Source organism: Telopea speciosissima, chromosome 8 (genome assembly GCF_018873765.1).
Source record: "Telopea speciosissima isolate NSW1024214 ecotype Mountain lineage chromosome 8, Tspe_v1, whole genome shotgun sequence".
Classification (NCBI taxonomy): Eukaryota; Viridiplantae; Streptophyta; class Magnoliopsida; order Proteales; family Proteaceae; genus Telopea; species Telopea speciosissima.
This window is the reverse complement of record NC_057923.1, coordinates 64211117-64267962: the sequence shown is the minus strand read 5'-3', so window position 1 is coordinate 64267962 and position 56846 is coordinate 64211117. Positions and strand designations below refer to the sequence as shown.

At 38.9% G+C, this 56846-nt stretch overlaps 4 protein-coding genes across 6 annotated transcripts; 3 read left to right on the top strand and 1 right to left on the bottom strand.

Annotated features, from left to right (window-relative positions):
- The first annotated feature begins 7291 nt into the window (after positions 1–7291).
- LOC122670468 (CBL-interacting protein kinase 1-like) lies at positions 7292–12788 on the top strand. Of its 3 annotated transcripts, none has more exons than XM_043867353.1 (13): positions 7292–7556; positions 7882–7944; positions 9642–9713; positions 9814–9921; positions 10053–10133; positions 10213–10266; positions 10598–10723; positions 10810–11022; positions 11137–11241; positions 11422–11538; positions 11685–11747; positions 12445–12519; positions 12667–12788. In XM_043867353.1, the coding sequence occupies exons 1-13, from the start codon at positions 7377–7379 to the stop codon at positions 12727–12729; spliced, it is 1320 nt and encodes a 439-aa protein (XP_043723288.1). In that variant the 5' UTR covers positions 7292–7376; the 3' UTR covers positions 12730–12788. The 3 variants fall into 3 exon arrangements, with proteins under 3 accessions (XP_043723288.1, XP_043723289.1, XP_043723290.1); XM_043867355.1 differs by lacking the exon at positions 7292–7556 and adding an exon at positions 7732–7785 and having other exon boundaries at positions 7858–7944; XM_043867354.1 differs by lacking the exon at positions 10053–10133.
- A 4289-nt stretch (positions 12789–17077) lies between these two features.
- LOC122672566 lies at positions 17078–23896 on the top strand. Its single transcript, XM_043870027.1, has 8 exons — positions 17078–17350; positions 17516–17845; positions 17944–18336; positions 18577–18972; positions 19042–19092; positions 19177–19464; positions 19786–21140; positions 23770–23896. The coding sequence occupies exons 1-8, from the start codon at positions 17078–17080 to the stop codon at positions 23894–23896; spliced, it is 3213 nt and encodes a 1070-aa protein (XP_043725962.1).
- Positions 23897–26075: 2179 nt separating this feature from the next.
- LOC122638319 (AP-1 complex subunit sigma-2) lies at positions 26076–32872 on the bottom strand. The gene is made up of 7 exons (XM_043831226.1): positions 32707–32872; positions 29510–29596; positions 27389–27480; positions 27143–27251; positions 26940–26975; positions 26444–26530; positions 26076–26368 (listed from the first exon to the last, which is right to left on the bottom strand). The coding sequence occupies exons 1-7, from the start codon at positions 32707–32709 to the stop codon at positions 26297–26299; spliced, it is 486 nt and encodes a 161-aa protein (XP_043687161.1). The 5' UTR covers positions 32710–32872; the 3' UTR covers positions 26076–26296.
- A 757-nt stretch (positions 32873–33629) lies between these two features.
- LOC122670409 (peptide chain release factor 1, mitochondrial) lies at positions 33630–55995 on the top strand. Its single transcript, XM_043867273.1, has 11 exons — positions 33630–33784; positions 35718–35818; positions 36237–36335; positions 39821–40004; positions 40155–40203; positions 40309–40387; positions 45137–45211; positions 45296–45373; positions 48143–48301; positions 55587–55682; positions 55777–55995. The coding sequence occupies exons 1-11, from the start codon at positions 33634–33636 to the stop codon at positions 55969–55971; spliced, it is 1266 nt and encodes a 421-aa protein (XP_043723208.1). The 5' UTR covers positions 33630–33633; the 3' UTR covers positions 55972–55995.
- Positions 55996–56846: the final 851 nt, after the last annotated feature.

The window sequence follows — 56846 nt, the reverse complement described above, 5'->3', positions numbered from 1 at the left end:
ACATGCATGGTGAAAGAATTCATACAACCAAATACTTCTGTTGTTACCTTATATAAATCATCTTTAACTAATTATGGTCTATGCGGTTTTGAACTCTTCAGGAGGAAAGTACAATATTCCATGGTAGTCAAAGAATGTGCAAATGCTTAGGCATCACTGTATCAATGGCTGGATTGGCTTTAATTGGTCGCCTATGTCACTAAAGATCTTCCTTCTGTTCGGCCTCAAACAATCCTCCTCCCAAGAACCCTACAATTTTCTTGGGAATGGTGAAGACAAAGTCAATTTGCTGGGTATTTAATGGCGGCTAGGTTCCAAGAGACTGGTAAGTGCCAAAGGTCTCATGGAAATTGGCTTCTGCAAAAGGGAGCAGTGAAGAAGTCTCACTTGTTCTGGCGCTTAATACAATAGCAATTAAGGAGACGAGAATATTGGAAGAGCTCTGAGTATTTGATTCCAAACCTTCTTACTTTTGAGGCTTTGTATATGAGATTATGCAAATGTTTTAGATGTATCAGCCTGATCAATGTATGAGAGTTGGATTCCATCTGCAGTTTTCACTAGGTAACGTGGAAGTAGTGCTTGGAGTGTCCCTGGTCGGGTTACAACAAGGGTTTCAAAAATTGGTATCCGGTCGGCTGAGGTTGATCCTGATCTGTCTTGGCCAATTTCCTTCCAAACACTAGGGTTAGGGCATACTTGTGCCGATGCCTTATCGATCCTGAGATCAATGCGGATCTCAATTCTGACTTTTTAAACCTTGCTGCCAACTTCGTCTAATCTGCAGCTCGGGTTCACCATTCACGTACGAGAGCCATCTCGTATGCCTTGAGACCAACTCGTTGGCTCAGGGGTGTACAAGGTGGGATTTTCATCTCTCAAGTGCAGTGCACTGGTCAATGCACCTTTAAAGTGAATCGGATGGTGACTACTGCACTTGGTTTGAAAGGTTTGCAGCCTTCATTTTGTTCTCTTAAAATCTTGGTTGCAATACCATTGTGACTGATATAGGTAAATGGAATTTCTCTTGTTTAAAGGGGAAGAAGAAAATATTACATTTTCGATAAAAACAAAAAAGTCTCTAAGGGAGTTGAAGAAGTAGCAAAATAAATCATTGAGAAGGTGCACAACTACTCAGAGAACGCATACCCGTTTGAAAACCAAAGTTTATCAGAAACTTTGCCTAAAATTCTTGAAAATTTAGTTTTTCATGATTACATCGGTAATAATCCAACGAAAGAAGGATTATTCAAAGTAGGCTCATGGACAACAGGGATGGAATAGTTGTTAGATGATTAGGACATCCCGTCTTTAGAGATAACAAAGACGTAAGAGATGACTCAATTTGAGGAAAGGCTAATCACCCTTTCACATGGCACAGCTGGGTCCCTTGGGGGATAATAGATTAGAAAACTTCAGACCATACAATAAAAATAAATAAGATATGTGAGAATGTGACCCCTGTGATGGGGATTCGTCTGACCAGATCATAGAAGGGCTGCATGAAAAGGGTGGCACGTCGAGAATTCTCACTAGAAAGGTCACATAATCATTAGTCCATTAAAAAAAAAACAAAAACAGGAAAGGGATCCCTGAACCTAAGGTGTTTCCTATGTTTATACATATAAATAATTTTTTATTAATTTATTCAAGAAAAAATAAAAATAATAATAGAACAGGGATGTGAGTTCAAAGAAAAATATGTTCACCCCATAAGTTACTGCTACAACATCAATATGATCAAATATGTTATCAACAAAACTCCATTTGACCAACAGATTCAAATTGAGAGTTTGCCATACGTCTGAATTAGTACTCGAGCTTTGCGGCAAATCCTCTTCCTTCAAATATATTTTTTTATGATGTTCTTTTTACCCTTTGATTTGGACTTTTATTTATTTTTTTCATATGGCCATCTAAGAAAGTTCTTGACATCTTAAATATTTTTTTAAAGTTTGCCTTATTTTTTTTATTTATTGTGGGGTGGGACTTGGGAGTGCGACGGGGGAATGATTGTTAACCACTATTATAGGAGTTTCTTTTTTAGAAAAAAAAATAAAAAGTGTTCCATTCGATGAGGTATATTTTCTCTTTAAAATGATTATATTATGTAAAAATTTAATTTGTGTAATACTGTTATATTTTTTATTTTCTATTTTATAGAAGAAATTTATAGAGGGAAAAAAATTTCCTTTTCCACTTTTTTGAATTGGGAAGCATTATCTGAAGGATTTTATAAGCTTAAGTTAAAGTGATAACCAAGGAAGTGGTATTCTATTTGCAAAATGCCTCCAAATTGTTGGTTTTATCGATTAGGCCAATTGTTGAGAATATTCAATTCCTATGTTCATATTTTGATGAAGCCAATTTTCGTTTTATTCCAAGGGCGGTTAATGCTTTGGCGGATACCTTGGTTACGAGGACACAGTCAGTGGCGGGTAGAACGGTTTGACCTACTTCTGATCCCTGTTTCTCTGTGTCACAGATAACACTGATGACAGACGTATATCCCATATCTATCAATAGATGTTGTTTCTACCCCAAAAATAAAAACAAAAAAAAACTTTTTCGAATGAAACCAAACAAAGCCTAGCTTTGTTTGGAAGGAAAGGGCAAATTAAAGAACAGAAAACTTGTCGCCATCGAATCGTGGGAAGGGGTTTTCGTGCAGGTGTTTTGTTCTCTTTTCCAAGCAAAGGTCTCATCGCTTTCTCCCATTCCGATCCGCTAGCTAGCTAGCTAGAGTATCGCCGGGATAGACTCTCAAGTCTCAAGTCAAAATCCAAACAGGTACGCTTTCCAATCTACACACGACTCTACCCACGTTGTTTGATTCTTCTTCTACTACATTTCGTCTTCCATGACTTGATCTCCTTCATCATATTAATGACCTTCTAATGCCTATATATACTTTCAGTTCAATACCATATCACCACCCTCAATCCCAACAAGGCATGCCATTCCATGCATATGAGAAACAGATGAACATGTCACATGTTCTTAAAATATTTTAAGGGAAGCAGTTTTCTGTCCAGGAGTACTGGCGACGTGTCTATCTCTCTCCTCCTTAAAATAAGGGGGGAGAGCTGTCTTTTCAAAGAAGGAAGAGAGAGATAGACTCATGGGAGTGCTGGCATAGGCCACACTCCCGAACACAGAACTTTCTCCCATATTTTAATTAGAGAATTTGGGAATGTATGTGTAGTTTATGGTAGTGATACAAATTTTCCTTTTTTTTTTTTTTTCCCCGGGGTCAATAAAGAACCGATGCTTATTGGTTGGGAAAATTATCGCCCCCAGTACTGGGGGCGGTCCACAGCGCATCGTGCAGTTGGGCACCGCCCATGTGTGCACTGTGGGCCCCACCGTGCACAAATGGGTGGTGCCCAGCTGCACGATGCGCACAGGACCCCCCCCCCCAGTACTAGGGGTGATAAAGATCCTATTGGTTGATGTCACTGTCTTGGGATGTCACAACAAAGAAATCAATGACACACTTCATGCAAAACGAAATTTGCGGTTCCGGACTTGCAGTCAAAGAAATGGATGGAATCTCGAAGGGGCTTCTGAAAAGTACAAAAACTTAAAAGAGGCCATTGTAAACCCAAGGGGAAGTGAATTATTCCATTTCTTTACTTGCGACCCTAGATAGCAGGAAATTTCCTAAAACCTGGATAGCAGCAAAACACGAAATGACTGCCCCACCCCTACAAAATTAAAAATCCCTCCATAATTGATGTCCATGCATGTCCCCTTATCGGCCCCTGTGCTAGTATAGGACATACAATTCGGCATCGGTCTTCTTCCCTTATTTCAAAGGGAAAAGAATGTTGTTAGGCTGTGTAGCATACGGTAGCACTTTCTTATGCCTCTCTCTCTTCTTATGAAGTGACATATCTATGCAGTTAGACAGGGAAACTCAATCCCTATTTTAAATTACTTTTTCAGATTTTTTTTTGTTTACCTATCTAACACTGCGCTATGCGCTATGGGACCTGACTACAATTACTAGAATTTTCTTTTTCTTTGTGTACCAATCCAACATTGTCCCATGGAACTTTAACTACAACTAGTAAAGAGTGAGGGGGTATGGGAGAGGGGGAAAAGGGTGCCTTGTGGACGTTTATCTGCTCCATTTCCTGGGCAGATCTATTTCCCCAATTTCCTCTAATAGAGGGGGTGTCAAAAATGACCACCCTACCCCTGCCCAAATACACTGCTCGGGTGGGATTCACCCCTCTCTATTAGAGGAACTTGGGGAAATGGAGCGGGCAGGAAATGGAGTAGATAAAAATACGGTGCCTTAAGGCATAAGGTCAAGGCAAGGGAGTTGAATTGTTACCTCTTGGGATGCTACACTCTACTAACTAGAAGAGGATCAACTAATTGTGCTAGCAGTTCTCTACTTTTTCAGATAGTTGATTGATGTTGTGATAAATTCAGATCATGATGTTCGCATTTACCTTCCTCTGAAAGACAAGCTGAAAGATACCTAGAAAGAGAGAGCGATCAATATATTGTAAGTGAAAGTTTTCCTTCACTCATAAAAAAGAAAGAATTCCTTCACCATTAGTGAAGTGACCTTATGATTAGACTCTTGTATCATCTTTACATTTTCTCCCTTTAGACGAAGTCGAAACTACCTCTCCTTTGACAATCTACGACAATGTCAATGCATTTGGTGAAAGAGGTAAAAGGAAACTCGATCTTATTTTGTAGTAATAAAGTGGCAAGTCCATCATCTTAAATGACCATGTAGGAATCGTTATCGTTTACGGTTCCCTGATCGGTGCGGTTTCCTAGTGCCTCTCACAAGAGGGGGTGGGATCCACCTGGGGCATCTGACCGAACACTGCCCAGGTGGGGTCCACCCTCCTCTTGTGAGAAGCATTGAGAAACCGCACCGGTCAGGAACCGCATACGGTAAAAATTCACCATTATATAGATATTGGCATGAGGAAATCTCTTAAAATATAATCCGTGATTGTGTAGGTAGCAATTGCAATCATTCTTACATGAAGTCACATGTGGGGAACTGTCCTCTCTTCCATTTATCCCATTATCTTATCATATATATTAATTAGCTTTTTATTATTATTATTATTCGTTATTATGGTTATATTGCCATTATAGAAGATTAAGAGAGGCGGTTTAAGCTAAGTATTATATTTTAGCGGAGATAACGTGTCAAGCCACCTTTTTAGCAGTCCAAGACTCCAAATAAGGTAACGGAGGAGACAACTTTTAATAACCTTCCAAATAGTAGGCAAATATGTTCTTTTCGTGACCCGTAACTTATGTGGCCCCCATTAATTAGATCCCGTGTTGTGAAAGTCTCAAAAAGATCCTGTCCACCATCCTGCTCGGGCTGCATGTGTAGTGCCGGACACATGCAGTGAGGTGTGAAAAGACCGCCTCACCCATGTTCGGACAAGGCGCTCAAGTAAAGATGAGGTGGTCTTTTCACGTCTCATTGTGTCCGATGCTGTACATGCAGCCCGGGCACGGTGCTGGACAGGATCCAAGTCTGTGAAAATCAGATACCAGTTAGCTATACTTGTGAGTTGTGAGTATTTGGAGTTGAGGGTGGATAGATTTTGGAACAAATTAAGGAAAACTCATAGTGGGAACCCTTGAGTTTTGTCCTAAATACAATACGATCCCTGTGTTTCTAAATTATAAACATGTGGTCTGAGATCCCAATCGTGAAAGATTTTGTATGAAGATGTCCATGGGTTTAGTTGCATACATGGATTTAAGTATTGGGATTTTATTGGTTGATACGTAATGGTATTGACAGTGATAAATACTGATATGGAACTGAGAAATGGTAAAAAAAAAAAAGGGTTTTAAGGTCGAAAAAAAATTTTGTTAAATTTTTTTTTTGGTATTGTAATCTGCCCTAAACGCATCAATACGGCCTATCCATATCGATGACGATACCGACGTTGATACCTTGTATTAATACCTTGGATGGAGACACAAGTCTATTATATGAATACCCGGCCCCCATGAAAGATTATCCTAACTTAATGTCCCTTCCCCACCACCCAATTTGGATTGGACCACATTTATTGTACCTTCTATTTCTTTCCATACGACTTGGGAGTTCTCCAAAAATGACTAACCCTAGGGTTCCTTTGGGGGATGGATCTATTCTATGATGATTATCTTCTTTATTTATTAATATTTTGGGCTAAATATGATGATTATCTTCGACTCTATCATTCTTTGGACTTAAGCAGTAAATATTTCATTATTGAATAGAGGCTTCCATTTAGGTTAAAGTGCATGTCCACCTCTATATTAGAAAGCCTAGCGTGTTGTAGTAGTAGTCACCACGATAGACTGTTCATTATACTTGGTACCTAAGCTAAATATAAAGAGTTTTGCTAAATCCTCTAAAAGCTGGGTTTGAAAAGCTATTGGAAAGGAAGAACATTTCCAAAGGCGAGGTAAGTTGACTCTCATTCTACTGACTGGTCTATTGGATTTATCTTTGAGCTTGATCTGCTACTAGCTTTCCGTCTCCGGTTTCGATAACTGTTGTTCCTTTGAGATTCAACTTAGGCATCGAAGAGTCAACTTCAGACTATTCTTCTACTCTGTCTTCTGGTTCTCTTGTGCGCAGATTTGAACCAGACCCCGAAAGGATATCGACAGCAACACATGGTAGTATGTGAAACAAGATCTACACTGTATCCATCAGATATGGCACAACTATCAAGTATTCCTATCCAATAGCTGAAATGTTGATCGTGTTCATAAACAATGGTGTATGAAAAATTTTCATTATTGTATTATGTCATATATGGCAAGAGATTCATTTTATTTATTCCTGATGGATAATGAGCCCTGATACGTATCACTGGTAACCGATAAGGCCACTACGGTATCTATAGCCGTGGGGTGAAAGGCACAGAACTTCGGCGAATCCAAGCTGGACCTCAGAACCCGACCGTCCAGGGCTTTACTTGCAAGGAATTAAGCTAATATATAAATATGGGGAAAATAGAAAAATCGGAGTATTAGAAAATTAGTTTAGATTTGACTTTTGAAAGAGTGTATCCGTGTATGTGACTTTTTAAGAGTATTAATTTACACTCACACTCACGTCTCGTCCTGATGCTGGTTCCAGGTAGAGCGTAGGGATTCCGTGCACACAATTATTAAAAAGGCTCGATAAAAGGAGAACGACGGTTTCTAGTTAAAGAGCAGCAGATCCTTACCACTTTCATTTCGTTTCTCGTAGATTTCAGTTTCATTCCCGAGAGGAACCCGCGACGGAAGAGGCTGGTGGGAGTGGGAGAGGGAGTTTCGGGTGTTTGGTCGCTTCAGTAAGAGTAAGAGTGCCGGTGGTGGTGCGTTATATTTTCATGGTGGGAGAGGTGGAGAAGAAGAGGGTAATGCGACTGGGAAAGTACGAGCTCGGAAGAACTCTGGGAGAAGGGAATTTCGCAAAGGTCAAATACGCCATTCACCTCGACTCCGGCCATGAATTTGCCGTTAAGATCTTAAATAAAAAGAAGATCCTCGATCTCAAAATCAGCAATCAGGTCGGAAATCTGATTTCATAAAATTATCATTTTCCTATTTTCAGTTCTGTTTTTTTTTTTTCTGATTTTGTTTCCCTTTTTCCCTGACTCCTCTTCCTTAATTTGCAAGTTCAAATCTTTTGTTTTTGGTCCTCCTCTCCTCTGATTAGACCTTTTTCCCCCCTGCATTCGTTGCTTATCCAATTCTCCATTGCTGTTGTTGTGGATGAATCTGTGAATTGTCTGATTTGTCTTATGGTTTCCTGGAAATTCGATTAATACTTTTATAGTAAGCTTTCCATTCTATAATTTGTTTGACTAGTTGCAACTCCGACGATCATCACAGATAAAGAGAGAAATCGGGACCCTCAAACTCCTGAAACACCCGAACGTGGTTAGATTGCATGAGGTATGTCTTCTCTCTGTCTCTCTGTCTCTCTGTCTCTCTCTTTAATTTCTCTGGATGGGTGCTTTATAATCTTCATTGAAGCTTTCATGGCGGTATAGATAGGTATAATGTAACTGAAAGCCATATAAATTCTTCCACTTCATTCTATATTTGCAATAATTATATTAAGGTATTTGTTGCCTAATTGATCCCGTAATCCTAAGAAGTTTCTCGGAAACACAAGTTAACGTTCTTTTTCCCTAAATATAAATCCAGTATTCTTTGCGCTTCCTTCTTCTATCCGTCCGGAGAATATTCCAAGTCAAATTAGATATTTGAATTAGTTTCTTTAGGTTATAGCGTATGAATCCCTTATATACTAATACAATACAATACAACAAGAGAGAAAAATAGTAAGAAGGTTTTATGGACGGCACCTTCCCAGCCAAAAAGTAAAACACACTGTCGTGGTAAATGTAAAAAGGATTTTAACCCCCCCCCCCCCCCTAAAAAAAAATGTGAAAATGATTTAATTTCAGGTTGACCCATTACCCAATCGAGGGATGAAGACAACCCGCATTTTTTTAATTTTTTGTCATTTAGTCACCTACCGTTAAACTGGACCCAACAACATAAAAGGTCACCCTGACTATGTATGACTTTTGTTTTTAAGAATTGATTGGTTACGCCTTACCCTTATCCAAGTGTCCCTGGGCTCCCCACATTATTGGAGCATCCAGGTTCCACCACATTCAATGTCCTTTTTGTTTTTGGTAAATGATTTCTTCACATTCAATGTCCATGACCGAAGGATACAGCACTTCTCACTTGTGTTCCCTATGCCCTCTCCCTTCTCTTTTGAAATATCCGTAACTTGTGATTAGATATTTTGTCGTATCAGTAAGGCTCCCACGCTATTATACCTAGGGGTGCAAATTTGGCTCCAACGGCCCGAGTCCATCTGAGTCCAAGTAAGGTTGGGTTGAGATACCCTAGTCCTGAGAACGGGTTAGGATTGGAAATTTCTGATCTTGAGTCAGGATCAGATTGGATTAGGGTGAGGCCTTGAGCTGAGCCCGATCCGGTCCAACTCGACCCTGTCTTATCTTCACTTTCTTTCTTCTTCTTCTTTTTTCTAGTTTGGCCAGGCCATGCATCTCCTTTCCTCCTATGATTAGGGCCAATCAAGGTCAGCCTAACCTGACCCTAAGGATGAGTCAGGGTTGAATTTTTTTGGCCCCAATTCAGGGTTAGGCCGAACATGGGCCCAAAAAAGGAGACTTAGGGTTGCACTAGGGTTTTAAAAGTCTCGGCCCAACCCAATCCTATTGCAGCCCTTATTATACCTGGTTCATAATAGTTATCACCGTGGGTGTCTAGGTTACCAAAGGGCAATACTTAGGCGGCGCTTAAGCAACCAGTCCGATGCCTCAGACAACTATGGGGCTGAAAATACCCTTCCCCATACTAATCAAAGGGTCTCCTTGATGAGAAGATTTTCTGGGCCCAAAGAAGAGAGTCCTTATCTCTCAGCTTTGAACTTTCAAGTTGCAACTCACAAAAGATAGACTATAAACAACCAAAGGCATTTGAAATTGTCTTCACTGGAATTTGTTATTATTTTTCCTATAGTTGAAGGTAGGAGAACAGGAAAACCGTCCTTATTTATATAATTGATTATCCATCTCCATTGGCTGAATTAAGTTCTCAATTAACAGGTTTTGGCAAGCAAGACGAAGATTTACATGGTCCTTGAATATGTGAATGGTGGTGAATTATTTGACAGAATTGTAAGGGACCTCCAATTTCTTTAACAGTTGTTAAATTGGATAGACTTAATTAATTAGACCTTGTGGGGTTTATAACATTGTGAGAGCTGTGATTTATAAGGCATCGAAAGGGAGGCTCACAGAAGCTGAAGGCCGAAGACTCTTCCAACAGTTAATTGATGGTGTGAGCTATTGCCATGACAAAGGTGTCTTCCACAGGGATTTGAAGGTAATTCTCTTTCTCTTGTTAACCATCAAGTTGTTGCCACTTGGTGAAGGTTCTTAGGGGATTTCGCTTATAATGAAGTCCGTCTCTGGTCTGATTTCTCATAGTTCCCTTGAATGTTTTATATTTGGCAGCCTGAAAACGTTCTTGTTGATACCAAAGGAAACATCAAGATATCTGATTTTGGCCTCAGTGCTTTACCTCAACATTATAGGGTAATGTTTTCTATAGAAACTACAGATCTAGCTGCCATTAGCATTACCACATAATTAATGTCTATCTTCTTACCATTAGGATGACGGGTTACTGCATACAACATGTGGGAGTCCTAATTATGTTGCCCCAGAGGTAACAATTGATCTCATTTCTTGATTCAAATTCCTATTTTAGACCTTTCTGTGGATTTGCTAAGACTCTGCGTTAGGGTTTAGGGTTTAAGCACAAGATTGCTTAAAGCAATACACCATACATATCAAGTTTTGGAATAAATAGGTGAAGCTGCCTCTAACTAGTATTTATAGGAAAGATTAAGGTTTTAGATTAGATGGGTTCTATCCAGTGGGGTCCACCACAACCTGATTCAATATTTAAGTAGATTTATATTAGAACATATATTAAGTTATAGAATATACCCGACACTCTGCTCACAATCTCTAATCATATCTAATCATATCTATAGGTTCTTGCGAACAGAGGTTACGACGGTGCTATGTCTGATCTTTGGTCATGTGGGGTTATATTGTATGTGATTCTTATAGGGTACCTTCCTTTTGATGATCGAAACCTTGCTGTTCTTTACCAGAAGGTAAGCCAGAATCATCTTAATTTAGTCCGTCCCATATTGGTCTTTCACTTTGATTGTTAAATCCACTGATCTGGTTGCTGGTTCAGATATTCAAAGGAGATGTTCAGATACCCAAATGGCTCTCACCTAGTGCTAAAAACTTGATAAAGAAGATGCTCGACCCTAATCCACAGACTCGGATCTCCATGGCAGAGATTAAAGCCAATGACTGGTTTAATCGAGATTACGTCCCTGCTAATCCTTATGATGAGGAGGAAGACATCTTCATTGATGCAGAAGCTTTCTCTATGCAAGGGGTGGTATGAAATCAGCTTAATTAGTCTTTTCATACTCCTTCAATTTCTTCAGTTTTTTTTTTGTTTCTCTTTTGCTTCATTTGAATGAACCTAAAATAAACTCATTAACTGATGAAGACAGCGGATAAAGAGGAAGACCCTGGTTTACCCACTCTAATCAATGCTTTTCAGCTAATTGGAATGTCATCTTGTTTGGATCTCTCTGGTTTCTTTGAGAAAGAGGTAAGAGTTTGAATGATTTTCTTTTCACTCTCTTCTCTAGTGGTCTGAGTATGAGTATAAAATGGCTAATCAAGCACGAGAAAAGAGAATGCATGGCCTAATTAACATTATTTATAGATAGATAGATAGATATGTTGAGAGTTTGATGAAAGTCTTCTTCTTCCTTGCAAATTATTGCAGGAAGCCTCTGAGAGAAAGATCATGTTCACGTCTAATTATTCATCAAAAGACTTACTTGAGAAGATTGAAGATATCGTCACAGAAATGGGATTCCTAGTCCAAAAAAGAAAAGGAAAGGTTTGTAATTTAGTTATTTTGTTGGATTCGATAATTTGTCAGAAATGGGATTCCTAGTCATGTTCACTCATCTTTCTGAATTTCACTCATTGGGGTTACTTTGGTGCTTATTTATTTATGTTTATGCTTTCCTTGCTGATTTGCAGCTGAAGGTAATGCAAGAGAACAAAGGTCATAAGAGACCCGGTAGCCTTTCAGTTGCAGCAGAGGTAAAACAAACCTAATAATTTGACTATATAGTGTTGTACCAAGAGGTAACCGGATCAGCTTCCCATTCGTGTATGTTTGATATATAATTAGGTGATGACATGTGACCTTTTGCTTAGATAAATATTCGTTCGTGCCTTCTTAATAACAGCAGAGGACACACATGTCATCATCTAATCATACGTGAAGCCTACATGTAGGGGTAGGTAATCTAGACTCGAGGAAACCCAGGTTGTCCCCTGAGACAATCATGGCATTTGCAATTTCGATCCTCTGCGGCCGGGCAGCTGAGCGGCCATTGTGCAGCCTCACACAGGCAGGGTGCTTGGGCAGTGGGTGGGGTGGTCATTTCGCCCCTGCCTGTGTGAGGCCGCACAGCTGCCCGGCTGTAGAGGATCAGGATCCTGGCATTGGACCCAAACAGGAGGAAAATTGGAATAATTGGTGGGCCAACCATTACGCTTACTCCAATTTGCTGCCCCCTCCAATTCCTCCAATTCCTCACATGGGAACGGAAATGATCACCCTACCCCCTGCCCAAAAACACTGCCTAAGATGGAGTTCACTCCACCCATATTAGAGGAATTGGAGGAATTAGAGGTGCCCCGAATTGAAAGTGATAATTATTCGGGTGGGCTCTGCCAAACTAGCTACCACCTTACCAGTTCTTTGACTCTCCAATCCTGTGAGATTTTGCAGGTGTTTAAGATAAGCAAATCTTTGTATGTAGTGGAATTGAGAAAAGCATATGGGGATCCTATGTCGTACAGGCAGGTCAGTGATCAGTTTTGTTCTTTCAAGTTAAACTGGAAAGATTTTTGAGACTCACTTCAAGCCGAAGCTCATCGAAGTGGATCGGCCATATTGGAGAGAGGAATGGACAACAATTAACATGTTCTTGAAATGTGTGTGTTGTTGCAGTTGTGTTCAAAGCTGTCGAATGAACTAGGCGTCAGACAAGAGATTTTGGCCACACAAGTGTGAATTCCAGAGTTCTTTAGCTTAGGCCAGAAATTGTAAAATTCTTTTTTATTTTTTTATTTTTTTAAGAAAGATATATTTTTAGGAAAATTTATTATTTAGAATACTTACCTTTTTTTGTTATTGTTTAATTTTTTTTTATTGTACATAAAATAATTCGAAAGCAGAGAGCAAATCTGATAGTCTTTCTTACATTTTCTTTCTCCGCCAAAAATGTATATATTGTAGACAAATGCTACTGCAGTTGGTTGGATATTTAAAAAAAACATAAAAATTGGATTAATCATGTGTGAAATTTTACACCTAAAATTTAATTTATGTATCCTACTGTGTATATTCATGTACATCCTTGTTGAATCAAGCATAGTTTTGCCAACTTCATTTAGTTGATACTTCGAGGTCTACTCGTCCATACAATTTCAGCGGCGGCATCCAATTTATCGTATGCCAATAAATATCTTGGTGGAACACATAAATCTCTTACGCACGGTATTTAGTAGAAATCCCAACCCCCCTTCCCCTATTAAATTTGATACCCAGGATCATGACATGGATTAAGAAACATTAATATAATACACTAAATACAAATGTATTTAAAGTCATGGAGATGAATACCACGAATTCGACAAGTCAAGAGGGATAGAACTAGAACTTCTATCCTACACAACCTTGATTGCAAGAGTCATGGAACCTTTGAATTGCATAACTTGCGAGTAGGACGACAAAGAACAGTCTTATTTATAACCTTCAGCCCCCTAACCCATTATATATAGGAATTGAAGGCTATCTTTGATAAAAATACCCACAATGTACCTTAAACCATAATTGGAGGCTGCTTTTCATATGGATTACCTTATTGAACTCAAGAATAAAATATTGTGTGTGTGTGTACTAATAAGATTGACAACTGGACCAATAAATAAACTTCTAACACCCCTCCCCCAAAAAACTGAGAGATCACTACAAAAAGAACTTCATGGAAATTGGTTTATAATTAAAGATTTTTTTAACATTAAAAAATAAAAGGGAGTTAGGAATGAAATAGGAGGCAACTTCCATATGGAGCATGATATTCGATATCGATATTGAATCGATCGTATCGGTATTAGCGGTGAGCAATACCATAATGGTGGTATTAATATAATACAAGATAACATCCCGAACTCTTATCCTATTGCTTGGATTTCGACTTAAGCATCAGAGAATCATCCATAGAGTCTGATTCCGTCCCTCTCTTGTGCTCATTCCCTAGTTTAAGGTGTGCAGGTCTCTTTGTGACACGTTGTCCATTCAGATTTCAATAGCAACACTCCCCAATCTGAATCGACAATAGAAATCCAACGACAACAGATTTGTTATAAGCAAGGTTTAAAAACCTAGAATTAGGTCCTTTCAATTTCGATTGGATTTCAAATTGAAACGATAAACTGATTGGGTGCATTGGTTTATAAATCGATTAAAAAAATAAGTAAACTTTTTAAAAAATGCAAGCTATCAAAAAAAAAAAAAAAAAGCGTACATTAATATAAAAAAATATTAAACAACATATTTTGTGATAAACTATAGTTGTTAAACATTTATTAACTTAGGTGTATTAAAAAAAAACATTGGTGGAAATACAATGCTCAATCAAGTTAACTACGATAAATTTTGGTCCTTTTTAAAATTTTTTTAATATTTTATTTGAAAAAAAAAAAAAGAAGAGAAAATTTGCATTTACATCATAGTTGGAAAACCACTCTATTCACTTTTTTCAAAACTTGGTGAATTCGGTAAGTCAAACCTTGTCAGGATAAGTCTTTTTTTTTTTTTTTTTCTTCATATTTTCTAATATGTTATTCTTTTTCTTTGAATGAGAAGGGACTGAGGTTATGGTTGTTTCATAAATGAAAAGATAGAAAGAAGGCTAATGTTGAAGATAATAAACAAAAGAATTTAGGATTTTGTTTAGTTGTAGACCAAACTTATGGTCATATATAGTATAACCCAATAAAAAAAAATATACCTAGTAAATTTCTTATGACTCCAACAAAAATACTGAGTTAATAAAAATTCGGATTGATTTAGACTTACTATGATCATTTCTTAAACTTGAGCAAGCTTTTATGGCTCTTGATCAGTTCATTTTTTTTTTTACTCGACTTGGGTGATTCGTGCCGAGTCAAAACCCTTTTTTTTTTTTTCCACCTAGACTCCGTTTGGTTGCAAGGGGAATTAAAGAGACGGGAAGGGAAAATTTTCAAACCTAAAAAAGAAACTTTTGTAATCATTACCCCATGTGATTGTATAAATTACTTCAATTTCTTACCATATATAGTAAATATACATTTTACATGTAATATTTATTTTGCATTTTAAACCAAAGGGAATTGGATGCAAAGTAAAATGGAATTTAATAACCAAATATGGAATGATTTGGAGTTATTGATATTGTCACATGGGGTAATGATTATAAAAATTCTTTTTTTTAAGTATGAAAATTTTCCTTCCCTTTCCTTTAATTCCCCTTGCAACCAAACGGAGCCTAATGATTTACATTGAAAATGAAAACTGCTTGGTCAAGTTCTCTAGTGACCTAGTCAGCTTAGTAAAACATTAAAATGCTACATAGTTAATTTATTTATTTTTAATGAACAATGATGGGCCAGTCAGTCTAAGCAAGCTCATGTGACTATGTGTCGAGGTTTCTTCCTCTGAAGTAAACTTTTTCTCCTTTTTCTCCTCCGATTGGAGTGTTTTTTTGTCAAGATCTGGATACTGTCCCCATGGGATCACCCCCATTACCACTACCACCTATTGGCTCTCCCATCACCCCCGTTCATGTTGAAGGAGTTCATGATACTTCACCGGATGAGGATATGTCAGATGAGGACGAGGTCTTCACAGTTGATGACGAGTTTGAAGATAGGATCACTCACAACGAGTCTTTAACGCTGGTTGGACGTGTTTTGGTGGGGAGACGCTATCGAAAACAATCAGTTACGGAGGCGTTGGTCAGCGCTTGGATTACCTCTTCACCGGTGACGGTCTTTCCTTTCCAGCCTGATATTTATCTCTTTAAGTTTGGACATGCTATGGATCTCCATAATGTCCTGGAAGAGACATCATGGACGGTGGCCGGAAACCTTATCGTTCTTGAACGATGGAGATCTACTAGAGACTGGGCATTTTCTCTTACAGCTTTCTGGGTGCAATTGCATGATCTTCCAGAGGAACTCTATGATCATGATTTGGTGGCAAAGTTAGCTGAGAAAGTAGGGGAGGTTTCGAAGTTGCTATTCATATCTAGAGTTAGAGGAGGGCAGAGGCTGCGTTATTATCGTGCCCGTGTTGTGATAAATATTTCAAAGCCTTTGAAAAAAGAATTGAAGATTAGAAGAATGGGTGGTCTGGATCAGAAGGTGAACATTAAATATGAGAAGCTTCCTATTTTCTGTTATTACTGTGGAAGATTGGGTCACGATGAGCAACGCTGTAAGCTACTTTTTGATGATGAAGCTAAACACCAGGCTGCTCATCAGTGTGAAAGATCAGTGCCCTGTGCAGACTTTGTCAGACGTGTTTTCTCCCCTCAACTTCGCTGTCCTAGTCCTGATGCCAGGCTTCTAGAAGAAGCTGTGGTGGTGCTACCAAAACCAAGGATTGATGCTTCTCCTCCTCGGAGACAGAATCAGCGGCAAACCGAAAAAACCAAGGCCGAAGTTGCTGGTTTGTCTGGAACTTCCCCCTCTCCTGAAATTCAGGGATCTTCTCCGGACTCTCAGCAGTTACTCCCTAGTCCCCGCCCAGATCAAGGTCAGTTTCCTTCTAAAGCCTCTTTAAAACCAAATTTTGAATTCTCGCATAATCCCAACGATCCTATAGACCCCACACCTAACCACCTTCTAAATATACCCCCACTAAATATGATCCCACCACCTTATCCATACAGCTCTCATCTTGGTCAACCTACCGAACAATTACAATCCCATTTATTTTCCCTCCTAAATTCCCTCCATCAAAATCCTGAGCTGGCACAATCCCTGGCAAATTTACTCCCCAACTTAACGGGTTGTTCCATTAATAACATGCCTGCATCGGGAGGGCAAGTGCCATCAGTTTCCAGAAATATGGTCCTTTCTATCCCTCCCCACCAAAACCAGGCTGGCGACCAAGTTCCCCAGATTCATGTGCCCCTAGTTCCAGCTCAAATGGGGGTAAAGTTGCAACCTTCAAAAAGAGTGAGAAGGGAAAATGAAGAAGTTATTGATCATATGGAGTCTGAGTCAAGCCATTTTGTTTCTGCTGGTTCTGTTTCTTTTTTAGAGGATACCCCCATGGAGGCTGGAGAGTTCCAGCTCCACGGGAGACGATGAAGATAATTGGTTGGAACTGTCAGGGGTTGGGGAGCCCCTCGACAGTTCGAGCTCTTTATAACCTCCTCAAGACTAATCAACCTGAAATTGTTTTTATCATGGAATCAAAAAGCAAATTAGCTGCGGTAGAGAAAGTGAAGAGAAAAGATGGTTTCCAGAATTGTTGCACCGTAGAGCCAAATGGATCCTCTAGGGGTTTAGTGCTCTTTTGGAAAGATAATGTTACTATTAAAGTCCTCTTTGCTGATAAGAATTATTTTGATGTTGAGGTCAGCATGGCTGCTATCCCTTCTTTTTTCTTTACCTGTGTGTATGGTGACCCCATTAAACATAGGAGAAAATTGGTTTGAGATCGCATTTCAGCCTTAAATCATCAAGGCAGTCGCTGGGTTTGTCTAGGAGATTTCAATTCCTATCTGTCTTGGCATGAGAAGGTGGGTGATTCTCAGAAATGTCATCATGATGGGGAGGTCTTCAGGGATTTTATTCAGACGTGTGGTTTTATGGACATGGGTTATAATGGAGCAGCTTACACTTGGAATAATAGGAGGGGAGGTTCTTCAAACATTAGAATTCGTCTTGACCGGGTGCTTTGTAACTCTGCTTGGTTGCAAGATTTTGAAAATGCTTCTGTTTTTATTAAGTCGACTATCAGTTCTAATCATTGTCCTATTCTTCTAGATACAGATGGTGGCATTTGCAGAGGCAAAAGGCCCTTCAGGTTTGAGTCCATGTGGACATTGCATGAAGACTTCAAGAATGTGGTGAGTAGGGCCTGGTCTATTCAGAGTACAGGTTCGATTTCCAGTTAGGTTCTAAGGAAAGTTAGTCATTGCCGTGGAGTTTTTAAAAAATGGAACAGGAGGTCTTTGGTAATATTCAGGAAAATATTAAAGCCTTGAAAACCCAGTTGGAACACTTACAAAGCATGCCGAGATCAGCCTATTCACAGTCCAAGGAATCAGAAATTCAAAGATCCCTTGATTTAGAGCTTCAAAAAGAAGAGGAACTGTGGCGTCAAAAGTCGAGGGTAGATTGGCTAAAAGGAGGTGACAAGAATACAGCTTTTTTCCATGTGACAACTTTGAAGAGGAGACATAGAAATAAGATCTTGAAGATCAAGTCCTCTTCGGGGGAGTGGTCTTCTTCGGAGAGGGAGGTTTCTGATATTTTATGTAATCACTTTCAGTCTCTGTATTCTTCTGAACCCTTGAATAATATTGCTCTTAATTTTGTCTTGGATGCGGTGCAGCCGGTTGTTTCAGATGAGCTTAATTTGATGCTTTGTGCCACCCCAAAAATGGAGGAAATCCGTAGAGCTTTGTTTGACATGGCCCCTTTAAAATCCCCCTGGCCCTGATGGCCTTTCACCCATCTTTTTTCAAAATATTGGGATGTGGTGAAAGAGGATCTTTTCGGCCTAGTGGATGAATTTTTTAGGACTGGTGTGATCCCAAATGAGCTTAATAAAACCTTTATTTGTCTCATTCCCAAGGTGGGGGCTCCGGAGAATGCTGATCAATTTAGGCCTATTAGCCTTTGCAATATTACTTTCAAGATCATCACCAAAGTCATAGTTGATCGTCTCAAAGGAGCTTTGGATTCGATTATCTCCCCTAGCCAATCGGCTTTTATTCCTAATAGGCTCATATCTGATAATGTCTTGGTGGCCCATGAGCTATTCCACTTTATCAAGAAGAAGAAGAAGGGAAAGGAAAATTTCTTGGCTTTAAAGTTGGATATGGGCAAAGCCTACGACAGGTTGGAGTGGAAATTCATTGATGGTATGCTTCGAAAACTAGGTTTCAGTAATTATTGGGTGGATCTTGTTATGACTTGTATCACTAGTGTTTCATACAATCTGCTTATAAATGGTTGTGTGAAGGGTGCAGTAGTCCCTTCTTGGGGTATTCGTCAAGGGGACCCTATTTCTCCTGCAATCTTTATTCTCTGCTCATAGGCTCTTACTGCTGTTATCAACCAGGCTGAGGGTGCTGGTTTACTCAGGGGGGTTAGAGTTAGACATAGAAGTGACCCTATAACTCACCTTCTATTTGCAGATGATTGTCTTCTGTTCACTTGAGTTGATTTGCAGGAGGTAAATACTCTTAAGGAGTGTCTTGACTTCTACTGTGAAGCTACAGGCCAAACAATAAATTTCCAAAAATCCAGTCTGACTTTCAACCCTAACACTCATGACAGAATCAAGAGGTGGTTTGCTAGAAAACTCAAGGTCAGACAGGGTGATGGTCCTTCAAAGTACTTGGGTCTTCCTACTCATTTCAGTGTTTCCAAGAAGGATGTGTTCAATGAGGTTAAAGAAAGGACTCTCAACAAAGTTCAGACCTGGACGGAAAAGTTGCTCTCTCATGCTGGGAAGGAGGTTCTTTTGAAGGCGGTTGTTGCTCCAATGACTAACTATGCGGGCTCACACTTTAAATTACCTATGCTTTTCACAATGCTATGTCAAAGGTAGCTTCAAATTTTTACTGGGGTGATTCCGAGGAAAAATGACAAATGCACTGGATGTCTTGGCAACGGTTATGTAAATCAAAAGCTAGAGGAGGATTGGGGTTTAAAGATACAAAACTTCAAAATAAGGCCTTGCTAGTTAAAGCACCTTGGAGATTGTGGTCTTCCCCGGATTCCCAGTGGGCAAAATTTCTTAAATCTATTTACTTCCCAAATGGTGATTTTTTGGAAGCTAAACTGGGGAGTATGCCTTCTTGGGGCTGGAGAAGTCTTATTCCGTGATGTGCTTCTTGAAGGTTTGGTTTGGAAAGTAGGAGATGGCAAAAAAATTACTATTTGGAATGACAAGTGGATTCCATTCCTTCCAAATTTTAAGTTGAGTATCTCAAAGCCCGATGGATGCTCTATTGCTATGGTGTCCGACCTTATTGATTCTTCTTCTAGATGTTGGAAGATGGGGCTGATTAGAGACATTTTCAACCCTTTTGAGGCTTCTGAGATTTTAAAGATCCCTCTTAGCTTGCTTCCCAGAGAAGATAGAAGAGTTTGGGGTGCTACAGCAAATGGGGTGTTCTCCGTTAAATTAGCCTATGGGCTGCTGGTCAGAAGAGAGGAGGAGAATCACAAGGCTCTGGCTTCTTCTTCAAGAGTTAGGAGGTGGGAATGTATTCCAGATTCAGTGTGGAAGAGATTATGGTCGATTGATACTCTTCCAAAAATTAAGTCATTTCTCTGGAGATCTTGTAATGAAGCCTTAGCCATGGGAGAAAACTTAGTGTCTGGCAAAATCCATATTGATCCCTGCTGTTTGAGATGCGGTTCTGCTGTGGAATCTATAGATCATCTGCTGTTTGAATGTACTTTCGCTAGAAGCGTCTGGTTTGGTTCTCCTCTACAGTTCTCCCCTCCAACTGACGTTCCTTGTTTGGTGGATTGGATCCAAAGTTGGGACGTGTGGTTTCGTGAAGATAAGCGGGTAGCCAAAATTGCTCTCTCAAGGGCTTCCTTCTTATGCTGGTATCTTTGGAGAGCTCGCAACGAGCTAGTATTCAGTGGTAAAGCTTGGTCCCCTGCTGACATTATTCAGCTGGCCGAAAATGCTTTCATAGAGTTCGCAGATGCAAATAAAAGTGTTGCGCCAAGCTCTCTCGGGGGAGCTTACAACAGTGTTTCTCTAAACCAGCTTTGGGAACTCCCTCCTGCTGGATTTTTAAAGGTGAACTGTGATGCTACTAGTTCAGCTTCAAAGAATTTTGGTGGTTTGGGTGTGATTCTGAGAAATCACTGTGGTTCGGCTTTGCTGGCTCGCTCTATTCCTACTCACTTTGGCTCCATTATCCAAGGGGAGATTCTAGCCATTCGAAATGGAGTCTCAGCAGCTCTTGAGATGGGAATTGAGAATGTCATGGTTGAATCAGATAATAAGGAAGCTATCGATTTCATCAAAGGAACGAAAATTCCTGCTGTCGAAGTGGAAGACTTAGTCAGGGACATTCTTTGGTTATCAGAGAAGTTCTCTTCTGTTTCTTTTTCCCATATTCCTAGGACTATGAATAGTGTGTCGGATGCCCTAGCCAGGAAGGCCCTGTCAGTTGGGTGTATGACAGATTGGCTGCTTTCCATTCGGTGGCTTCATGACCTGTGTGTCAATGAAGCAACTGGTTGTACTCACCCCCCCTCATTTTTCAGTAAATTTCCCCTTTACCAAAAAAAAAAAAAAGTCTAAGCAAGCTCGAAAAACATAAACAAAGGTACCAATGGCCAATATTTTGCATGAAATAACACGGCTAAACCCATAAGCATGTGCAACGGAATGCATCCATACCCCCACAAAGGACCTTTATCTGCTCTATTTCCTGGGCAGGTCCATTTCCTCAAGTTCTTCTAATAGAGGGGCTAGAAATGACCACCCTACCCTTGCTCGAAGACACTGCCCAGATAGGGTCCACTCCCCTCTATTAGAGGAACTTGGGGAAATGGAGCAGACAGGAAATGGAGTAGATAAAAATACCAATCAGGTGCCACAGAATGTATCCATATCCACAGTCGTGCAGCCATCTGCACAACCGTTTACTCATGATCTAAATGTTGTTTGGTAGTAAGAATTTGTAGAGAGAGCTCAGACCGGTACTAAGTTAGTAGTTAGTACTACATCATCAATAGAGCCTCTTTTTACACCCTCCACCCCCTCCCCCCCCCCCCCCCTAAAAAAATTATGGAAAAAGAACGCAAAGCGATGATATGCCTCGACATGTACCTACGTCCAAGCACATTCGTGAAATGATCAATGCAACCCTAGTCTTTTTCACCTTTGCAAGGGGTGTGTCGATCATTTTGTACGTGGTTGTGCCTGGGCGTAGGTACACACCAAGGCACAACACCAGTTAACATTCTTTCTCCCAAAAAAGTAATAGTTCTATTACTTTATTTTTTATAGTCATAGACTCTAGAGTCTAAAACTCTCTTCTTTTTTTTTTGTGGATAAACATAGACTCTAGTACTCCTTAGTACTTATAGAAGATCGAAGTACAAGTGTGTACGACCAAACCAACCGCGATCCATCCATGGCAACTTATTTTCAAGTCCAACAAATTGAAGGAGAAATAATGCAATCATCAATGATTATTTTCCTTTCCTTTTTTTTTATTTTTTATTTTGGGGTGAGGAAGGGACGAAAACCATTGTAAATTTACTTAAGAATTAGCATTTAGTTTAGGGAAGTACAAGTGTTGTTGGGTGCATTGATGTATTGGGAAAGAGAATGAATCGTTATCCTCTTCTGTTACAGCACGGTGCTGTACTACATCGTGTGGTGCTATAGAGGTCATGTGGCACAACGGACCCCACATGGTGCACATGATCTCTGTAACCGCCGCACGATGCAATACAGCACCGTGCTGTAACAAGAGAGGATAAAAATTCAAGAGAACCACACCCGGTTGCGCGCATACCGCCCTTGCGCCAAGACATGGGCACCCGAATGACTGTCGCATCCCTTGGAAAGATGGAAATTACCAAAGGTATGACAGTCATTATGCACACCCTTGTGTTTGGGCGCAGGGGTGGCGTGCGCTACACTGGCATTCTTTCTCCCTAATTTATATTTAATTGAAGAAGAGGGAGGTAGGTTAGTTGGGAGCATGGTTAGTAACCTCAGATCAGATTGGCTGATATCGACTGGATTGGATAGGTATTGGCCAAGGCTGATCCCGTCCAATTAGACCGTACCATCCAGGTTTCACTAGATCGTTCCTTGGATCGGATAACTCGCCAATTTTTTGGGTTTTTAATCAATATTTTAGGGATTTTTTTTTTTTTTTTTTTTTTTTTTTTTGCCCGCTTCATACCAATTTTTATTAATATTTTTGACCGATCCAATAAAACTTGGATTTTGGTTATTTTTAAACGATCAGGCCGAGTTTAACCGATCCCAAGTCCGAAACCTGGATTTTGAACCTCGGTTGGGAGAATGGAGTACAAGTAGTGGGCCTGGCAGTAGTACAGAAAGGGGCAGTAGTACAGAAAGGGTGAGGGGTGTTGATGGGAAAAGGACCGGGATTGTAATTGGATCCATCGATGGTTATGCTCAGTACTTTGATGATTTGGGGTTGGGGTTCTGTACTGTTTGTACTGTGTACTGTGTAGTTTGTACTACAAGAAGAGAAAGAAGAGAGCCCTTTCATTCCTTCCTTCCAACCGTCCTCCCGCTCCAGTGACTCCACTACTACTCCCTCGTCCTCCTATATATGTAATGAATTATAAACCCATGCATACAGTAAATTAACCATTCCATCTGGCATCTGCAGATCAACCCACATTTTGGGCATTTGGGATTTGGGAATTGGGAATTGGGAATTGGGAATTGTTTCCCTTTTCTTTTCAAGTATTTTTCAAAACTGGGAACATATATAGGAAGAAAGCCGATCGATGAAATGGAAAGAGACTTCGAAGGGAAGCGAGATAGGTATGTATGCATGCATGCATGAGTGGAGAAAGCAGCAGAAATGGCAGACGGGGATGAGGCAGAGCATGGGGTGGAGTAATCAACAGTCACGGGAGCTGTCGTTGCTCTCCCCATGCACTGCCTCTTCCCTGGCTCTTTCTCTCTCTCTCTCTCTCCTCTCTACTCTCTTCCCCCCTCTTTCCATTTTTTCCCTCTTCATTTCCCCATTATTTTTTTCCATTTTGCCTTCTGTATAATGATGTTTGGATCTAGTTTGTATCCTGTTGTGAAGTTTTCAGAAGATATTGTTTTTGGTGATCCCTTAAAGCATCCTCTCCCAGCAATCAGAAACAAGCCTGCATTTCCAGAGAACCGTTCTGAAGCACCCAAAAGAAAGTGAAATTTGATCGAAGCTTTCGTTGCTCTTAATTATTACTCTGAGGGTATGGAGGCTGGCCCTTCTCTGCCTCCCTATATATGCTCCATCAACTCCCTTGTCTGGAACTGCAGAGAGTTGTTTAGCTATGCCCCCTACAGTTCGTGAGCTGGAAGCACTAAATACACTACACAAAGAAAACCTGCTCTGGTTTTTGAATTTGAATCCAAGTTACCTTGTAATAACAGCAGCTTTTGGGTTACTCTGTCTTCCTAATTGCTTTAACTTCAAAACAGAGCCGGTGGTTTAATTCTAATGTGGCATCAATCAATCAATCATCCATCACTCTCTGTGCTTTACATCTCAATAATTGGAGCGTTTTAGTCTCATTTCTTTTAACAATGGGAGCTCCTTTCTTGTGTTTAGCACTGCATTTACACAGTAACTAGCAACAGGAAAGGAACAAATGCAATTCTTGATCAGTTTGCAGGCTTCTAACCAATTTTTTTACTCGCATAAACAGCGAATTACTGTCGTGCTTGATCATCAAATTAACAATGCTCTTGATTTTAACCCAAAAAAAAAACAATGCTCTTGATTTATTTTTATTTTCTTTGAAACTACATGCAACCGCACAGAGGGCAATAGGGATTCTCTACTTCCAAGCTGCCTAGCAGGACCATGTTGCAAAGACCCAACAAAGTAGGAAATGACCGTCTTACCCCAAGTCGGACAGCTCAGCAATAGAGGATCAAGATCCCACAGAGGTTGAATTACTGTCGTCTCTAACGACTCTGCCAGCATTTTTTCTTTTTTCTTTTGAGGTAACTCTATTCTGTAAGCAATTTCGGGAGAGTCAGCAGCAAATGTATGAGAAATTTTTTATTAGTCTATAAACTTAGGGAAAAATTTTTACGCCGTGTTAATGTTTATCGTTTTTTTTATATTTTATTTTCTCTCTTCTCCTGACCCTCTTTTTCCTCCTTAACATGTTAAACCCTGTTGATGAACTGTGCCATCCCTTAATTTGCCTCATTGGATAGGCATGGGGGATTCTATTACATGCCACCGGTGTGTTGATTCCCTCTCCATAACATATATAATAGTAATAGTACCATTTATTCGTCTAAGGAAATAGTTAAACCTGTCTAAGAAAATTACAAAAAAAACCACATATAAACTATGAAAAGAAAATAAAAACTCATTCGCAAGGCATGCTTTGATGAACTTATCAAAGTTAAACCATTTTTATTGTGCCACATGGAATGATGATATGACAATTCTAACTGTTGAATTGATAGTATATAACTATAAATTTTGGATTATCCATGTGTCAAATTTCATAACTTGATTTAATAGAATATCCTCCCATCAATTACCATGCAGCCCCATGTATATTCATGTACATATATTGTATTTTTTTTTTTGGTAGAAGCACATATATTGTACTATGACCACTATTTTGCAATCTTCCATAGTCCTGAATTTTCAAAAATATATTTTTTCACTTGATAAACTCTGAATTGGGCTGAACTTTTGCGTGTAAACAAGGTACCTTAGGGCCTGTTCACATCACAAAGTTTACCACAACCTCTCACATAACAGATTTTGGTCTGTTTTGATAAGCTTATCAACGCGGTCCTTTCTGAGAAGTTCTTTCCAATACATACAGGTTAGCACATTCATCAACCCGCCTTACCAGAACCTCATTGGTTAGGTAAGGGTAAATATTTCAATCTGGTTAGGATAGGTAGGTAGAGTGAGAGTATGGTATTTAAACCCTTTACCTAAAGAGGGAGAGTAGGGGTAAAACTGCTACCCACCCAACCCTAAACCCAACTTATAAATACCCCCCAGTCCCCCACCCCGATGTGAAAGTAGAATTCAACCCGACTCACTACTACAACTGGCTAGTGACCTTACCAGCAGAGCACCATCATTATCCACCTAAATTGATTTGATTTTTCACAATATTAGTGGAATAAAAGCAGCTAGCTCTACATATCATCTTATCCCTAAAGAGAAAAAAGGTACAATTGAATAAGGTGTCCATAATGGGCCTAATGGCACTATCCTTTTATCAAGATTCAAGAGCATCCACTAAATGGCCGAAAAACAGCCAGAGAAATTATGGAAGCATCATATTAAATACATTTAAAATCATGTATAAACCAACCCTACCACCCCCCCCCCAAAAAAAAAAAAAAAAAGGGACTGACAATCATGTCTGATTTTATAAAGCTTGCACAATCACAATGGGCATTGGGCAGTGCAGCTCACAGGAGCCCTTCAAGCTATGGAAAATACAGAGGAATAGAAGATATGAATCATTTTTAACATGGTCCAATCACACAAGAAGAAGATTGTGCATTTCACTTATCAAACAATACCAAGTATTAACAGAAGACTAATGCAATGGGAACCCTACTTAGTTGCTTGAGCAATCATATTACTTATTGAGCTGGCCTGCTCTTTTGCTGTCTCCACTAAAGAATCCTGCAACCAAAACAGGATCTTCTCAACAACCATGCAAATCATGTAAATGGAAGAGTCTTATCTGATCAAAAATACCTGTGCAGCTATAAGACGTGCAACTGTCTTCTTGCTGGACTCCTGAAGTTCACCAGCAATTAAAATCTCATCCAGTATGTAGTAGGCCTGTCAAGTTCGCATTCATAAATTAAGAAAAAGGGTAATCCTTGCAAGAATACAGGCAATCCAGCTATACATATGATCCAAACTGCAACTGTAAGTAGTCTTCTTTTTCTATTTCTTTTGGGGGGGAGTGTGTTACTAAGTAGGCTTCCTTCTGGATGGGTCCAAAACCCCAAATTTTGCATGGGGAAGGAGGGGAAGGAAGAGGGGGAGGCCAATTATTAAAATGGTTGCTGTATTTTGTTTAATTATCAGGCCAAAGCTTGGTGGTCCACAGAAAAAATTCAGCAAAGTGATGTGTAAGTTGAGAGCCAGAGAGGCATCTAAATTACAGCATATAGGACAAAATATTGTATACATCAACCAGGAAAGAAACAGCTGTTCTTGTACAATAATAAAAGGAGGAACATACCTTGTGGAAATTGAAGATTAAGTCCAACTCACAGACCTAAGGAGGGTACAAATTTTTTTTTTGGGGTGGGCGGGGGGGGGGGGGGGGGAAGAGAAAAGAAAACAAATGGTAAATCAATAATAACCATGCATTGTAACCAAGATTAAAAAAAATGCAATTTTAAAGCATCAATTAAAGTATGCTTCGTGATTAAGTTCACTCACACTGCCAAAATAGCGGTCTAGTATTTCAACAAAGTGGTGAATTATTTCGAGTGTCTCTAACTCATTGTCATCCTGGTCAATACACATGCAGAAATAGAGGCTGGCATATCTGTGATGATGTTTGCAGGAACTACGTCAATTATTTGTCTCTAAGAAAGCAAACTGCCCCCTTCCAAAAGGAATTCCCAGTATAATTGCAGGAAACAGCAAAATCAAAAACAGAACCTGGTGGTGATCATGTTCTACCTTTTATATACAACTTTGTATCCTCTCCACTCAACAAAGTTACAAAGCTTAGGGCCTCGTGTAAGAATCACTCCACTTAGCTCTCGAAGCACCTTTCGATAGGGATGAAAACATTTGGCTATGTTAGAAATGCACAATATTGTCATATTTAATTAACCAACAATTCCTTTTTTCCGAAAATATAAGAATGAACAATAGTTTCACCAATGGAGCTAAGAATGAAGAAGCCAAAATTTGTTGCAAATATTCATATTCCACCAAACCCCAAAATTAACTCCATCCTTCCACACTTCTACAGAATATAAATTCTCTCTCTCTTTCTCAAATGTCATTTTTAAAGCCATCAACTACAACAAGCAATAGATTTAGATGATGCTACAAAGAGAAACATGTAAAAGGTCAACCATCTCCAAGCAGTGATTGATTATAGCCACTTGAAAACCACAACCAATACAATTTCAATTGCACAATGCACACTATTCTCAGTCAGACTGAGAATAGTAAGTCCCCTAATGAAAATTCACAAGCTAACGACTTTGATAGGTTTGCATCAAGCAAAGAAAGATGCCCTCGAGGAAATCTCAGTATATTAAATAGCTCTTCTGCTCATATGGGACATAGTTATTCAGCCAGAAAAAGAAGAAATAGATCACAAGGTGTTGATAAAAAAGGATTTGATTGTATGGTGGGTTCAAATGTTGCAAAGACAACTGATGATAATCCGCAATCAATGTCTAAAGTAAAAGGGATATCAGCTGTCCCAACATTCATATATGTGAATTATACAAAGATACAACTACAAATCATTTCATTCTTGCTCACTTAAGGAAACCAAAGAGAACATTGTTACATGAAAACATTAAGGAGAAGAAACATCATTGGTTCTAAAATATATTAACAGCTTCAAAAGCATTGAAGTTAACATTGACCTTTTTTATACCTAAGAATAAACTTTTTTTATTTTTGCTTCTTTATTTCTATAGAAGATTGGCCCAACACATATGCACCAATAAATGAAAGTTAGCATTTATTATTTGGACAAAAAAAGTTATGAAATGATTATTTATGGGTAATTATAGCAGCAACAACCTTGACCTTGCACTAGTTACCATCACCAGGTCATGTCTTCTGCCATGTGGCAAATTTAGCTAGGTGAGGATGGGTTGAACAAAAAAAGGGCCTGGTGTGGGTTGGTTCAAGTGATAGAGGACCCAACACCAATTTCACTGGTCAACTTTCATCCTAAAAAGAGGCACTGGAAGTCTGGAAGTGGAAAAAGATAAGCTTAAAGTTTCACAAAATTACCAAATGACATTTCATTCTAATGGAATCTAGTCGCATTTATAGTTCTGGGTCATTTTGAATCCAAGTCTAAGACACCTCTCCTACTTGTCTCGAGTTGAAACTGGACCCATCAGAAGGGTGTAGGCCTCCTTTATCACATGGACCCACCCATGGTTAATGATGGGGTGAGACATCACGAATGTGAAACATCACAAACAGTCATTGTTCATACAAGGACCCTTTATTTTATAACTTTTTTTTACAAGTAATACCCTCCTATAAGTAGTAAAATTTTCTGTCCATCAAATATTATAGTTAAAGGCAGCTATTGTCTCATGTTAGCCTGTGGATAAAAAATATAAAGTAATATGTACAAAATTCCAGAGAGATGAGCAATTTGATTATTAAGTATCAGCAATCCGTCTTTTGAGGATGGTTATAGGCAATATGGAGTAGACATGCTCAGCAAAAGAATTTCATGGCATCAAGCATCAACCCTCAGGATTTTGTATGTGATTGGTAACCTATCCTGGAATTTGATAATCTAACATCCAGATAAATATCTCTTTGATATTTTGTATGCTTCTGTATAGGATGCACCATTACATTTGTATTATGTGTATAACTTCGGTTTATCAATCAACCATAATTTTGGTGCGGCCAATCAAAAAAAGATTCTCATTATTGCCAAAAATACAAAAAGGTGTCGGCCTCATAAAACCATAGTGACCTGAGTAATTAGACTTTGAACATATGTTCCAAGTAATGATGCAAGATAACAAGGATGACTCGGTTTAATAGCATTTTTTCGTAATATAAGGACCAAGGAAATTTTACCTTTGATCTTTCCTTTTGGGAATAAGGAGAATACCATTTTGTCAACCTCACTTTTCCTTGTCGACTGATAAGAAGCACAAATTGAATCTGGAACAAACAAAAAAATATAACAACATTAAAGCAGCAAAAGGTAGGAACAGTATGTCTCTAGACCACATGTGATCAAAAGAAACTAGGGGCTTAACCATTGGACTAGCACATCTTCAAACTGTATTTCATACTGATTCAAGGGGAGTTTCTCAATCAGATGAAGACACGACACATTTCTTAATTATTACTATCAGCTTATTCAAGAGTTTATCAAGGACTCTGTTGATTCAGAATCATGGGATGGTACATGTCACTCATGTCTGAAAACTACAGATGCATTCATGTAAGAACGGTTTTTCAAGTCAACCTAGACGTATGCAGTTTGACTGCTTCAAGATAAAGGTATTTAGAGTAGAAAATAGATGATATGAATATAAACTTATACAAGAAGCAGACCTGCTGTTTTGATTGGTATTCCAATCAAGAAACAAAAACAACATGGACTTCAAGGGAATTCCTAGAAGGTGAAGGTCTTGATTTTCTAAACAAGTTTAATGCGACTAGACTTCTTTCCAAGCAAAGAATTATTTTTCAAATAAGTATGATTCGATTAATTTTAAAATTTCCCACGGAAGCTTCAAAGGTAAGAAAGAGGAGGATAAGATAATGTAGACTTTTCATAGTTATCCTTCCTCAAGGAAAACTTTAACTCCATTTCCTAATTTCTGTGATCTCTAGGGCATCTCCATTCTCCATAACTGTTCAGATAAAAAACCTAGATTCATCTCTTGAAAAGTTCAGGTTCATTCCAACCTTCTCTTTCAGTTGGCATACAATGTCACATGTTATCAAGTTGTCCTTTTTAGGTTGCCCTGGCTCCTATAGAAAGATTCTCTGATGCATCTCAATCAATCTTAAAACCCCATGAGGGTTTTAAAGGTAATAAACCAGGGATAGACCCATCAAGGTTACCATTCCTTCTAGAGAACTTAGTACAATCCGAAAATCCAGACTATGGATCTCAAATGCAAGCAGGCCCAATAATCAAATCCGTGATCAGATTTGAGAAAAATGAGGCAATTGCATTGTTAAGTAAAGGAATCAGATCGATGGACGGGGAGGGAAAAGAGATGAAATTGATCTTCTTGGGAAGAGAAGAGAAGAAAATACATTTGGGATACCAATCCCGTATGCATTACTCAATACTAGCACCAAAACTCTAACAAAAAAACTCATTCTTTATTCGAATGATCTTTAATTGATGGGGGGGTGTATTATGTATATAATACCTTCTAAAATTCCTAATTTGACTTATAAAAAGGGACTCCTAATCACACTCACACACTCAATAAAGTAAATAAACTCAAAACAAAACTCTATCTAGATATTAAGTATCAATAATCTAACTCAAACAATCAACTCAACTACTAACCCCATACACTAACCTTATCCCCATTTTATGGGCTTACAAATTAGACCAAATGCAACTGCATCACAATTCTTACCTGTTTCCAATCTCTTGCATGGTTTCTACAAGTCAGAATCCAAAAGCATATTTATCAATACCTCCCCCTCCGACCTTCCCCCCCAACACCCCTCCCCCCCCACCCCCCCCCCAAAAAGAAAGAAGGATCTCAAGACTCACGAATTTAGTGACCTTGGATTTCCAAGATGTAGCACAAGGTATTAGGAAAGCTATCCCTCAACCTCGCAAGCTTACATCCCCATAAAAAACCAATCTCCTCCCAAGCTTCACAAAAGAAATTAATGTCGTTTTTGAACAACTGGGAAGCTTCAACCCATCCGTACCAGTAAAACCCTCCACATATATCAAGGTTTTTACCGTGTTGAAATGTCCACACTTGTGAATCCCCACAAAGGTGAAAGGGAAAGGATAGAAGGGATCCCATTGCAAAATGCTTCATTTTATCCTTGAAAAGAACCTAGTCCAAAAAAATACCAAATAATAACATCAGCTTTCTAACTGTCCCCATTATAGATCTCTCATTAGCAAGTTTTATCCAAAATCTGTCTATGAAAAAGGCTACCTAACTCAAAGAGATGGAAAGATTTTCTCTTAACATCATGGACAGCTTCAGCAATGATTCTGTATGCCCTTCAGATTAACAGCTGAATTCATTGGTACAAAATTTTAAGTAAAATGAAAATGTAGTTTGTGGAAGAAGAAAAACGCCCTCAAAAATAGGATGACTCAATGTCATATATGATCACAGAAAATGTATCTCTTTTGTTTTTATGGTGTTCTCTGTCGTCTTTTTCAAGGACAATTCCAGTTCTTAGTATCAATCTTCTAATTGGCGTAATGAAATCTTGGGAGACTGTTTCTGGTTTGTTTTCCATTCTTCAATTGTTCACCATTGTTGTACTGCTTTTGAGGGCAAGGGACAAACTTAGCCTAACACCCCCTTCTGTTGTTTTCCCTTTTCTCTTCCTTTTCTCGTGATTTTGTTTCTTCATTCTACAAAAAGGACTGGTTTCTTGGCCCCAATAAAAAGCATCAAAGATTGCTTATGACAAGGATCCGAAACATCAAAGGACGCAGCCAAGGGGCAATCCCAATCTTAACAACTAAAATGTTTGGGCCTTGTTTAGAACACTTATATTCAACACTACACACTTCCAGTTGGCCATATCGATCCCTGTCAAGAACATAAAGTAGGGATCACAAACTCACAAAAACCAAAAAAGGTTAACTGTAATCATGCATAATGTCCATACTATAGGAATCCAGTGTCTAGGATGGATGGCAAAGCCTAAAACATAACGTGTGAAAGCACCAAACCGGTCCGAAGTTAGATCAATTGACATATGCTTACAATGGTGCACCCAAAGTTTGGGGCAAAAATAAAGTAAAATCCACAAAACACATCACAACTCTAGCTTTCCCTCCATGATCCTCTTCGATTCACCCAGAAGGTTCAGTGGGAAATCAATCAACACAATAAATATCAACCTTCACGAAGCATAATTCATCATCAAAGAAATAAAAAGCAACACCAAATGATGTGGGACTAACTGTTTCAAATAATATTATGGCTCGTAACTGAGATGTAAACAGAGTGAAATCAATAGAGAATCAAACCATAGTTCTGCAGACACGGGCAACTAAAGAAGAGAGAGGGGTATTTTCAAGGACGAGGAATCACCATTTTAGCGTTCTTATCCCGGAAACTCCCGCCTTTTCTCAGAAGGTCAACGAAGCTGAGCTAACGAGTAACCAGCTTCGAAAGATGTCACGCCCAAGGAAACCTAAAATCGCGGGGAGAAACACAGAGTAGCAAGGTTAGCTGACCCTCGTCGTTGGAGCAGATCTGTCGAGTTTATTTTCGTTCTTTTCTCTTTAGAGCCGTAAGGGTGTCCAAAAAAAAACCGGTAAAACCGGACCGGTCCGATTCGCTTAACTCGATTCAAACCGAGCCAAGGGCGTAGCGATTCGTTTCGTTTGTGGGTTAGAGCACAATTCAGATTCGTATTGGTTCGGTCTAAACCGATAGGCCCGATTGATAGAAATGAACGCGAACCGAATACTACAAGCAACCCCCAAACCCAAAACAAACACTACCTAATTCTTACCCAAAACAGACTATACCCAGGTTGTAAACCGAACGGAACCGAAACTGATACTACAAACCGAGCCCGATCCCAATCTGATCCGAAACAAAAAATCATATTGATTCATCCTGTTTCCCTGAAACCCGCGACAAAAAAAACGAACCCAAACCTGAACCGCCCGATTGACACCAGGGATGTCAAACGGTCGGTTCGGTCTGATTTTAACCCGACTGAATTGATTTCGGTCTCGGAATGAGTGAAACCAAAAGTTCCGGTGCAGTTTCGGTTTTAATCTATTTTGATTTTTCAATATCAACTAAATCGGACCGGACCATCACTTGCCCTGGTTGCCGATTCAACATTCAAGGAGAGCTGAGAAGAGGTGCCGGGTGCGCTGCTTTCTCATTGTGTTAAAGTCTTGGAGTCCGGACTCCAGAGTTCCAAATTGTCCACCCATTGATTCTCAGACTCAGACAGAGTGACTGCAACACATATCTCTTCTGTTTTATCGGGGAGGAAAAATGAGAATCCGGGGATTTATGTCTATGTGGGGATACTTGGTTCAGGAGTTAAACGTATTGGATTCTCTCCCCCATCTGCATAGCTCGAGATGTTCTGTGGTTTCAAAGATGAAGAATGCTTCGCTATCGACGCTCCGCTGTTACTCTACTGGTAACCCTTCTTCCCTCTTTCCCTAAAGTTCATCCATCAGTATAGCTTCGTCTTACATCTCTATGTAGTGATTTGTTTTATATATTATCGCTTCCAATCTCTCTCTTTCAATGACGTTTAAAAGTTCACTGCTGAGAGGAGCCCTGAAATGGATATACGCAAACTAGGCAATGGAAAGCCCTCGTACATTGACTGTCTAAACATGTCGGCAAGAGAATTGACTAACTCATTGGATGATAACCTGACAGCCTCTCCTCTACTAGACACAAACGGATATGGCCCTCTTGTGGTGATCATAAGCCGAACGTATTCAATTTACTAACCTGACGAGAATCTGTGTCCACCTCAAATCTCTGAGCCCTCTGATGATGGCAAGCAATTCGGCCCTGACTCAGCTACCCCAAATCTTATTCCAATTTTATCGGATGTCTCAAGGTATTGGAAGGCAAATATAAAGCTGCCCATCAAATCCCTGGAGGCTGTCAATACCTAAGGTCCTAGGCATGCATATGGAACATCTGACATCATTAGGTTTGATTGATCCAAACGAGGAGGTGTGGCGTTTGAACTGCAGAATCACTAGTACTGGGAGGGCTGAAATATAATTTAGTATGTACCTGGTCAAGCTTTCCATGGGCATAGAGATGCGTCTCAAAAGATGATCCAGCATTGCTCAGTGACTGTAAGTTTCAAAGCACTGTGGACCGTGGGAATGCTCTCCTTTCCTTTTCCTCTCCTTTAGTCCATAATTAAAAGCACATCATTATTCCCCGACATGCTGTTGATAGGATTATAGGATTTTCAGTCGATATGCGTAGCTATTTGTATCTACAAAGGTTATCATTCAGATGAAGGAAAGGGGAAAAGGAATTTTTCAATCGATAAAGTTAGGCTGAGCCAGAAGAAAGCCCTTGTACATTGACTCTCTAAACACGTCGGCAAGAGAATTGACTAACTCATTGGATGATAACCTAACAGCTTCTTCTCTACATTAAGTTCCTTCTCCACTTGGTTTTGAGTAATTCTTTTCCCCTGTTCATCTGGATTTGCTAAAAGTCTAAAACCAAGTGGAGAAGGAACTAAATGTAAATTAAGTTTGCTTCCAACCTGCCATCCACCTGTGTCTGTCTGAGTCTCACGCGAAGGTCCAGTGCATCTACCTCTCAGTCATTCATATCTTGCAGAATCACAGCACCCAGATAGAGTATTTATTTTCTAAGTAGCTGTCTTTTATCATGTGTCCCTATGATCAGTGATTCTATTTAGATAAAGAAACCCAACTTCAGTGGCATTCTGCCGCAACACAAAACCTTCCTCAATCTGATACAATCAATTTATCCTATCTTACAGTTTATTTGATTCTTATATTCCCTCCCTAGACACAGACACAAATGCATGCATGCATGCATGCACACACATGGAATTAAAACAGATATATCTGATTTTTAAAAATGCTTTTGACTTTATCTGATTTTTAGCATTCATCTCCCCCCCCCCCAACCCTCCCCCCTTAAGGTTCCATTTGGTTAGAAGTGAAGTGAAGGGAAGGCAAATGAAATTAAAACAGATATAAAATGGAAAGTGTTATAGTCATTACTGACCATGATTATGTAACTAACTCAAAAACTTTCTAAATTTAGTAATTTAATTTAGCTTCACTTTTGAACCAAATTCCCTGGATTTGAATTGGAAAATAAAGGATCACCTTGAAAAGTTCAATTTCCATATTTAGTGATATTTTAAGTTAGTTACAGAATCATGGTTACAAAAGTTTCCCTTTTCTTTTTTTAATTTAATTTCACTTCCCTTTATCCCTCCATTGCAACCAGACGGGATCCTAAGGAGAGAAAAAATTCTGTTCCCATAAATTTATATGTATCTACGAAGTTTCCAGTTTAGTTTTGACTTTTGATTTAGCTTTCTTAAATGGCAGAATTGCATCATCAGATATCCCCCAACCTCATTAATATCATGGAACAAAGACTGTCTGCAATTGAACACAGGAGTGCTTATCTTCAAAATCTAATGAACCAGGTAATTGTGCTTTCTTTCTCAAAAGAACTATGAATCTCACATCTAATCATTTTTTGACAAGTTCTGGGTTTGTGAATGATGATGATCATCAATTAGAATATACTTCTGTTATTTCTTGTGGAAAAGTCTATTTTTCAACACATTGTTCTTTTCTTCTTTTTTTGGGTCCTCGTTCACTTTTCCCTTGTACTATTGTTTGACCTGAGATGAATATTTATTCTTGTTTGTGCAAACAATTTCTTCAAAAACGTCTCCTGTTTTCTATTTTACGTACTGTAGTGTGTTATTTCTAGATAGTTTGCAACTGTCATAAATTGCTTAGATTTCCATGCGAGCTCATTTCTCATTTCTTTGGTAATCCATAGGACTTTTGCTAATTGAGTTTATGATTGTTTGGATTGTTGTTAACTGAAGACAGTCAGCAGCCTCGCCAGCAGATTATGCAAGAGCTAATAAGGAGTTTCGGCAACTTAGAAGATCTATGGACCTCATAAATGAATTGAGGGCCAAACAGAAGGTACCCACTTTGTTAGTGTATTACTTGAAGACTTTATTTTTTTACATTTTTTTCACATTTTGATACTCTTAAGGAAATGTATATTTATTCTCCCATATTGCAAATTTTCTTTAGTTGATAAAGATTAGGTATTCAATTTTAATTTGTCATCTGACTAAGTTTTCTGGTCCATTTCTTTTGAATCTATGTGCTTTGACCTTTCGAACTAAAGTTAGGGCAAATTTTTTGTGAATTGAATGCTTCCAAATTCATTGATGGTTGTGGTTTTTCTTGGGGATGGAGATGTAGTTGCTTCCATAACGCAGTGCTTACCCCGAACGAATGAGATCCATTGGGAGATCAGCTTGCGACAGGATCACAGAGAAAAGGAAAGGTTGCGGATGGTAAGATGTTGCCCAAGACGGGGTGAACTGGAATTCCTTAGATAATGCATATTAATTCAGAGGATGCAGTGCAAGCGAAAGATAAGTAAAACACAAATAAAGAGACACCAAAGTTTAGAGTGGTTCAGCAAGTGCCTACATCCACTGCCTGGGCAAATCCAGGTCTTCTAGTGAGTATAGATTTTACTGGTGTTAACCAAACAGTTAAAAGTCCCGCTTTTTACCGAGTAGGGATGCCCTTAGTTGTTTTTCTAGACTACAACCAAACCAGAGTGTTTTTCTCTGGCAGTCCGGCTCACACCTAACCAATTTCCCTCGCCTCGGTTGGGAATCACCAATTGTTTTTTACACAAAATCAAAAAATCACAACCAGAATCAGTGAAGAATAAGAGGAGAAGAAAATAAGTAGAAGAGAAGGAAGAGGAAGAAGAAGAAAACCGAGAGAAGTTCACGGTTTAGCTAGTCAGTCCAACCGTGAGCAGTAACATGTATTAATCATAGTTGCCACGGTGCATAGGCGACCCAAGGCGTTGGAGGGCCCCCTAAGCGCTTAGGCGCCCTAGTGTATATATTTTTAATATATCTATTGGAGAAATGTTTCCTGTGGAGGAGTGTACCTGCCACACCCAGACATAGAGGGGACGAAATGACTGCCCCATCCCCATCTCCCGTGAAAGGTGGAAATGACCAAGGTTCGAGAACTCGCGAGATCTCACCGAGTTTCTCGGTTTTTCAAAATATCGAGTCGAGATCACATACGCATTCTAAAAGTGCATTTTCTCGACGAGATATCGAGATCTCCGAGTTTCTCGGTTTGACATAGGAAAATGCCCATCTAGGTCCTTTACATGAGTGCCAGATCTCGAGATCTTGCTGGAAATTCTTGGTATGCAGACACCTATCTACGCCAGGAACCAAGACAGACACTTATTTATGCCTAATATCATTTAAGTAAATGATTTTGTATTTCATTTACTTAAGATATTATTCATAAATAAGAAAATACCCCCCCATTTGAATCCAATAAAAATAGTTAAAAAATCAAATTCCAAAAGGAAAAAAAGTCAACCCCCCAGTTCAAAAACAAAAACTGGATTTTCGGTGGTAGGTGCAATTTTCAACTTTCTAATGCTGGGGTTTTTCTCAAATCTAAAAATTCCATAAATCTTATTATGGTAAAACATTGCTAAAAATCAAAAGTGCGGTAAAATATTCATTTGTTTTGATGTCCAAAAAATTATTTCCATTCAGAGCGATTTTTGAAAGCTTTCCAACAAGTCCAAGATTGCTAAAATCTGATTTATATTGAAAGAGTTATGTACCGGTCAAACTTAATTCGGTGTGCGCGAATGCTGTCAAAATCTAGTTGCGTTAGAAAGTTTGAAAATTGCACCTACTGCCGAAAATCCAGTTTTTGTTCTTGAACTGGGGGGTTGACTTTTTTTTCTTTTGGAATTTGATTTTTTAACTATTTTTATTGGATTCAAATAGGGGGGTATTTGCTTATTTATGAATAATATCTTAAGTAAATGCAATATCATTTACTTAAATGATATTAGGCATAAATAAGTGTGTTTGTCCTGTGTCTGTCCTGGTTTCTAGCATAAGTAAGTGTCTGTCCTGCTTTCCTATTAACTGAAACTCCTATTTGGACTTAGTTTTTGCAAAATCTGATAGTGCCATTGTGTTTAAATGGCCTAAAATATGTTGAATACCAAGTTTCAGACCCAAACTAGGTCTAAAACCCACCGAGATGAGGCTTCGAGTCGAGAAAAAAAAAAGTGCAACAACTCGGCGAGATCTCGACTCGACTCGGTTTTTCAAGGGTCGGAGTTGGCACCGAGACCCGAGTTTTCAAACCTTGGAAATGACTGCCCGCTCCCATTGGCCCCCGTGCACGCGCAGCGGTCACGCTTCCCCACAGGAAACACTTCCCCATATCTATTATATCTAGTATAGTAATGATATAATTATGCTTAATTGTTTAAATGCTACAGCAAGAATCAACACTTTAATCACATCAAGAGACAAGAATCAACATAAAAGCCATATCAATGGAAAATGAAATAATTGCGCTAAATTGCTAGTAATGACCTACAATGAGAAAATCAACAAATAATGAATAAAGTATAAGATGCAAATAAGCATATTCATAAAACCAAACTAAGGTTGGACTCAAAGAGACATATTCCATCAGCACATAAATAATTATTAAAAGTAAAGATATAGACTCTAACTGACAAAGTAAATCCCGCATTCCTACCTCCCCCCTATATTTTATACCCATTAAAATGATCTATTACAAAGAAAACCCATTGGACCAATGATCCAACACATATGTAATCCAACTCAAAGTTTATTTCTACTAAAATAAGCCCACTTCTGAGCAAAGATTTTTCATCTTGGTAATTTTCAACATTTTGGTTTGAAAGGTTTCTGGTTCCTAGCAAATCTGACCAGGTCATGGTATCTTATTAATGTTGAGGTGCCATTGTCATTTTATTGTTTGAAGCTTTTTTGCTTACTTGAGATTTGAGAATTTCAGATGAATTAGTTTCAGAGTATATATGATGATCTATAATCAGTCCCTGTCTTCTTTGCTCCCTCCATGATTGTGGTTCGGTGGATGAAGAGCATGAAAAGCTTTAGTCATTACTTTGTAAACCAAGCAGCTAGTTCATTGCATAGTACTAAGATCCCACATCATTGACATTTGTTGGGCATAAGCTATGCATTTCTCTGAAAATAGAACATTGGAAGTGACTGATAAAGCACATAGAACATTGAAGTCTTTAGCTAAAATTTAGCGGCTATGCCTCTCATTAGATTGCAGGCTTGATCTGGCTTAGCAGTCGTATTGAAAAAAAAATCCTGTGGGCCTTGATTTGATTTACACCAGGATTTTCTATTCTTTGTATCTATGATTATTCACTGTAATTGAGGACAACTACCGAGCTACCTTTTAAGGACCACAGGGAGTTTAATTAGATTTTTTTTGTTGGGTGGTTGAGGAGGGGGGATTATTTCTTGCTAGAGTAACCATAAATTCTTTTTCTTCTGATTATTATATTTGGGGATCACATTTTCCTTTGTTTATCATAGGAGATGGATGGTTTGAAGACATTGTTGGCTGAATGTCGTGAGGACAAAGCTATGTGTGACATGGTAGCTGAGGAGTTGAGCGAGGCTTTAGGGGAGGAAAAAAGGCTGCAGCATCTCCTCTTGAAAGCATTGCTTCCTAAGGATGACGCTGATGAAAGGGACTGCATTTTGGAGGTGAGAGCAGGTAATTATTTTTCTGGAGATGGGAATATGTTTGGGTTTGACCAATTCATTCTTTCGTGCTACATGAGATCTCTTGCCAATCTTCTGCATGTCCAAAGATTTATCAGATAGTTGCTTTTCTAACATTATTATGTGTGATAATCTGACTTAGGGACTGGAGGGGAAGAGGCCTCTTTGTTTGCAATGGACATTTTCAAAATGTTTGTTCCCACACCTAGTTACTGGGGTTACTGTTGTTTGTTGTGAATTCCATGTACTTTAACTCTGAATTGAGATTCAAGAGTTTGTTGTGCCAATTGTGACAGGTACGAGAGGTACTCGCAAAAGAAAGGTTGGAGATTTGAAGTTGTTGACATAATGGAATCTGATCTTAAAGGCTATAAGGTACATCTTCTCTTCTCCACAGTTGCTTCATACATGCCACAAATTAGACACATGCATCTGGTTATTTTTGTGCAAGTGTATTTTGGAACATGGTAACCTGTTTTCTCAACTCTCATTGTGGAGATGCAAGTGGAAGATAAAATTTTCATCCTCCCATATGTGATGACAAGCGTATTTTGGAATCATGTTGACCTGTTTTTCCACTTACCAGTTCAGTCAAAGTAGGCCAAATGTGTTAAACTGTAGTGTGTTGGTTTTGAGCCCAAGAAGGATAAGAATTCCATCCTCCTTCAGACAATATACTTGTAAACTTTGAGCAAATTACTTGGTTAATATTTCCTTATATTCTATAAGAAAAAAGAAAGGGGAGAATTGCAATCAATGGAAATACATCAATCAATGAATTAGGTGACTGTGTTGATTTACTTGTATAAATTAGTTTTGCATGGGTTTTATGGTTTCTATATATCTCATTGCAAGAGGACTGGTACCCTTAACCCACTATTGGATGGATCCTACCCAGTAGATGTACTATCAATGCTTGTGCAACCCCCCAATCCTTTGCACGACTAATCCCCTTACCATTTTGGTGTTTTTAAGAGAGTAGGTTTTCTCTCTCTTTTTTTAATAACGAATCTTTTGAGTCTCCCCCCCCCCCCCCCTCTCTCTTCTCTTCTCTCGCTCTGTTCCCAGAAATGCTTGTTGCCTTGCACACAACTAATTTTTGACAGCATCTGGGTATTCTAATTTGGGTTTCTGCCATTGTTGTCAAGGAGACTAGGTGACTTAAGGTGTTGGAGGGACACCTAGGTATGCAGTATATGTTATATAACAATGGTAATTTTATATAATTATGCTTAAATGCAACATTGAAGACATATCAATATGATATAATTATGCTAGTAATGACCTAATATAAGAAAACCAACATGTAATAAACAAAGTTTTGAGAATATAGTGCTGGGATATTTTGTTATTATACTTTTCCAGTTAGGGAGTTATTTGTAATTCTTCATAAGTTCTGTACTTAATTGCCATTAGGGTTTATGTAACTTGGAATTATGCAAAGTTTATATTATAAATAAACATGCTGTCCTAACTCCTAATGGCTAGACTAATCTAGTCTATCTGTATGAATGGCCTTTCTTCTCTTCTCTTCTTTCTGTTCTCTACATTTGCAGATGTTGGTTTCAGTTCTTCGATTTGTCACATGGTATTAGAGCGGGAGTAATCATACATGCACATATTCTATTGGCTTGAGAGTCCCTTCTAGGGTTTTCTGTTCTTGGTGTGCAGCCACCTATTGCTGCATCTGGTTCTACTACAATGTCCTTGTTGATCCAATGTAAAACAAGAACTTTTTCTTATGCCACGTGTCCTGCAATAGTACATTATTCTGCTGATTGTTGGCGATTTGTTCTAGATGGCTGCCACTGCTGATAGCTCACTGTACTGCTGTTTTCTCCCGAAGGTGGTACTTGTTGGTCTGTAATTTGTTTTATATTACTGCTTCTGTTGATCTTCATCTTGTGTTACTGGTACTGGTGTTTTCTCCCTGGTGGATTATGTTTGCTGGTCTGCTACCTATTTTATATTCCTGCTACTGCTAGTTTCTCTCTTGTGATAATGCTGCTGTTATTTTCTCTCTGAATACTGACCCAATCAACCTAGGTTCTTGGGAATTTACTCACCCCCTTTGGGCGACCAAACACTAGATGCATGCCCCTCAAATCTTCCTCTACAGTTGTATCGAAACCTGCATCCAGACCTGGTTTTACTGGTTCCGTTAGATCTGATTTTAGAAAGTTATTTCTCACATAACATTTTGGTATTGGGATTATTATGGCCTGGAAACTAGAGGAAGAAGAAGGATTCTCGCTTTCACCATTTGTTATTTTAGGGTGCTGAATTACCTCCTTTCCCTCCCTTTCACTCCTTATTCATTGGAGATTATTATTATCTTAAGATTATTAATTACTGGTACCATCAGCATAGTTGCATCTGCTTTGAAGATTGTTATTATTTGCTCGTGTCATTTGCTAGTCATCAGCAACATGTTTCTTATGAAGATGGTTACTTGTGGTTTGCAACATGAAGATTGTTACTTGTGTTATAGTGGTTTGCAGCTACCTTATGATGTTACTGTTACTGTTACTGTTACTTGTGGTTCCCAACAACCTTATTTTTATGTTATGTGATTCCCAACAACCTTATGTTGTTATTATGGTTTGCAACTACCTTATGTTGTTATTTATGGTTCACAGCAACCTAAACTGCTCTTTTTTCTACGGTTCGAAGCAACCTATGCTGCTCTTTTATGTCTTCTTTGTGAAGATTACTACTTGCCTTCCTTGAGAAGGGCTTATGATGTTGCTATTGCTGTTATGATATTTTGGCTAGCGGTTGGAAAGGCCTTGGTCTGCCCAAAAGCTGGGTAAAAGCCAGGTTATGGACATGGGAAGGGGTTAGGCACCCAGCCTCCCCAGCCAAAGCTGGTCTTCCTAGACCACATGCTCCTACAAAATTGATGGGGATATGCATTTACAAAGTTGAACGGGATATGTACAACCTACCGGAAGTCCAAAAATGCTGAGACCACCTTGAGTGGAGGTCTACATTGAAGGATTTCATTTGGACTGCCCTCGTTGACAGAAGACAATCCGTTTGGGATTCAGGGGGTACCAAAGGTCAAAATTGCCTATTTACAGTAAATGGAGTCCAATGACATCAATTGGATTCCTACAAAATTGGTGGGGATATGCATTTACGAAGTTGAATGGGATACGTACAACCTACCGGAAGTCCAAAAATGCTGAGACCACCTCGATCGGAGGTCCACATTGAAGGATTTCGTTTGGACTGCCCTAGTTAACAGAAGAGAATCCGTTTGGGATTCGGGGGTACCAAAGGTCAAAATTGCCTATTTACAGTAACTGGAGTCCAAAGACATTGACTGAGTGTCAATCGGATTCCAACAGGGAAAGATTCTGTTTTCAGGGCCAGAATTGGCTGATGGAATACACAGAAAATTTAAGGGCGTTGAAGGTCAACATCTCCTATGATGCAGATTTATCACCAAACTGGGCTTCTTTTATTAGGAATTAGTCTAGGGTTGGGTTCTATACATTTGGGTCTTTGATCCCATGGGTTTTCTATGTAATACGCCACTTTTATGGGCCTAAAATATGGGTACTAAGGTTACATACGGGATTGATTAGTAGATTTCTTTTTATTTGGTTAGTGGTCATGTGATCATATAAGTGATCATGTGACTGGGTTAAGTGGTCATGTGACTTTTTAATTATTATTTAAGTTGGGCTGGAGTAGGACTCTATAAGTCCAGCCATGTTTTGAGTCTATTTCTTTTAGTATTTTATTTTCCTAGTCAGTTTAGGTTACTTAATAGGTTAAGGATTGGGTTAGGCCTTTCCTTTCTAGTGTTGGAATCTATTTTTGAGTCTTTTATATAAGGTTGTAAAGGGGGCAAGTATTGAACACGAATTAATGAAAAGCTTTAGTTGCTTTTCTTCTCCATTGAAGATTTTTGTCTTGTGTTTGATCAAGGCTGGTGGGATTGGTGTTTGATCCAATCGACACCTTGTGGTGTGAAGCCCGGGTGGTTCGTTGGTGGGATTGGTGTCTGATCTAATCGACATTCTGCGGTGTGAAGCCCGGGTGGTTCTTTTGAAGTTCAAGATCTGATTTTTATTCAAGTTCAAGTTCAAATATTCAATTTTTATTCAAGTTACTGCTGTTGCCGATTATTCTCTGCACCTGCAAGTAAGTTTGAGACATCCCCACCCATACTCTTCTTCTCATCCTCTACAGTCTAACCCTATGTTTTCTCCCTTTTTTTTCAATTTCCCATAACCCTAAGTCGCCCATAGACATAACCAACCATTTAAAATTCACCAAACTGCAGCCATAACACCCCCTGCCCATAACACACACTCGACCCACACTGCTGTCCATTCCCACCATTAAACCCCTAACATCCCACCTTCTCAAATCAAAATCCAAAACCCTAATTTCTGCCCAGACCTAACCAACCATCAGAACAGTCTACAAATCTGACCGATTATCCCTCATACCCTCCTAAGAAAACCATTCAAGTTTGTTTAACTTCTGTCCAGCCAAACCCTAGAAATCCATCTTTTCCTCTTTCTAAAAATCCTTAACCCTAACCCTAATGTGCTACCTATTCAAGTTATACTCTTCCGCTCATCAAACCATCTTAGGACCATCACTGATACTTTGATAGACTTCCCTACACCTGCCTAGCATAACCAACACATCAAACCCTAACCCTAATTTTGACCTATTCAAATTACCAGTTCATATCAGATCCTGATGTACTGGCTCCTAGTTGGTCTCCTACCAATCTAGGACTACATTAACCTATTTAGGGTATGGGGAGTTTAATGACACTAATTATATATTGATGCTCCTTATTTAACCCATTAGACTTGGATCTGGGCTTGTTCCGGCATGAATACTTGTGCTGGAACCTTCCTTGATCTACATCAGTATGTCATTACATTGCTTTGAAGACACTATGTCATTACACTTAGTCAAAGTGATCCTAGACTTTTGGTTCAAATAGAAGATGTTGCTTTCTTCTCTAATAACTATTTGAACCAAAACTGCTCTGATTAAGATGTTCTTGAAGCTGTAACTTGAGGATTAAGTTACTTATGGTTTTGCCATTTGTTTTCTGAATTTTTTTTTTTTTTTTCATCTTTTTCTCAGGAGGCTAGTGGATCAATTTCAGGAGCTGATGTGTATGGGAAACTTAAATTTGAAAGTGGCATTCATAGGGTGCAGGTGGTTTTTCATGTACTGATATCCATTATTTTTCATTAGTAGTGGAAATTATATAAGTCATCCAAATACTCCCTTTCTTGGCAGCGAGTTCCAGTGACAGAAAAATCTGGGCGTGTCCACACCAGTGCTATTTCAGTTGCAATCCTCCCTCAGGCTGATGAGGTACCTAACTGCTTTCGTGATTGGTTTAAAATTCTCACATGAGATGTGAATATTGTAAAATATGATTATCCATGACATCCACACCAGTGCTGTTTCAGTTACAATCCTCCCTCAGGCTGCTGAGGTACCTAACTGCTTTTGTGATTGGTTTAAAATTCTCACATGAGATGTAAATATTGTAAAATATGATTATCCATGATGGGAATACAACTTATCTTTGTTGTTTGATAATTGATATCACACTCTTGTTTCAGGTATAATACTTAGTATGCTGTTAGGGTACTCCTGAAATGAATTTCTTTGTTGTGAGTGCTTCAGCATTACTTGTACCTTCCTTGAGAGGCAGACTGGCTATTACGTTTTCCATAAATTTTTTCATGATGAAATTCACTATATTCCAAAAGTTTACACAATAATTGGGATGATCAACGGGGTACTTAGCTTCAGGACCAGATTTATGGAGAGGCGTTATGAACTCTAGAAACACACTTTAAACCAAAATGGTTCTATTTGGGAATGGAGGGACCAAACCTTCTTTCTGGATATTGTTTTGTGTTTAAAACAAGAGTTTATTTCCCATCTGTTCATTGATAAGACAGTTGGAGGTGGCATATTACATTATCCATGACTTTAGTAATTTAGCCTGAGCTCCATTCTTCAGGAGCAAAATTTAGAATTGGGAGATTAACTTTGTTTCCAGCTTATTAGGAATTATTTATGGAACGTTAGTACGGGAAGGAGGACAGAAGATGTTGGTGATCCGAAAACTCTGGTCACTTTTTTAGTTAAGACTCATTTCATGCTTCTTTATGTCCCTTCGACCCTTCTTTGCCTAGTGCTGCAATTTATGGAAGACTTGTATTATGTGGACTTCATGCTCTTTTGTATGTGCATCAAAAGATAAAATTCTCATGAACCATCTGATTGAAGGGTTCGAGTACTGCCAAATGCGGGCAATGTTTTGTTTAGGTTGTGAATAGCTGACCCCCACCGACCTTGCATCTCTCTTCTGCCCAATGTACAAACAGTCGTTTTGTCTTGGTCGAAATTTCGAGTATCTCGGTCTTACCGAAATGAAAAAGTACAAAATCTCGATCAAGATATTGGTCATTTCGCGAAATATTGACACATTGTAACATCTCGCCGAAAGTTCGGCAAGATGTTACAAACCCATAGTATAAAAGAACCATGTCTCGTGAGCCTTGGTTGAAATTTCGATCAAGAGCTCACAAGGCATTATTTTTCCATTATTTTGCTCCCTTTCTTTTTCTTTCACTATTTTTGGTGATTTTTGCTTTCTTCTTCGAATATTCGCCTCATCTATGCCGGAATCACTTGGGGAAGTCAGTATTGAACCTTCTTAGCACATCAGTGAAGCCTTTACACTATTTCAAGTAAAACCATTTTCTCCAAAAATGTTTTTTTGAAAATAACATGATCAATACATGTTTATTTGTGATGAAATTATTCTATGTTAGACGCTGGAGGCCGATCTACAACCTCACGGTGTAAAAAAAAATTTTCAGTATATATATTATTTTTTATTTTTCTGCTTCAAAATTTTGATTTTCCTAGGATAGGTTACCCTTAGCATGTCGATGATGCAATTTACATGACAACTGTGGATGACTACACTCGTTTCTTTTCCCAGTCTATGACGTGGCATTCATATGTCCTACAGTCGGAGAACAATGCACTTCGGCTCCATCGAACTATGAGTGGGGTCGATCTTGGACGGCGGAGTAATTATTATTAGTATTTAGTAGACATTTGAGTCACTTGATGACTAGTTGACTTTTATTAGGATATTGATGTCATCATTTTATTATACTTAATATTATGACTTATGAGTCATTGACTTTCTGTTTCCCAGTGAATTTACTTGTTTAATTTGCTTATTAATTATTATGTCTTCTAGTACTTGAAGTCTTAAATAATGTGTATCTGTACTTAACTAAGTTCTACATTAGGATTCAACTGTATACTGCCAATCTGCTAATAAAGGGTGCAAATCCAAAACACCACTTTGGGTGACTATTTTTACAATTTGAACATATGCAAGTGTTTATATAGCCTAAAATAGGGTTTCCATGAAGTTTCAGGCCTTAATTTGGCCTAAAACCCACCGAAATGACCTACTGAAATCTTGCAGAAAAAATACAATATCTCGACGGAAATATCCAAAATTTTGGATATTTCGGATATTTCGGTCTGACCGAAACACCGAAACGAAACGAGATTTTAAACATTGCTTCTGCCAGAGATATGGGCAGGCTTTCTGAAGTAGGACAATGGTCACTCATAAGAAAACAAAACCATGTTTATGTTTCTAGGTGCCTTCTGCTTTTGGGAAAATGATTAGGTCTTACGGCTCATTATTCTGACAATAATCCATCAGATAATGCGACCATAAAACCTCAGCTTCAACACCTATTTTACCCTTATATAGGTGGCTGCCTGGTTAAAAGGGCTTGCCTTTTTTTTGGGCCGTTCATGAAAATGTATACATATATTGCGATCTGAGTGGAAAAGGATTTTTGTCTCCAGTGGAACAGGATTCATTTAGCGAACTAGAAGTCTGTATAAGGTGTTGTTAAAATTACTACATTTGTTTTAATGCCTATTTTTTTAAAATAAATAAATAAATAATGCTGCTGTTCATGAATATTTTATAACATTGGCCATCATATCTGTGACCATGAGTTCATGAATATTTTATAACAAAGATTATATCTGTTACATTGACGTATCCTTTTGAGGTTTCTGCAGGTAGATGTTCAGTTACGGAACGAAGATTTGAAAATCGATACTTACAGATCTGGTGGGTCAGGTGGTCAGCATGCAAATACCACTAACAGTGCTGTTAGGATGACTCATATTCCATCAGGGTTGACTGTATCAATACAAGATGAACGATCCCAACATATGGTAAATAATATCTATATCATGCATCCTCATTATCTTGTTTATTCTAGTGTTTATGTTATTACTTAGGACTGGAGCAGTATAACAATCATTTCTACAATTTGATAATAATTTATTAGCATAAAGTCTCTCTCATATAGATATGAATTTCTTTGGCATACAGAAGTATGCCAACAAGAGGTGGATCTTGGCGCAATCATAAGGTTGCTCCATTGTGACCTAGTGGTCGTGGGTTCAAGTCGGGAACAGCCTCTTTGCGAAGCAGGGGTAAGGCTGCATACATTATGACCCTCCCCAAACCCCGCCGAGGTGGGAGCCTCGAGCTCTGGGTACGCCCTTACAGAAGTATGCCAACAGATTTACATGTCAGAAGGTCGGTCATTCCTGGTGGGGGTAGATAGGATGAACCTCTAGGTTCAGATTGCACAGCGCTTATTACAAGATCTCAAGAAAACCTTAAAACAAAATTTAGGTCAACAACAAGGTCGAAGTCAACCTTATCCGATGAAACTCAGATTCTGATCATGAATATAAACTGTTAGAATCTGCAAATCCGCAGAATATTAACTGCAGTAATAGTTGGTGAATACCCCTTCCAATATCAAAGTAAATCAAACTTCAGCTATCAAAACAACAGTAGATAAATTTGTACTCACTTGAGATTAATAAACAATATATATATAGATAAAAGGGATATGACCTTTGAGTTCCCACTAATAGGCCTAGATCAGAATCCCTCCAATCCCAGCAGTTTCTCACTCTTCACTGAGTCTCACAACAGCTCCTTTCACAACATGAAAAGGCAACAGCCAATTCTCCATTCATAAAAATCGTTGGTTGGCCAGATAGCCTACAAGCTGTTTATTTAAAAAGAAAGACTTCCTAGCTAAGTAAGAGACTTGTCTAACCCAACTTACAGAGCTAATAGGAAACTAAAAACAAGGACACTTAGAAGGAAGCCTCTACACTAGGTAAAAGAGTTAAATAAAACAACCTAATAAAGTAAAGTGATTTTCTTATTGACACCCTTTAGGTGTCAAATGATTTGTAACCTTAAGTTTTGACCCTTTTAGTATCAACAACAACAACATAGCCTTATCCCAACTAAATGTGGCCGGCTACTTGGATCCTTGCTCTCCAATCAGCTCTATTCGATGTCATACTTGATACAATGCTAAGCTATGCATGTCTTTCCTCACCGCTTCTCATGCGGTTATTTTATGCTTGCCCACGGCTCTTTTGGTTCCTTCCATCTGAATCAAATCTCTCCTCCGAACTGGTGCATTCCAAGTTCTCCATTGAACATGACCATGCCACCTCAAATGAGTTTCTCGAAGCTTATCACATATCAAAGCTACTCCCAACTCTGCTCTAATATGTTCATTCCTCACTTTATCCCTCCTAGTTTTGCCACACATCCATCTCAGCATCCTCATCTCCAGTACGCTTAGTTTATCTATATGAAGATTCCTAACTACCCAACATTTCGCACCATATATCATAGCTGGTCGAATGACAGTCCTATAAAATTTTCTTTTAAGCTTGTGAAGATTTGAGAATAATGGCTTATGGCTTTATGGTTACAGCCTCTCTTTATTTATAGAATAGGTACAAGGACAAAGTTACCCCTAGGATAAAAATACCCTTGAACCCATTTTACAACATTCCTCAAGTTGGTGCATAAATATCAAACATGCCCAACTTGCTAGCAATAGATACAAAACTTTTACTATTAATTCCTTCAGTAAAAATATCTACCACCTGGTCTCCAGACTGAATGAAGGGAATGCATATTTGTTCCTTGCTCCAGTTTTTCCTTGATGAAATGACGATCGATTTCAATTTGTACAGTATGATCGTGTTGAACTGGTTGTGAGCAATGCTTATTGCTGATTCGCTATCATTGTACAGATGCATGCGCAGCTTAACAGGAACACACAAATCATGAAGGAGTCCTTGTAACCAAAGAAGCTTACAAATACTGTGGGCCATTAGCTCAAAATTTTGCTTTTGCACTGGATCGGGTAACAACAGCTTGCGTCTTGCTCCGCCAAGTCACTAAATTCCCACCAACAAAAGTACAATATCCAGAGGTAGACCTTCGGTCATCTAGACATCCTGCCCAATTTGCATCAGTGTAACCTCAAACTCTCAAGTGACCCTGAGGAGAAAAAAGAACACCTTTCCCAAGAAAAGACTTCAAATATCGAAATATTCTGTAAGCTGCCTCTTGATGAGTGGAATGAGGATCATGCATGTACTGACTTACCATACTAACTGCAAATGCTATATCAGGACGTGTGTGTGATAAGTATATCAATCGACCGACCAGTCTTCGATAGCTGCCTCTGTCCACAAGATCCCCAGCTTTATTCTTTAGGTGGGTATTTGATTCCAAAGGAGTGTCTATAGAATTACATCTCAACATTTCTATTTCAGATAAAGGGTCAAGTGTATATTTTCGTTGAGACAGAAATATACCTTAAGCTGAATGAACAACCTCAATCCCAAGAAAATATCTTAGTCTTCCCAGATCCTTGATTTCAAACTTAGTTCCCAAATAGGTCTTCAATTTACCTATTTCATCAACATCACTTCTAGTAATGACAATATTGTCCACATAAATGATCAATACTGTGATAAGCTGCCTTCTCTTCTTGATAAACAAAGTATGATCAGCATTACTTTGATTGTAGTCGATTGACACCATGGCTCTATCGAAATGACCAAACCAAGCTCTGGGCGATTGTTCTAATCCATATAAAGCCTTCTTGAGACGACAGACATTGCCCTGAGTTTCTCTGGCAGCAGAGTCAAGTGGAATGTCCATGTATACCTCCTCTTCAAGCTCCTCATGAAGAAAGGCATTCTTCACATCTAGTTGTTGAAGATCCCATCCTTGATTAGCTGCACAAGAGATAATGATTCTGACAGTGCTCATTTTCGCTACAGGGGCAAAGGTTTCTTGATAGTCAATTCCATGTGTCTGAGTGTATCCCTTAGCAACCAGCCTTGCCTTATATTTTTCCACTGTTCCATCAGCTTTATGTTTGATTGCAAAGATCCACTTGCAGCCAACCGGTCTCTTTCCAAAGGGGGACTCACCAAATCGTAAGTGTCATTTTTTCCCGGTGTTCTCATTTCTTCATTCATTGCATCTTTCCATCTTGAATTAGCCATTGCTTCCTGCCAGGTATTAGGGATGGAAATAGAAGACAAGGAGGAAACAAAAGCATGGGAAGAAGGAGAAAGAGACTCATAAGAGACAATGTTAGATATAGGATGCTGAGTACAAGTTCTACGGGGTTTACGAATGGTAATCAGTAAGTTCAAATCAAAATCTAAAGGAGATTTACCAGGAGTAGGAGGAGAAGAACTTGGATCAGGGAGCAATGATTTTTCAGGTGCAGTGGTGGTGGTAGTATCAACTTGCTTTTGTTTATGCCATGTTCCTCGAGTAAATATCTTCAGGTTATCAAAGTTACCAGTCTTATCAAAGTTCTCAGTCTCCCCTTGAACTTGAGATTGCTCCTATTCCTGTCCTGTTATGCCATCTTCTAGTTCAACTGATGGGTATTCCATAACAAGTGCATCCAATAAAGAGATCAAAGGCACCTCTTCACTAGTAGACTCCCCCTGAAGAGGAGCAGGATATGGAAAATATGCCTCTGACTCTCGAAAAATAACATCCATAGTAACAATCAGTTTTCTGGAAGGAGGGTGATCGCACTTGTATCCTTTTTGGGTAGCAAAATAACCCAAAAAGATACATCTTAAACCTCTAGGATCAAATTTGCCATGAACATGGTGATTGCGAGCAAATACCACACATCCAAATACTTTGGGAGGCACCACAAATGTAGAAGAACCCAATGAAACATCAATAGGGCAGCGAGACTCCAAAACCTTAGAAGGCAGCTGGTTGATAAGGTAGGCTGCCATAAGGACAACATCACCCCAAAAACATGCTGAAACAGACATGGCAAACATAAAAAATCGAGCCACTTCCAAGAAATGTCGATTCTTCCTTTCTACGACACCATTCTGAGTAGGAGTATCCACAGTACTGGTCTGGTGTGTAATACCATGAGAGGATAAATAAGCTTGAAAAGAACAATCAAAATATTCTTTCCCATTGTCAGACCGGAGTGTCTTAACCTTAGCATCAAATTGGGTTTAGATCATTCGATGAAACATTTGAAAACAAGAAAAAACATCACTTTTCTGATGCATAAGATATACCCCAGTGGTACAGCTAAAACAATCAATAAAGGTTACAAACCACCTACAACCAGAAGTTGAAATACAACGAGCAAGACCCCAGACATCAGAATGGATTAAACCAAAAGGAATCAAACTTCGATTATCAGAGATAGGATAAATTGCTCTAGTTTGCTTTGCAAAAGTGCAAGCATCACAAACAAAGTTGTTGGGATTACAAGTTTTTACTAAATTGGGAAATAAAACTAATAAAATCGCTAAAAAGGGGGGGGTTAGGGGTTGACCCAACCGACGATGCCACCGATGCAACTCAGCCAATGCAGATGCAACCGAATCAAAGAGAGAGGCCTGGGAAACTAATACTGATGGAGAATTATCAAGCAAGTAAAGACCACCAGCCACTTTACCGTTGCCAATCATATGAACCATTACCAAGTCCTAAAAAAGACAATGATCAAGGGAAAAAGTTACTTTGCAATTGAGGTCCCATGTAAGACTCTAATAGAAAGTAATTTGATAGAAAGCTTGGGAACATGCAACATAAAAGAAAGGGATAAAGATGGAGTACCCTTGATAATGAGGAGAGGGAACCATCAGGCACTCAGACTTTGGTATTACCTGATAGGGGGAAATTGGGAAAATTGAGTGGGAGAACAAGTCATGTGATAAGTAGCCCCTGAATCAATTATCTAGGAAGTGGATATGACAGAGGAATTATGGCCACAAAAAGAAATACTTGAAGATGGAGCTGATGAAGAAGAAGAAGGTCGGTTAGAGTGCCCCAGCGGGGAGGTGGTGGAAGTTGCAAATGGAGTTGGTGAAGAAGATGAGTCCGGCTGAGTCATGAGATGACTTAGGTGAAGAAGTTCCTCCTAAGAAAGAGAATGGTCAGTAGCAGCTTCCTCAGATGAAGTATGATGAGCTTTGGCAGAAGAAGAACGACCTTTCCCGCGACAACGAGTGTCAGTGGGATGCCCATGTAATTTCCAATACTTATCCCATGTATGGCATTCTTTGCCACAATAATCACATTTCATTGGAGGCTGATCAAGAATAGGACAGTCACCAGTACCACGAGAAAGACCACCCCAGGAAGAGGTTTGAGAACTAGTGGAAAGGGCCGATCGCTCCTGAGAAACAGGGTGAACCATGGCATTGCAACGACTTTCCTCTGATTGCACTATGGCATAAGCCTGCTCTAGTGTGAGAAAAGGATCACGATTCAAAACTTGAGCCCAAATTTGATAATACTCAATGTTCAGCCCTGCGAGAACGTCGAAAACACGAAGACAATCCTCCCACTTTTTATATCAGTGTCACTAATAGCAGTAAAGGTCCCATAAAAATCCGGTTGTTGCCATATGCTCTAAAAAGTAGAATAATATTGAGAAAGAGATAGTTCCCCTTGTTTGGTAGCATGTATTTTCTGACAAAGTTCATAACACTGGGCAGCATTACCAACCTGAGAATGTCTTTGACTGTTTTCCCGATCTAGGCAGCAGTATCAAGGAGAAGATAGGCTTCGGCTATAGTTGGATCCATGGAGTTAATAAGGTAAGACATCATGAGAAAATTTGATGTCATCCATTTGTCTTGGGTAGGACCAGCAGTAGTAGGCATAACAGCAGTACCTGTGATATAACCTGAAAGACCACGGGAACCGATGGCAAGGAAGCAAGATCGCGACCACGTCAAATAATTGCTCTTATTTAATTTAATAGAGCTAGCAAGGAACGAAAGGAGATCTCGTTGATTAACTCCTTGTCCAGTAGATGCAGAAGAGATCTCAGAGTTACCCATGGTTATTGGTCAGAGAAGACTCACAAGCACATCAACACAAAGTGAATCTGGAATAAAACATCAAACACCAGAACACAAGGATAGATCAGACCATGGATTAGTCAAAAAATTCCTTGGTGGGAGAAAAACTCACCACCAAAGGTGAACTAGAAAAGAAGCAAAGGCGGTAGAGCTGCTAGTGGCTGTATAAGGCGGTGTTTGGTGGAGGCGGCGACGGTGGTTGGTGACGGTGGAGGCAGTGGCTAGAAACGAGAAGAAAGAATGAGAGAAAGGAGGCGATGGCCTAGGGTTTTGAGATGAGAACCATTAGGGTTCAGATCCCAAGATAGATCTCCGCTTTGATACCATGTGGAGATTTGAGAATAATGGCTTATGACTTTATGATCACGGCCTCTATTTATAATAGATGAGAGAACATTCTAGAATAGGTACAAGGATAAAAATACCCCTAGGATAGAAATACCCTTGAACCCATTTCACAACAAAGCTTTAACGAGATACGCGGATCACATAGCACTCCTGACACACCTCTCCATTTCATCCATCCTATTTTAATTCTCTGAGCAACATCTATATCACCCGTTTAGTATTAACACACTTTTTTTACAATGAGGGTAATGCTGTCATTTCACATATATGCTTGAAAAATGTGCAAGACAATGACGTCTTTTAATAATGACATAATGATAAAGTCAATTTCAAATTATTTTTGAAAACCCTTTTCAAGAACTTATAGAACTTTTGTGAAGAAGACAAGGGGCAATTAAATGAAGGTGTCAAGTTCTAAATACACCTATAGAGGTGTCATTTAGACACTCCGTAACGTAAATTCCGTATTCTTACCTCCTACCCATTATTTATGCATATTAAAGTGGTATATTACAATGAACACCCATTGGACCAAAGGCCCGACACATATATAACCCATCCCAAAGCTTACTTGTAGTAAAATAAGCTCATATAGTTGATTTAAGTCATTTAACTGCATCAACAATACCACTTGTCAAAAACTTCATGATTCACAGATTCATGATACAATTCTTTATTTAATTATTTATTTAAAGGAATTGGGCTACAACTCATTAAGGCACTATGATCCGTGAACCCAAATCTATTTTTCACCATGGAAACTTGGGTGAGCATTTGTAATGTCCATCGAAATTGAATTGCATACATTACTCTTTAATATAAGCCACCAGCTCAAATATTTGTTTTGTGTGCAATTGCTTTCTTTGCTCATCCGTTCATTATTTTTGGTCTTCCACAGAACAAGGCCAAAGCACTTAAAGTAATATGTGCAAAGTTATATGAGATGGAGAGATCTAGATTACACACAACCCGATCAAAACTTCGTTCAGAGCAGGTAATGGTGGCTGCCAGATGGTAATTATTCATTAAGCACTTCTTTTAAAAACAAGTTTGCAGAATTACAAGGATTTACTTGAATCTTGACTCAGATTGGGAGTGGTGATAGATCAGAACGCATCCGTACATACAATTTTCCCCAGGGACGTGTGACAGATCACCGTGTTGGGATCACTCATCATTCACTAACTGATATGATGCAGGGTGAGAGCCTGGATGTCTTTATCGATGCTCTTCTTTTACAGCAGGAGATGGATGCAATTGCATCTTTCAGCTCAATCAAGTGAACATTTTTCAAAGCTCCAGTAGTCACCCCCCTTCCTATTATGCAAAAAAAAGGGGAGTTTTCACTAGTTTGTTTTAAATTATCGATATAATTGTTTTGAAGTGATCACTTCAGAGTTTCCCATGTAGTCATTCTTTCATTTTGGTATCAGTATACAGAAAAATAGTGTTTTTACGGAGCAGTGGACACCATTTGGGATGCTGTTCCCTCCGATGTTAAGTATATAGAATGTTTGGGCAGGACAGTGGATGTTACTGCCACCAACCTTAACCAGTTTTAGCTTAACATCCCAACGTTCTATTTAATTATTACTTTAATCATTAAGAGAATTTGATAAGTTAGATATGTGCCATTGCATCTGCAATGTACCTTGTTCTGCCTCATTATTCAAATTCTCTCTGTCGATGCAGCAGCTGAGAACCCACCGAGAGTGCAGTTTGGTTTGTCATAGCAATCGTTCAAAAAAGGTTGAGGCTACAGTTCTGAGACTCACTGGTGGATTCTAAAAATGGTTAATCAATCATGTATCAAAATGTCAGGCTCAATGTCATTCATTTACCTTACCATATATAATAAGCAAATTTCCTTTCAAGCCCCAGTAGCCCATCCACCTTTTTTCTAGTACTGGATTTCTCAATGCTTGGTTCTTATTTAATTGATCTGAAATCTGACATCTGAGCCATGTCTTCGGATTTTACTCATTCACAAAATTTCAGCTTCACTTAAACTTGCATTCGTAGGTGTTACTTGAACCAAAAAAATGATGATTGTCCCCATACCCTTGGAACAGTTTGCTCTGTAGTTTCAAATACTTTTGTTGATCAGGTTAAAGGTCATACATGCTCAATCTGAGGACGTATAGGACCAAACGTAGTT

Bases quoted from the DNA above. Each gene is read 5' to 3' on its own strand.
- LOC122670468 (XM_043867353.1), top strand. From the start codon at position 7,377: ATGGTGGGAGAGGTGGAGAAGAAGAGGGTAATGCGACTGGGAAAGTAC. The intron at 10,724-10,809 runs GTAAGCCAGAAT...TTGCTGGTTCAG, and splicing joins TTGCTGTTCTTTACCAGAAG to ATATTCAAAGGAGATGTTCA. The intron at 11,748-12,444 runs GTAAAACAAACC...GAGATTTTGCAG, and splicing joins GCCTTTCAGTTGCAGCAGAG to GTGTTTAAGATAAGCAAATC.
- LOC122672566 (XM_043870027.1), top strand. From the start codon at position 17,078: ATGAAGATAATTGGTTGGAACTGTCAGGGGTTGGGGAGCCCCTCGACA. The intron at 18,337-18,576 runs GTTGTTTCAGAT...CTCATTCCCAAG, and splicing joins TCTTGGATGCGGTGCAGCCG to GTGGGGGCTCCGGAGAATGC. The intron at 19,093-19,176 runs GTTAGAGTTAGA...GTTGATTTGCAG, and splicing joins GTGCTGGTTTACTCAGGGGG to GAGGTAAATACTCTTAAGGA.
- LOC122638319 (XM_043831226.1), bottom strand. The intron at 27,481-29,509 runs GTAAAATTTCCT...CCCTATCGAAAG, and splicing joins CCCAAAAGGAAAGATCAAAG to GTGCTTCGAGAGCTAAGTGG. The intron at 27,252-27,388 runs GTAGAACATGAT...ACATCATCACAG, and splicing joins TACAAAGTTGTATATAAAAG to ATATGCCAGCCTCTATTTCT.
- LOC122670409 (XM_043867273.1), top strand. From the start codon at position 33,634: ATGAGAATCCGGGGATTTATGTCTATGTGGGGATACTTGGTTCAGGAG. The intron at 36,336-39,820 runs GTACCCACTTTG...TGTTTATCATAG, and splicing joins AATTGAGGGCCAAACAGAAG to GAGATGGATGGTTTGAAGAC. The intron at 40,388-45,136 runs GTACATCTTCTC...TCTTTTTCTCAG, and splicing joins CTGATCTTAAAGGCTATAAG to GAGGCTAGTGGATCAATTTC.